The sequence below is a fragment of the Panthera onca genome, chromosome A1 (assembly GCF_046562875.1).
Source record: "Panthera onca isolate mPanOnc1 chromosome A1, mPanOnc1 haplotype 2, whole genome shotgun sequence".
NCBI lineage: Eukaryota > Metazoa > Chordata > Mammalia > Carnivora > Felidae > Panthera > Panthera onca.
Genome location: NC_138339.1, coordinates 151359914 through 151428935, shown reverse-complemented (window position 1 = coordinate 151428935; position 69022 = coordinate 151359914). Strand labels below are relative to the sequence as shown.

Here is a 69022-nt window from a genome sequence, read left to right as displayed (position 1 = left end):
GTGCATGTGCTGCCCACTGCAGGAGCTGTTGGCTGCATCAGCTTCCTCGCACCTGAGATGTGGCCGGGGCAGCTGAGGACCTCAGCGCTTCGTGGCAGCTAATTTTAATTAATTTTGGCTTGCATTTAGGTAGCCACCTGCCAGCTTGAAGGTGTTTGTGGAGACGTGGTGGGTAAGCAGCACCTACTGAAGACCCAGTGTCACCACGAAGGTCATGCCAGCACTGTCCCACCACAAAGCACATGCCAGCACTTTTTTGCCATTACCCCTTGGGATTCAGCTCTGCTGGTAGCCCACACATGGACTGCCTGGACTCCTCCCCAGCCCTGCAGGAGGGCACTTCATCTCCTGTGTTGTCACACGCATACCTGGTGGAAACCCCCAGCTTTGTGGGCACCATGGGTACACCTGTCAGACTTCTGGGGCCCACGTATGGCTTGTGACAGGTGCACAGGACACGGCCAAGTGTGGGATTGCTGAGCCTCAGCTGAGCGAGGTGTCCAGAGATCTCTGTCCCTGAGGTCTGAGGTCCCGGGTCCAAGCACAGTCACCCTCAGCTGGCTTTGGTGAGACAATGCTTGGCAGGCTTCCAGGACTTTCCATCAGAGCACAGGCTCAGAGAAGAGCGGGGTCTCCACACATTCCCGATGCTGGCGGGCAGACAACCCGTCTGCGTCTTACCCTCCTGGCATGCTGTGTAATAGAGAACCTCAGAACGTCAGCTCAGACGCCCAGGCTTCACGCTTTGCAGGTGGGCAGGTGAGGCCTCCAGGCCTACGGACAGATGCAGCAGAGCGTGTGGCCTGGGCTGTGCCCCCTCCACCTTCCTCCCTTGGATCAGGGCCCCTCAGTGGCCTCAGTTTACCCAAATCACCTCTTTACAGGCTGTCTCCAAACATGGTCATACTCTGAGGTCCTGGGAGTTGAGGCGCCCACATATGGATTTCGGGGCAGCGATCCAGCCCACGGCTGCCTCTGTGGACTCCAGCTGTGTTCTCAGCTGGGGGGTCTGCTGGACCCCACCCTGACTACTCTCTAGAACCCTGGACTCCCTCATCTGTTTTCTTTCTTCCAGAAGTCTGCTGTAATCTCTGCCCGGCTTCTCCTGAAGACTGTCCCTTGGGCCTTATATGTTCTCATTCATTTATGATCATTTTAGTGAGGTCTGGGGGAGGAACAAATCGATGTGTGAGCTCCAAGGCTATTTTTTTTTGTTTTGTTTTGTTTTGTTTTGTTTTGTTTTTAACGAGAAGTTTCCTTGTATCTCTAAACAGTTAAAATTTCCTGGAAACATTGTCTGAACACAGATCTCCTCTGGGGGACATTTATAATGCTTGTAATTTTGTACCATTGCGAGTACTGCTTCAGCCACCATATCCGTCCAGAGTGTGCATGTCTGTTATTTTTCTAGCATAAATGCCTAGAACCTGGGCCAATGCTTTGACGAGGCTGAGACTTCGGAGGTCTATTGCCAGATGCCTTACAGACACGTGCAACATTTTGCTCTGGGACCACTGACGTTTCCTTCTTATGCTTAAGAAGGGCTTTCTCACCCTGAAATCAACAGAAAGGTGTGTATTTCACTCTCACTGGGTTATAGTTTCTTACACCTTCTGAGCACTGTTTATGGGGATGTGACTTTCTCTTTTTCAAGTAGTTAATTCCTTCCTTTTATTTATTTACTTATTTACTTCAATTCCAGGATCTTCAAGTGTTTTTTTTTTAAGTTTTTAAGTTTATTTTTTATTGTGAGAGAGAGAAAGAACATGTGCACATATGAGCAGGTGAGGGGCAGAAAGAGAGAGAATCCCAAGCAGGCTCCATGCTGTCAGTGCAGAGCCCCATGCAAGGCTCAAACTTATGAACTGTGAGATCACAGGTCTAATCTTAACCGCCTGAGCTACCCAGGCACCTCATTCATTCCCTGTAAATTGGGTTTTGTTCAGGACTGCCCCCTGCTGGACGCTTATGGGTCCTCCCTCCTCCAGCTGGCTGAACGCAGGACCACAGGCAGCCCTGGGGTTGGACTGGCTGGACAGCCCGGTGGACCGGCTGCTGGGTAAGGCTCACAGGGACGACCGTCATGTCAGGACAGTCCTGCTGTTGTGACAACAGTGACACAACCAACAGCCTCCCTCATGGGCTCTGGGACAGCCACACCAGTCCTCACTGAAGGACATCTTTCTCATCAAAATGTAGACATCATAGTTTAAAATTTTTTTTTAATTTTTTAAATTTATATCCAAATTAGTTAGCATATAGTGCAACAATGATTTCAGGAGTAGATTCCTTAATGCCCCTTACCCATTTAGTCCATCCCCCCTCCCACACCCCCTCCAGTAACCCTCAGTTTGTTCTCCATATTTGAGTCTCTTCTGTTTTTTCCCCTTCCCTGTTTTTATGTTATTTTTTCTTCCCTTCCCTATGTTCATCTGTTTTGTCTCTTAAAGTCCTCATATGAGTGAAGTCATATGATACTTGTCTTTCTCTGACTGACTAATTGCACTTAGCATAATACCCTCCAGTTCCATCCACGTAGTTGGAAATGGCAAGATTTCATTCTTTCTGATTGCTGAGTAATACTCCACTGTATATATATACCACTTCTTCTTTATCCATTCATCCATCGGTGGACATTTGGGCTCTTTCCATACTTTGGCTATTGTTGATAGTGCTGCTATAAACATGGGGGTGCATGTGTCCCTTCAAAACAGCACACCTGTATCCCTTGGATAAATGCCTAGTGCAGTTGCTGGGTTAGGGAAGTTCTATTTTTAGTTTTTTGAGGAACCTCCAAACTGTTTTCCAGAGTGGCTGCACCTAGACATCATAGTTTGAGCAGAGACAAATGACTCAGAGATGCACTCACGTTTGTGAGATTTGGCCCCACACAATTTTTGGAGTTGGTTACCCAGCTCTGTGCAGCTGCTTGTTTGGAAACCCAGGTAGGCAGAGGGAACGGGGCAGTGGAGGTGTCCCTGCAGGACGCGCTGTTGACCGTGGCATGACGGTCAGCACACATGGTGGGAGCAGGGGGCCTTGCTGACTAGGCTGCACGTTCTCCTCCACGCACCTGTCCTGAATCACATGCAGAGCAGTCCTGGGGGTCCAGGCCCCTGAACTTGCTGGAGGAAGTTGCAGGAAATGCAAGTCCAGTGACTTTGGAGTCAGGGCTCCACAATGGAGGGGCTGCTCAGTGCCCCTCAGCTGCTGGCATCTGCCCCCCACTGCTGACCTCAACAGCCACCCCCTCCCCAGCCTCAGAGGAGCCTGCAAAGCCTCAGAGCCTGGTGGGTTCTGGTTCAGGGTCTGGCCCTGGGGAAGGGCTCAGCATGGCCTGTTTGTCCGCATCCTCCCTTGTGGGGGGATCAGCCACAGGGATCAGGGGGACCTGATGAAACACGGAAGCCTTGGGGTCAGAGCTCTCTGGGGTCAGTGCGGCAGAGGGGGTATAGAGTGAACAGCTTGGATGAAGGATCCACATACCCCCAGGCCCTCCAGGGAGCCTGCAGCTAGGGTGGGAGTCCCAGTCATGGGGTGGGGACTTCTGGGATGGGGCACTGGCCCCTACATGCAAATAGCTCCCCTTCTGCTGAGTCCTGACCCACAGTGTGGGTGTGAATGTCTTCTCAGTCCCAGTGCCTGCCCAGCTTTCTCTGCTGGTCTGGGGGTGAAGGTCAGTACATGCCTACCAACCCAGGACCATATCCTGAGTGGCACCATCCCTGACAGCAGTACTAACAATATGATAGAAATGAAATGCTTTCTCAAATCAGGTTTTGCCATCAAGTCAGGGCATGGACTATTTCTGCTTTAGTTACAAATGTGGACATGTATGTTCTGATTTCCCTTGAGACTCGGACCCATGGATTATTCACAAGTATGCATCTTAGTTTCCAAGCATTTGGACAATTCCCTGATGTCTTTGTGGTATTGATTTCCAGTTTGACTTCACTGTGGCCAGAGAAGACACCCTGTATGATTTCAGCTCTTTCAAATTTGGTGAGGTTATGTCACACCCCACGGTATGGTCTATCTTGGCAGATGTCCCATGATATTTGCAAGGAGTAAATGGTCTGCTGCTGTTGGGTGGTGTTAATCAGACTGTTTGGTCAATGGGCTTGCTGATTTTCTATCTAGTAGCTTGATCACCTGCTCACAGAGGCTGAGGTCCACAGCTACAAGGTGAGTTTGTTTACATCTCCTTTCAGCTCTAACAATTTTTACCTTGTGGATTTTGAAGCTCTGTTGTTTGGTGTGTACACATTCAGGAGGGAAAAGGAAAATAGAACATATCAGAACATGTGGGGTGCAGCAAAAGCAGTGCTGAGAGGGAAATTTATAGCACTGAGTGCTCACATCAGAAAATAGGGCAGGTTTCAAGGCAATATTGTCAATTACTGCTTCAAGGAAGTGGAAAGGGGGAGCAAAGTAAAACCAAAGCAAGAAGAATGAAGGAAATAATAAAATTAAGAGCAGAAATGGATGAAATTGGAAACAGGAAAATAGAGAAATCAATGAAACAAAAGCTGGCTCTTCAAAAAACTCCGTCATGTTTATAAACCCCTGGCAAGACTAAAGAAGTTAAAATGGGGGAAGACACAAGCCACCAAGATCAGGACATCAGGACAAGAGGCATCACTACAGACCCCAGGACATCACAAGGATCATGAGGCAATGCTACAAACAACATTATGCTAAAAAAGTCAACAAGTTAGAAGAAACAGGACCAATTCCTCTCAAACTATAGATTACTGAAACTCAACCAAGATGAAAGAAATCACCTGGATAGTCCTATAATTTTTTTTTAATGGTGTAAATAAAAAGCTCCTTAAAAAAAAAGAAGTCTCCATTACCCAGTGGTTTCATTGAAACTTTTATCAAACATGTAAGGAAAAAACATCAATTTTATACAATTTCTTTTTTTTAAACATTTATTTATGAGACAGAGAGATACAGAGCATGAATGGGGGAGGGTCAGAGAGAGAGGAAGACACAGAATCCAAAGCAGGCTCCAGGCTCTGAGCTGTCAGCACAGAGCCTGACGTGGGGCTCGAACTCAACAGACCGCGAGATCATGACCTGAGCCAAAGTCAGACGCTTAACCGACTGAGCCACCCAGGCGCCCCTACAATTTCTTCTAGGAATATAAAAGAGATGGAAATAGACCCCAACTCATGTTAGGAAGCCAGTATTATCCTGTCTGATGCCCAAACCTGGCAAAGGTACAAAAAAGGAGAAAACGACAGACTAATAACCCTTAAGAACTTAGAAGCAAAATTCTCAGCAAACTATTAGCAAACCAAATGTAGCAATGTTCAAAAAGAATTATATACTATGGAAAGTGGGATTCACTTCAGATGTGCAAGTCTTGGTCCACATTTGAAAATGAACGTCTGCAATCAATCACACCCACAGTCTATAGGAGAGAAATCATATGATTGTATTGATTGATGAAGAAAAGGCATCTGAAAAAAATCCAACAGTCATCCAAGACAAAAACTATTAGCAAACTAGGAATTGAAGATAACTTTTTCTACTGATAAAGACCATTAAAAAATAAAACCCAGGGTTGCCTAGATGGCTCAGTCAGTTGAGTTTCAAACTTGTGATTTCTGCTCAGGTCATGATCTCATGGTTCATGAGTTCAAGCCCCACGTCAGGCTCTGCACTGTCAGTGCAGAGCCTGCTTGGGATTCTCTCTCCTTCTCTCTCTGCCCCTCCATGTTCATTCTCCCTCTCTCTCTCTCTCTCTCTCTCTCTAAATAAATCAATAATCATTAAAAAAAACCTCCTGCAAGTAACATACTTAATGGTGAAAAATGAAAGCTTTCTCCCTAAGATGGAGTACATGACAAGGATGTCTACTCTTTTATTCAACATAGAATCGGAAGTTGTAGCCAGTGTGATAAGACAGGAAAAAGAATATTGGCAGATCATGTGATTATCTCATGCCAATCCCAATCCCAATGAATCTTACAAAAAAAAAAAAAAAGACAACTCACAAAACCTTCTGGAACTAAGTTCTGTAAGTTTGCAGCATACAAAATCAACACATAGAATCAACTTCATGTCTGTATACTTACAACAACTTGTGGAAACTGAAATATGATTTTAATCCATCCAAGGAAAGGAAATACTCATTGATAAACTTAACAAAACACATACAAGACCTGTGTGCTGAAGTTACAAAACAATGATCAAAGAATTCAAAGAAAACCCAAATAGAGACGTGTTCATGTTCATAGATTGGAAAACTCAAACATAGCAAAGATGCCAGTTGTCCCCAAGTTGATCTATAGACTTCATGTAATCCCTAGAAAAATCTCAGCAAGGTGTTTTTTCATAGGCACAGACAAGCATGTTCTAAAATGTATACAAAAAGGCACAGATCCTAAACTACCCAAAAAAGTTTGAAAAAGAAGAATGAATTGGAAGAAACAGTCTTCTCAATGTTCATGCCTGTTGTACAGCCACAGAAATGAGGGTACTGTGGTGTCTGTGGAGGCACACTGCAGACCCTGGGACATCACATTTGCAAACCAGCCATCTGGCAAAGAATTATACCTACAATATATTAAGAGCTTCCAAAACTCAACATTAAAAAAATCAGTACAATTAGAGAATGAGCAGAAGATGAACACATTATTCACCAAAGAGGAGATACAGATGGCAAATAAAAATCACTAATGTTCAACATCATCAGCCATTAGGGAAATGCAAATTAAAACCACAATAAGACACCACTGCATGCCTATAAAAACGTCTAAAAAACAGTGACACGCCCAAAATGTTGGCAGGGATGTGGAGAAACTGGATCTTTTGTACGCTGCTGGTGGGATTGTACAATTGTGCAGCCACTCTGGAGAACAGTTTGACAGTTTCTCACAAAACTGAACATGCAACTACCATATGACCCAGCATGGGTCTCCTGGGCATGCATCCCAGAGAAATAAAACGTATGTTCATACAAAACATTTACATGAATGTTTACAGCAGTTTTTACTCATAATAGCCAGGAACTGGATGGAGCCCAGATGTCCTTCAATGGGTGAGTGCTTAACAGACTGTGGTCCATCCATACAGTGGAGTCCTCTGCAGCATAAAAAAGAAGAAACTTACACTTGGCAATCTGGGTGGGTCTCCAGGGAATTAGGCTCAGTGCAAAAGCCAGTCCCCAAAGGTCACATACTGTATGATTCCATGCATGTAGCATTCCTGAACCGACAAAATGATGGATGGAGGTCAGGTTAGTGGGCTCCAGGGGTGGGAGCTGGGATGGGTGTGGCTATAAAAGGGAAGCAGGTGTTACCCTGTGGTGATGGAGGTGCTGTGTACTGGCCCGTGGCAGTGGACACATGAACCCCCATGTGTGATGACATTGCATGGAACTGAACACATGGACACACAGAGTGCATGCACCAAAGTCAACTGATTGTGTCAATGCAGTTCCCTGGATGCCATATTGTCCTAGAGTTTTGCAACAGTTTTCTTCTACCAAGGGTAGCCAGATGAAGGCTACAAGGGCTGCCTTTATTATTTCTTGCAATTATATGTGGATCTACATTTATCTCAAAACAACAAATTTTAAAAACTTTGAAACACGTTAAGAAATGTTTATTATGGACCCAAGTTTCCCAGCACACATCTCACAGAAGGCAAGGTGGTGTGAACACATGGTGTCCCACCATTAGGAAAAAGCTCCATGTCCACTGGCATCTGTCCCAGGACAGGTCCTGTGCTGGGTACTGTCCAGAGGGTGTATGCGTTGGCTGGGACACTGGACCAGGATGCTGGTTGGGATGCTGGACCAGAATACTGCCTGGGATGTTGTACCAGGATGCTGCCTGGGATGCTGAACTGAGTGCTGACTAGGACGCTGGACCCGGATGCTGGCTAGGATGTTGGACCAGGATGCTGTCGAGGACACTGGACCAGGATGCTGGCTGGGATCTAAAGTGGGTGCTGGCTAGGAGGCTGGACCAGGATGCTTCCTGAGATGCTGGACCAAGATGCTGGCTGGGAAGCATCCTGATGCTGAACTGAGTGCTGACTAGGACCCTGGACCTGGATACTGGCTGGGATGTTGGACCAGGATGCTGTCGAGGACACTGGACCAGGATGCTGGCTGGGATGCTGGACCAGGATGTTAGCTGGGATCTAAAGTGGGTGCTGGCTAGGAGGCTGGACCAGGATGATGGCTGGGAGGCTGGACCAGGATGCTCTCTGGGATGCTGGACCAGGATGCTGCTTGGATGCTGAACTGGGTGCTGACCAGGATGCTGGACCTGGATGCTGGCTGGGATGTTGGACCAGGACGCTGGATGGGACGCTGGCTGGGATCTAAAGTGGGTGCTGGCTAGGAGGCTGGACCAGGATGCTCCCTGGGATGCTGAACAGGGTGCTGACTAGGATGCTGGACCCAGATGCTTGGTCCAGCCAGCTGGATGCTGAGCCCTGTTTGGGATGCTGGGCCCTTAACTCGCTGACCTGCAGGGGGCAGCCTGGTCACACAGGGATGGGCCCTGGCAGAGGCTCTGCTGGGCTCAGCTTCCCAGTCCCAGCTGTGAGAGGACCAGTCTTCTCTTCCTTCCTCTCTCTCTCATGAGCGTGCGCACACACACATGCTCACGATCTCACACACACATACGCGCCCCATAGCCCATGAGCTCATTCTGCCCACGGCTGGCAGGCTGGGTGGGATCATTTCTCCTTGAGCTCTTTGTCCAGCTCAGTTTCAAATGACTCATGAGTGGCTTTCACCATCTCCCCCAGGGAGACCCCCTGCTTGGCCCCATAAACCTTCCCAATTAGGCAATGTTTCCTGATAAGCGGCTGCTTGCCCGCTCCTTTCCAGACCACCCGGAGAACTGCACCCCCTCTCCATCCTGGCAGTAGCTGGCAATACCTCCCCAGCCTGGCCCTCCCAGAGTCTCCTGGAGCTCCACACTCATTGCTGTTGACTGGGCAACTGAGGCCCAGAGAAGGGGTAAGGATTGGGTGGGTGACAGTCTTCCTCCTGTCCTCTGTCCCCTCCATCTCTCTCTGTCTCTCATTCTCTCTCTGTCTCTCTCCCCAATGCTCTGTCTCTGTCCCTTCCATTTCTTTGTCTCTCTCTCTCTCTCTCTGTCTCTCTCCCCAACGCTCTGTCTCTGTTCCCTCCATCTCGCTGTCTCTCTCATTGTCTCTCTGTCTCTCCCCCAGGCTCTGTCTCTGTCCCCTCCATCTGTCTCTGTCTCTCTCATTCTCTCTCTGTCTCTCTCCCTAATGCTGTCTCTGTCCCCTCCATCTCTCTGTCTCTGTCTCTCTCATTGTCTCTCTGTCTCTCCTCCCAATGCTCTCTGTCCCCTCCATCTCTCTGTCTCTCTCATTCTCTCTCTGTCTCTCCCCCCAACGCTCTGTCTCCGTCCCCTCCATCTCTCTGTCTCTCTCTCTCTCATTCTCTCTGTCTCTCCCCTCAACACTCTGTCATGTCCCCTCCATCTCTCTGTCTCTATCTCTCTCATTCTCTCTCTGTCTCTCCCCCCAAAACTCTGTCTCTGTCCCCTCCATCTCTCTGTCTCTGTCTCTCTCATTCTCCCTCTGTCTCTCCCCCCAATGCTCTGTCTCTGTCCCCTGCTAGGAGGAGGGGACTGAGGGCATCATTGATAGACAGTGGAGACCCTCTGCAGCCACATCCAGTTGGGGCCTTGGAGACATCAGGAGGGGGCCTGCCCTTGCCCAGCCTGGGGTCATGGTGGCACCCCAACTTTGCAGGAGTCTGCTGTTCTGCGGAGTCCTGGGCAGCCCCTCTGCCTGGCTGAGGACCCACTCAGGGTCCGTTGTTGTGTGGGATTCCAGCAGTTCATGGGGTAAGCTCCCCATGAATCTGGATACTTGCAAATGCATCAGGACCCGGTGCATACTGAGGTCTTGGAGTTTTCCTTCCCCAGGTAGCCTTCTTTTTGGAGCACAATCCCCTCCCTGTTGTGAGGCAGCCCTCTTGGGCCAGTGCTCTTCCCCTCTGTGTTTCCTAGTCCTGCTCCATGGGGATGCTTGCAGAGCACACACAGTGCAGCCTGGTCGGCACCATTCCTCCGTGTCCCTGCAGGCCCTGGACCATCAGCAGCAGCTTGTCCTGATCCCCGCTCTGCATACCCTCCCCTGGCATACTGGCCTGTGCCCAGGCAGACCTAGGTGACCGTGGTGGGGGACAGAGTGCTTCCAGCCAGGGGAGCCTCAAGTCCAAGCTTTTTCAACAGAGACACAGGCAACCTTGCCTTTGGCCATTGCCAAGGGTGCCAGTGAGAAAGGCCTACTCTCCCTGGAAAACATCCCCTTCTCATGCTGTGCTGAGGCAGGGATGTTGGATCAGGCCTCAGTTTACCATCTGGGGCTGGTTCTGTGGACACCTGTCTTATGTGAGGAACCCTGCACCTTCCAGCTCCAGCCTGAGTGGACGCAGAGTGGCGCTGCTGTTCCAGGTGGACAAGGGGCTGGGTGTGGGTGGAGGCAGGGGTGCAGGTGCAGAGGTGGGGAGCCCCCAGGCCTCTCTGCACAACTTGCAGGGCCTGTGAGCAAGGTTTGTGCAGAAGGTAGGATTGCAGGCAGAGGCAGGGGAGGTGAGGGAGCCTGGGGTTGGGGTACCCAGCGGTCTCCCCAAGGTGCAAGGGCCAGGGGCTGGCACAGCCCAGACCCTTAGTTATGTCTCCAACATCACACTGCACGGGGCAGTGGGCCCTCCTGCTTGATGGCGGGCAAAGCCTGGTGGTCCTGCAGGCCTTGGTTCCCAGTCCCCATACTGGAGGGTTCTCTCAGAACCCCTCTCCTGCTGCTATCTGGGGCGGCTTAGCTGGGGCTTACATGGGGCAGGGTGGGCTGCTCGTCTTTTCCAGCCTCCCTCGGACCAGCTGCGGCCCCAGGGCTGGGACCACCACCGCCTGCGTCCTCGGGACTCACTGGGCGGCCGCCGTAAGAACCCTCAGCCCCCTGCGGAAGGGAGTTCAGTAATGCCTGCAGCGCCTTCCAGACACACGTTTACAATCTCACACTTCATTTTTCTTGGACGCAATCTCCGTGCTTTTAAACATGTCATCACTCTGTGTCCCCCCCACCCCACCCCTGGCCCCACACTTCCCGGGTGTGGGAGGCAGGCCTTCAGGTGGAGGCCCTGCGGGGGCTGCAGGAGGCCAAGGTCGTGGGGGCGGGGCAGGGCGCCCCCAGAGCGCGCAGCCTGGGTGGCCTTGGGTTGGTCCCTCAGCGTTCTCTTTGCAGAGCCAGCCCTGGTGGTGAGGTGGGTGTGAACACATGAGGGCAGGAGAGCGCCCCCTCCCACAGGAGGGGCTAATGACGTGAGGCCGGTCACACCCACGGAGACGGCTAACCATGGGTGGGGGCCTCCGAAACATGACATCACAGCTTAGACAAAGCCACGGCTCCCCAGAGTCTCATGGGTCTCAGATGGGGCAGCTGAGGCCCTGAGAGAAAGTGACTTGTCCAGGCCCCACCTACAGGAGCTCCGCAGGCAAGAGGGGGCATGCTCACCTGCCCCCAGGGGCCACTGTCAGGTGCATTCCCCACCCCCCTGCTTTGCCTCTGAGCACAGAATGGTGGATTGTTAGAACCCACCAGCCCAACCTCTGAAGGCGCTCGGATGCCCCGGATACAGGGCCCCTGAACAGAGCCCCTGGGGGCTCTGAGACCCCGCAGATCCAGGGTCCCTGTGCACAGAAGCAGCTCCCCCAGTTCTCCCCTCGCAGCAGCGTCTTTAAATTATCTGGAAGCTGGCTTTTTGGGACACCTGCACCGCGGCCTGGGCGGCAGAGCTGTGCTCTCTTCCCGGGTATATGTGGCTACGGACACGGAGCACCCTTGGCCCGGCCGGCGTCCAAGGGTTCTCCTGGAACCCAGTCTTGTGTCCGGTAATTTGTATATCTGTCCGGATTCTGGGTTCTCTGACACCCGTCTTGCTTCAGCAGTGGCTCTATCGTGTCCCCTGCTGCCCCTTTAGTGCCCCGGTTTCGCTTCCTCCCAGGCCCCGCTGGACAGAGGCGCAGAGAAGGGGCAGGTGCCCGGGCATCCGAGCCGTCAGTGACCTCAGCCTTTAGCTCAGCTCCCTCGGTTTAAGGATGGGGAGACAGAGGTCCCCAAAGCTTGAGCGACCCGGCCCGTGCCCTCCGGTGGCCAGGTTGCCTGCTTCCCGAGGGATCCGGCTTCGCGAAGAGCGAAGACCCGCCTGCTGCCGGGTCTCCGGGTCCACGCAAACTCCCAGGGGAGCGGGCGCGCGCGCTTCAGCCCAGGGCCGACCTCGAGTCCGCTAGGCCCCACCCCTGCGCGTCCGGGCCCCGAGCTCCGCCCCCGGGCCCTCCACGCGCCCCCCCCCCCCAGGCCCCGCCCCCATGGCCGCTCCGGGTCAGCCCAACCCGGCGGGCCGCTCGAAGCCAGAGGCTGCGTTCCGCCTCGGCCCCGCCCCGGCCCTCCACGCGCCCCCACCCCGCCCCGGCCGCCGCGGCTCGGAGCCAACGCTCCGCCCCAGCCCCCCCCCTCGCCCGCTCCCCACTCTTCCCGCCCCCCACGCGCTCCGCCTCCACGCGCGGGGCGCGCCCCGACACCCGAGGGGCCGGGCGGCGGCGCGGCGGGGCGGTGCGCTCGGCTCGGGTTTCGGCCCGCCCCCGGCGCCGGCGTGACCCCTCCTTGGGTGCGGGCGGGCCAGGCCCAGCTGGCCGGCGCCCCGCCCCCGGCCCGGCGCTCCGGGCGCTATAAGAGGGCGGCGGCCGCGGGGCGCCCTGCGCGGGGCCGGGAGCGCGATGGTCAGCCGCCGAGGCGCGGCAAGATGCTGGATGGGCCCCTGCTGGCGCGCTGGCTGGCCGCGGCCTTCGCGCTGACGCTGCTGCTCGCCGCGCTGCGCCCCTCGGCCGCCTACTTCGGGTAGGTGCGGGCGGCGCGGGGACCGGGCGCGGGGCGGGCGGCCCAGGTGCGCGGGCCCCAGCCGGCTGGCGGGGGGCCGGCGGGTTGCCGGGCGCTGTTTGTTTGCGTCCTGGCGGCGCGGCGTGGGGAGAGGGGCCGGCGCACCCGACGACGGGCTGGCGGCGGGGCCGCGGTCCCCCGTGACCCCGGAGCCGTCGTGGCCGCGACGCGCGCGTGTGCGGGGCTCCCCAGAGTTCGGGGACCCAAGCTGGTCCTGGCTCCCTGTTAGGCCGCCGAGTTCTGGCGGAACGGCTGGAGCCTCCCCCGGCCCCTACCCACCCACCCGCCTTGCAGCTTCCCCCCTCCTTTCTCTCCTCGAGAAGTTAATTTAACAACAACAAAAAAAATACGTACAAAATCCAGATGTTCCTTGCACCGAGCCCCAAAGGAGGAAAAAAAAAATAACTCTAAGCTGGAGGCATTTATTTTTCTTGCGCTTTGCTTCTTACGGCCGCTCAGGCCCCGGCCCCGCGGGAGCGCGTCTGTGGGACCCGACCGGTGCACAGGGCCCGGCCGGGGCCGTGAACGCCGCCCCCCCCCCCCCACCCCCGCCGTCTCAGGGGTCGCCTCCGGGAGCGCGTCTCCGTAGTAGCAGTGTGCCTGTTTCCTGCGCGTCGCTCCCGGCCGTTCGCTCCTGCCCTGTACTTCCTCGCCCCTGTCCCCCAGATCTGGGATGTCCAGCCCAGAGACCTTTGGGGACCCTCCCTCGCTGCGCCACGCAGATGGGCACCCGGAGGTCCGGGGGTGGCACGGCGCCAGCACCCCCGCGGGGTCTCTGGACTCCTCTCCTGCTGCCCAGGCACCGCCCCTGGAGCCGCGCGGCCCACCCTCTAGCTCTGGCCCCTGCCCTGGGCGCCCCGTGGCTGCTTCTGGTCGCCGCCCTCCGCCCGTCACCTGTTCCCTCGCCCAGGGCCCGGACGCCGTCGCGCGGCGGCTGGCCGGCAGAGGGCCCCGTTGGTCCAGAAATGTGGCACCGTCAGGGCGGGGAGAGGCCACTGGGCTAGGAGCCCTGCAGGTGTATCCTGTTCTCAAAGAAAATAAAATATTTTCATGGGAAACTTTCCCTTTGTGTTTTTCTTTCCCCCCCTTCTCCTTCTGTTCCTTTCTCCTGGGTCGTCTTCCAGGGTCAGCTCCGTGTCTACTTCCCCTGGAGACCCTACCCGGCAGCCCTCTCCTGGCTGGGGCCTCCGCTGTGCAGAGGCTGGCACGCCCCTGCACGCCATCTGTGCAGCCTTTGCCTCGCCCTCGCGGGCAGAGGGAGGGTCAGAGGATGGCCGTCTGGCCGCAGGTCCACGGTGAGTCACGGCGGCCTGTTAGCCAGCTGTGCCTCCCCACTCTCCCGGCCCAGCCTCTGGTCTGCGCACCAGGCTTCAGACACACCCTGGGCTTGTCTGCTCCCAGCGGCTCCCTGCTGGCAGCCCTGCTCCTCCTGGGGAGGTCAGAGCCACAGAGGGGAGGTGGGGGTCTCGGGTCCTGGCTGGAAGCCCTCCACCCTTACCACGGGCAGCCTCCAGACTTTTTACCTCTGGGGAAGTTGTTGAGCTCTGCTGTTTAGTTCACGGGCCTGCGGGTGGGACATGGAGAAGGCCTGGTGCCCCTGTGAACTCCCCTGACCAGCCCTCTTGTCCAGCACGTTGGCCCCAAAGGCTGTCCTGTGCAGAGTGTACCAGGCAGATGTATGGCCAGGGGACAGCTGGCTCTGCTGGGGGCCCTGCCACCACCGTACCAGGCAGGAGAGCTGGGTTCTGTTTGATGGACAGAGGTCCTGGGGTGGGGTCTGCTGGGTGCCAGCAGGATGGGCAGAGAGAGTAGACTTTATGGGTCTTTGCCCAGCAAGCACCTCAGGGGTTGATTCCCAAGGTGGGGCCAGACCTGGGAAGAGAGGAGGGGGAAAGACACACTCTGGACCAGTCTGTGCATGGAGGCCCAGCCTTTCTGGTCAGCAGTGACTGGCTGGGCCTGGGTCTGGGGCCCTTTCTCCCGGCCCAGCAAAGTGGCAGGGGCTGAAGTGCCAGGGGAAGGAGATAGCCTGAGGTGGGCAGGGCAAGGCTGAGGCAGGGCCTGGGGCTGCGGCTAGGGTTGGAGCTGGAGCTGGGGCAGGGCTGGGGCTGGGGCTGGGGCAGGGTCAGTGCTGGGTCTGAGGCTGGGGCTGGACTGGGTCTGAGGCTGGACTGGGACAGGGACTGGGCCTGGACTGGGGTTAGGCTGGAGCTGAGGCTGGGGCTGAGGCTGGGACAGTGGCTGGGTCAGGGCTGGGGCTGGGACTGGGACAGGGGCTGAGGCTGGACTGTGGCTGAGGCTGGACTGGGGTTGGGGCCGGGGCAGACCTGGGGCTGGGGCTGGGGGCTTCCCTCCCAGCCTGGTGTGCAGAGTGAGCAGGAGGAAGGAGCTGGGATTCAGGTCCTCTTTCTCCCTTCCCCCTCTCGGAGAACTCTGCCTGGCACGGAGGCTCACAGGCAGGCAGGGCAGCTCCTGTTACAGGCCAGAAACCGAGAGAGGCTGGCCTGGGGCTGGGGGGGGGGGGGTGGGGTGTCACGTGGGCGGTGGGAGCCCTCCCTGCCCCCTCCCCGAGGCTGCAACCTAACCCGGCCTGTTCCCATTGCCCTCCCAGCCTCTGGCCACTAGGCAGGACCCTCCGGGCCGCTGCCTGGCCTCGGGGAAGGGGCTCTTCCCTCTTCCTCAGTGGCCTGGCCCTGCTTCTTGGCGGTGTGATTAGCAGGTGGCATTTCCATCTGGTTCTCCAGGGGCCTAGACGGCTTGGCCTGATGCCCTCCTGGAAGGAGGGGTGGCCTGGCTCCCAGCAGAATGGGGCTGGCCTGAGGTCTCCTGGCGAGTTTGGGAAACAGACTCAGACCCTTACCCCCCCATGCCCTGTGGACCTGGGTGGGCTGAAAGCTTTGCCTGCCCCTGCTTCTGGTGTTATAGGTGAGAACATGGAGTTGAGGAGTGATCTGTGTGTGCTGAAAATCTGTTCAGGAAGGGATGCCCCCAAACCCAGGGCGAGGAGCCCTGGTGCTCCCCCAAGCATGGAGCCAAGGGCTGGGTCCAGCAGAGCGGGGCCTGGGCTCCCTGGTACCTCGCTGCCCTTTTCTTAGAGATCCTGCATGTGCCAAGCCAGCCCCAGCAGAAGCCCCTGTGGCTGCCCGTAGACTTACATCCGGGGGCTGCTGGGGGAGTGGAGGCCTCAGGCTTCCCATGTGGGTCATCTTCAGAGAGCTAGGAAGGGCTGTCATGAGCCCTGAGGCCCTTTCTTGGGGTTGGCCCCAGCAATCTGCATTCTGTGGGTGACACTTGCAGGCTGGCTTCGGGGAGCAGGGCCCTGCTGGGAGGTCTGTCTGGTCCAGGCAGCCTGGAGGCCTGTATGGAGGAGGCTCCCCCAGCCAGGCCAGGCATTGGTGCGTGGGGTGCTCGAGGCAATGTCAAAGGCAGCTAAGGTGCTCTGGGCTGCAGTGAATGGGGCCTGAGGGCGTTTAGGGCCCACTGCCTTTCCGTGATTGAAATGGAACTCCTATCCCATAGAGTCACCCTGTTGGAGCCTGCGGTGCAGTGGTTTCTGGTACATCTACAAGGCTGTGCAGCCAGCACCACTATCTAATTCCAGAGCGTTCCATCACCCCAGAAACCTCATATCCTGCCTCCCCCCCTCCAACCCCAGCCCTTGGCAACTGCTAATCCACTTTCTGTCTCTGTGGATTTGCCTGCTCTGGATGTTTTACATAAGTGGAATCATACAGCACGTGGCCTTGGTGTCTGGCTTATTTCACTGAGCATAGCGTTTTCAAGACTCATCCACGTTGTGGCATGCATCCGTGCTTCATTCCCTCAGTGACCATGTTGTGTTCGATTGTGTGGATGCACAGCAGTCTGTTACGTGCACTCCCCTGCTGACCGACACCTGGCTGGCTTCCACCATTTGGCTCTTGTGATGCCGCCGTGGGCATCAGTGTACAAGTTCTTCTGTGGATGTAGGTTTTCAGTTCCCCGGGTATGTATACTGAGAGGTGGAATTGCTAGATCGTATGGTAATCACCATGCTACCCTCCCGCCAGCAATACAGAAATGTCCAGTGTCTCCACATCCTCGCTGGTTCTTGTTGATCAGCTCTGCCTTTTCTTCTAGCCATCCCAGTGGGTGTGGAGTGGTATTTCACTGTGCTCTGACTTGCATTTCCCTGATGATGGGCGACGTTGAGCATCCTTCATGGGCATGTTAGTCATCCATATGTTTTCTTTGGAGAAATGTCTACTCAGTTTCTTCGCCCAGCTCTTGGCTGGGTTGTGGGTCTTTGTTGTTGATTTGTCAGAGCTTTTTATATATGCAGAGGTTTATTCCTAGATGGAGGAGAAAGTGGAGTGTGAGCCGGCACGCTGTCTCTCAGCTGTGCCTGGGCCTTCACAATGGGTCTCCCCCCCCCCCCCCCCCAGCATGACTGTGTGGTGAAGGTGGTCCTCTGTTTACTAGAGGCTTGTCTACAGGCCTGGTCAGGGGTTCTGGGGACTTGTATGGGAGCCTGCCCTGCCTTCGGGGCTGTTGTCATGGTGGGAGTGGCTGACTGTGCGTGCAAGGTCAGTGTCAGGAGGTGGCGGTGCCCCTCTGTATGAGCCTGGAGCCCAGCTGGGGGTTCTGTGTGGCTATGTGCCTATTGGCTGCTCAGAGGAAGGGCTCCCAGAGGGCTGTGTACTGGGGGTGGGGGCTCAGGCTCGCCTGTGGGGGAAGTCAGCCTCTCATGGTGAGGCCAGGGTGACCCAGAGCCCAGGGGGGCCGGGGTGGGGCTGGCAGAGAGGGAGGTGTCCCCTGTGTTTCCCCGGCTGGGGGCCAGGGGTGTGGAGCTAGAGCTGAGTGAGAAGCAGGCTGGGCCCATGGTGTCCACAGACCCACCTCAGGACGGACGTGCCCACAGTAGTCCTGCAAGGCCCCAGCTCCAGCCTTTGGAAGGGAGGCCATGGAGTGGGCTCAGCTCTGCAGTCAGAGCTGAGCAGGAGGGCAGGCCCAGGCCTTCTCTGCAGTGTCCAGGCAGCCGAGTGGCCAGCAGGGAGACTGTGCGGCCCCTTGGAAGTGGCCCTGTGGGCAAGGGGGCACGTGGGGTGGGCTGGACAGACTGGAGGGCACTGTGTGGAGGGGTTGGGGCAGGTGTGGGGAGGCAGGTGGACAAGGGTAGGGATACGCCCCTGCATCTCTGCTCTCCAGACTCTGTCCCTCCTCCCTGCCATCCTGACCAGTCTCCTCTGTGGGGCCTGTGGCCCCCCAGCACAGAGACCAGTAGAAGCAGGTGCTAAGTGCCAGCCCAGCCCAGGCCTCTGGGCTGGGGGCCTCCTGAGGCCTCGTGGTGAAGCCTGAGGTGAGGAGGAAGCCACTGCCACCTGGCCCCCCTCAGCTGTGGGAGCAGATGTCCTGCCACAGCCGGCGGCCGTCTGGACGGGGGGACAGCTGGCCTAATCTCGCCCCCATCCTCTCCACTGTGGCTGGGACCCAACTCTGCAGATGAGGGCACTGGTGGGACCCTGCTGGGGCTTCCAGGGTGGCCCTGGCCCAGGGCGCCACCCGCGGCCCGTCCCTGGGGGCCCCACCATGTCCAGGACAATAGCAAAAGTGTGTGGGTAGCTTTTCTCCTGGAAAAGAATGCACACACACAATTTCTCCCGGGGGGCTATGGGACCTGGACGCAGGACGAGCGATGAGCTGATAAGGGGCCTGGCTTGGTTTTCCTGGTTGCAGAAAAATGACACCAGTCAGCAGGGCCAGCACCCGGCCCTCTTAATCCGGGCCTGGAGGGGCACTGGCCCCTTTGTGTATTGTCCTGGTGGGCAGTGCCTGTCCCAGCTCGGCAGGCCCAGAGGGGTATCAGTGGAAGCACAGTTGTCTGGGAGGTGGGCAAGGCCAGGCCCCTGCTGGCAAGTATGCCTCTGGAGGGTGGTGAGCAGGGCTGTGGGCCTCTGCCCTGCTTGGGGTCTGTGTCAGGAAACCAGCATGGCCTAGCGGGCCCCTCCGTACCTGCAGTGCCTCTAGGGAGCCCCGAGTGCTCCAAAGTGCACTGGGCAGGTGTGTCCGAGGCTCTGCTCCCTCGCTCTGCACTCAGAAGCCTGGCCTGGGGTCTGAGGGGCTGCTGCATCAGGCTTCCCAGTCCCCCTCCCCGCCCCCGCTGGCCCTGACGTCCCCAGCTACACGAACGGTGGGCTCAGCCTGAGACCTGTCTGATGGCCGTTCAGTGGGCTGTGTGCTGAGGGGCAGGGCGTGCCTCTGGAGCTCCCAGGGCAGGGGTGTGGCTGGAGGGCTGGGAGCACCCCCTGGTATGGGTGGGGAAGCTGGGGGCCTGAGGCCGGGGCGGATTGCGGGGTGGCTCATCGTTAAGGGGCCTCCGTGGGCTAGCAGGCGGCAGGTGGCCGTGCAGGGGCCTCCACAGGAGGGCAGCGCCGACCTGGGTGGCGTGCTGGCCGCCCGGCTCCGTGACCCGCGGGCCCGGCCTGCCGTCCTCCCCTGCCCCTCCCAGCGCGGTTCCTGGCTGGCCTGGCGCCTCTGGCCGCAGGAGGAAACCCAGCCGCCCAGCTGGCAGGCCGTGCACCTCGAGACTGGCGGCCGGACGAGGGAATGGAAAACGGCAAGCCTCAAGCTGCGTTTGTTTTTCTTAGCGATACCTGAGGTAGATGCGGCCAGGGAAGTGGTCTGGCCCGGGAGAGAGGCTGCCAGGGGCTCCCAGACCAGAGCACGTCAGAGCCGGCTCCCTCGTGGACAGACAGAGCCGCCGCAGCCGCCCCGGGGCCCTCCCCGTGTCCCCGGCTGTGCTGGGCATGTAGGAGGCCAGCTCCGGACAGGAAGGTGGGCGCCAGGGGCCTGCCCCACGTCCTGCCTGGCCCTGCTTGTGAGCTCCTTCGGACTCTAGCTATCTGGGAGGCCCAGGGCCATGGCACAGCCTGGCTGCTCCCTCGTCTCCCCTCGCCTGCCTGTGACTCGGGTCCTGGACGGCCTCAGTCGCTCTCCTGGGTGCCCATAGCCTGCCCTGCTGGCCGGTGGCCAAAGAGGCCAGCTGACTGGTGGCCTTCAGGGCCTGGGGTCCCAGGGGCTCTGTTTGTCCTGGCGGTTGCTAAGGGTGGACAGGGACATTTCTGTTGGGCTCGGGGACCCCAGGCCTTGTGCAGTGGAGTTTGCTGAGTCCTGTGTCCCCCTGGCCTGGGAGCATCCACTATGCATTCTCACCACCCCTGTGTGGACACAGCCTGTTGACAAGGGAGTGGAGAGGGGGTGCCCTGGAATGTGGGGAAGTAGAGTGTCGGCAGCTCTTATAGAAGTGACAGCTGTCATAAACACAAGGGTGCTCGCCACGCTCCTGCTCTGGTTACCATGGCCTGTGGCCCCTGCCTCCTTCTTGGTGGGCCTGGGCATCAGATGGGCGAATCAAGCTGCAGGGAGCCCCCTGGCTCTGGTGGTGTCTGCACCCACCCCACCATATCCCCATGTCCCCTGCGCAGGGCTGAGTCAGGCTGCAGGGAGCCCCCGGCTCTGTTGGTGTCTGCACCCACCCCAACGCACCCCCACATCCCCCGAGCAAGGCTGAGTCAGGCTGCAGGCCCCAGGAGGATGGAGGGTTAATCTCAGAACCAGTTTCTCCGCATTGGAATTTGTTTTGAATTCGATTCGCACAGAAATTAAACGCTGTCTGGTGGGGCTGAGGTTCCTTGGCAGCGCGCTGTGGCTTCTGGAACTCCGGCCTCTTCTCCCTCCGCCCAGCCCTGGGAGCTGGGTTTGTGGGCAGGGTGGCCCTTGGGGTGGCCGGGCCTGCTGGCAGGAGGAAGGGCCATTGGAATCCGCCTGGCCTCAGAGCTGGAGGAAGCAAGCACTCTGGGGACCGGCCAGCTGCCGGCTCCTGCTGAGGACAGGGACATCCCCCATTCCTTGCTGGCAGTGCCGCCCTGCCCCCTGGCTGTCCGAGGGGGCAGGTTTGGGAGTGTGTGACCAACTAGGTGCTCAGAGGGGTGGCCCCATCCCCAGGCCGCCAGCATGCCAGTCTCAGGCCCCTCCTCGGAAGGGGACAGGCTCCTAGACTTGGCTGTGTCTGTCCTGGGTTCTTTCCAGGCCTGCTGGGACTAGGGTGGGGTCTCCTTGGTGTCACTGCAGGCTGATCAGGAGGAGGGGCCCTAAACAGCACAAAACCCAGTGTAGGGAGGCCTTGTCTCGAGACCCTAACCTTCATTACATCTACTAAGGCGCTTATTCCAAAAAAAGCACATGTCAAGGTCCCAGCGGATGTGAACTTGGGGACATGTGCCCTCTGTCTGTCACGTATGGTGAGCAGCACAGGCCAGGGGTAGCGGGGCAGGCATGTGTGGAGGTGCCTTTCTCTGTGGGCCTCCCCAGCTCTGTCAGCGGACCCAGAGTGGAGTGTCACAGGCCGAATGGGAGCTCTCAGCATGCTTCCAGGGAGGAGATAACCTTGGAGTATCCACAAGGAGTAAGAAACCGCAAAAACTGACCCAGCAGGTTTGGAGAAACCAAATGGGACTGGGGGGAAGGTGTACGTCGTTGAAAGCGGATTTGAAATAGCTGAAGAGAGCCAGTAAGGCAGATGATGGGGCAGGAGACTCATGTGGAGTGTGGCCTGTGTTGGCAGAAATGCGGAGAACCAGAGGCCAGAGGCCAGATTCAGGGACTGGGTGGCCAGGGGTCCTGTTTGCAGAGAATGGCAGAGCATTTTCCAAAAGTCTCAGAATTTGTCAGGGTCACGTGCAGGATTCAGGAGGCGCCGAGTCATCCTAAACAGAGAAAACAAAAATACTTCCAGAACATGAACTAGAAGCATAAAACACCCAAGACAAGGAACCATAAAAGCAGCCTGGGCCAGCAGATGCAGATACTGTGGGAGGCTGGTCAGCCTGGTGGTGAACCTCAGAGCAGAAATGCACACAGTGCATGGCAGGCTGGGGACTTGCCCAGGGAAGTGAAATACAGACCTTTACAGACAAGCTGCAAGATGCTCAGAAGGCCACTGTCCAGAAGCCGAGGAGTGTCCAGCATCCTGTTGGGTCCTCACAGTGGAACTAAAATACACGACGGCCTGTAATTTGGGAGTGGGGTTCACAAGCTTGTGTCCTCAGGCCTGGTATTGCCCACCACTGGACGTGGCTAAGCCACAGACGTGTGCAGTTGTGAGGGTGGCTGTGAAATAGCGGCAATGCAACATGAAGGTTCAAATCACCAGGGGGAGATGGGTTATCAAGGAGTAACTGGAAAGGAGGTAGGAGAGGAGACAAAGTGAAACGGGGCGGACCTGTGGAGGAAATACCAGCCATATGGCTGAGGAGACCGGGGTCCTAGCCAGGGCCTTGGTCTGATCACTGGCTCTGTGACAGGACAGGATGTAAGCATAGACAACGTAGGAGGTCAGGGAGAGAACACACCACCTCAGTGGACCTTGAGGGAGTTTCACTGTGACCCAGGCTCTGCATGGTGACCTGGGTTATGATCCAGGCTCTGCATAGTCTCCAGGCTGTGACCCAGGGTCTGCACAGTGACCAGGGCTGTGATCCAGGCTCTGCATAGTCTCTAGGCTGTGGCTCAGGATCTGCCTAGTGACCTTGGCTGTGACCCAGGCTCCACATAGTCTCCAGGCTGTGATCCAGGCTGATGCACCGTGACCTGGGCTGTGACCCAGGCTCTGCATAGTCTCAGGCTGTGACCCAGGGTCTGCATAGTGATCTGGGCTGTGATCCAGGTTCTGCACAGTGACCTGACTGTGATCCAGGCTCTGCATAGTTTCCAGGATGTGACCAGGGTGTGCATGGTGATCTGGGCTGTGTTCCAGGCTCTGCACAGTGATCTGGGCTGTGACCCAGGCTCTGCATAGTCTCCAGGCTGTGACCCAGGGTCTGCATGGTGTTTTGGGCTGTGATCCAGGCTCTGCACAGTGACCTGGCTGTGACCCAGCCTCTGCATAGTCTCCAGGCTGTGACCCAGGCTCTGCACAGTGACCTGGTCTATGACCCAGGCTCTGCATGGTGACCTGGGCTATCTGGGGCTGTGATTAGGGCTGTACACGGTCTTTGGGCTATGAACCAGGCTCTGCATGGTGACCTGATTCTGAAGCAGGAGGTGCAGAAGTGGAGAGAAGCCTGGATGCAGTCAGCAGCGGTTGGTCACAGATTTGAGGAAAAGAACAGTAAGCTAAAGCCAAACATGGCAGAAGGAAGAAAACAGAAGCCGTGCGAAAACCAACAAAGTACCAACTGTGCATTAGAGATGAAGGGTCCCTCTCTGGGAATTGCTGAGGAGTCTGGTGTGGTGGGAGGGCTCAGTGCGGTTGCATCCTGCTGCTGGGAAATCGCTACAGATTCTGCAGACAAGAGTAGGGGATGCTGAACGCTTTCCTGCCAACCAGGCTGCAAATTCTGAGGCAATGCAGAAAACCAGAGGAGTAACAGAAACTCGAGACAGAGAAATACTGAGTCTGTTGTGAGTAGGGAAGCGGGTTAGCGGTCACGATCTGACAGTTCCCTCAACAATGGTGACTAGCACTTCTGCTCCTTGGTGGACACCAGCGTCCACGCACAGATGTGCACGGGAGGGGCAGCGGTGGCTTGTGCATGATGGCGAAAGGGTGGATGACTCAAGTCCACCGCCCAAGGACAGGTGAGCACAATGCGGTCTGTCCATATGGTGACACACAGCAACATGGACATGCTGTCAGCACAGGAGCCCTGTCACCAAAGGCCACCTACCGTATTTGTCTGAAACATCCAGGACAGGCTGATCCATAGACACAAAGTACATTAGTGGTGGCCAGGTGCAAAAGAATAGGTTTGTCTCTGAGCCAACGAAATGCCCTGAAATTGACTGGCCGTGTTTGCACGCATCTGTGAAAATGCAGCAAAACACTGAATTGTGGACTTAAATGGGTGAATTTTGTGGTATGCGAATTGTATCTCAATAAAACTGGAAAAGAGGAGAGGAAAAAAAAAGAAAAGTAATTGGATCAGCAGGGAGATATTTTCATCCAGAAAAGGCCAGTCCTACCAAACAGTTAAGAAGATGTGATTTTGATCTGACTCATCTTCTGGGAAACTGAGACAGTGAGCGCTTTGCTAAGGCACTGAGACCCAGTGGGAAGAGCATGGAAGAGAAAATTACAAACACAGATGCAAACGGCCTAGACCCGACATCCTCAAGGTACAGCTCACAACACAGAGGAAGGACAAAACCCCTTTCATCCGAGGCGTGCTGCACATTGGAAAATCCAGTTAGTGGCATTCCTGTTTTAGCAGAAAAATCACATGCCAACAGATGTAGGGACCACATTTGAGGACACTTGACATCCGTTTATGAGTTTTGAGCAGCTTGTAGCAAATGAACGGTCGAGGGGTCTTCTTTAACCTGAGCTGGGTGCCCAGGGGATACCCGACGAACTTGCCATGCTGGTCACGGAAATGGCCAGGGCTTCCTTCTGAGAACCAGGACACAGACAGGGAGGCCCGCTGTCCTCACAGACCCTTGGGTGGGAAGGGAGCGTTTCTGTGCTGCCGCAATAGAGTGCTGGCTCTGCAGACAGGTAGGTTCCCCGGCTTTGGCCTCTGATGCTCTAACCACCTGTAGGGTGTCCGCGTCTCCGGAGAGCCAGGTCTGGGTGGTAGAGATGCAAGTTTGGGTGTGTGGACAGGGTGAGTGGGGGGAGGGTCCCCACTTCCTGGCACTGAGGTGGCAGAGATGTGAATTTGGGCATGTAGATGGGGTGAGCGGTGGGGAGGGTCCCCGCTTCCTGGCACTGGTGCCCGTGGGTCTCTCTCACCTTGGGGCCACACCTGCACACAGGTGCCCTGAATGACTCTATGCTGGTGGGTGGCCACGGAGCTGGGGTGGGGGGGCTCTGGGCCCTGCATGGCAGTTGGCAGATTCTGCACCGTGGCCGGAAGGCAGGAAGGATGGCTGAGGATAGAAAAAGAAAGCCAGCAGCCTCGTCTCTCTGCAGACCGCACGACCATACACAGAGGTGAAAACCATCAGAGATGAATCAGCGCACGTGGCTTGTGTGCTGAAGGCCAGTTGGACGTCAGATCAGTTGTGCCCCTGCTGGAATCCAGGACTGGCCAGCACAGGGCTGACCTCGGTGGGAGTACCTGTAGGTCCCCAGACTGCAGCAGCAGGGAGAGGCTGTGGGTGCCCCAGCAAGCCCATCTCACGTGTCAGCCTTGCCGAGTGGGTTCTCAAGTGTCCCGTGCAAACACAGAGCCAGCACATGCCTGCTGGACCTGCTGGAAGGAGCTCCCGACACAGTCCCAGTAAAACACCAGCCCAATGACCACCGGCCAGGGCAGAGCCCAGAACAAGGAGCCTGCAGAAGGCCGCTGGCCCCGCCTGGCTTGGACAGAGCACTGGTGTGCCTGCGTTTAGGAGACGGTGTTCAGGACATTACAGGAGGGGCAGGCCTGCAAAATGAGATAGGAGAAATGGCACACACAGAAGAAAGTTGTGCAGTAAAGAGGGTTAGTGTCTGGGAGGACACTAAAAAGTGCCTGACGAGGTCACCGTGGGGATCAGAGCGTGGTCCCCTCTGACTCGGCAGGAGGGACTTGGGGGATCCCAGTGTGAGGCTGCGAAACATTTCCGTGCGTTATCATGTCTTTGAAAATGCCTGAATGTCACCAAGTGCCGTGCTGACATTTAGACCTCCTTAGGATTTATTTCCTGGTGGGAGATAGCCCAGCACTGGGAGGAGCTTGCCCGATGGGACGGGGATGGGGTGCTCCTTGCCTGCCCAGGAGGCCGCTTGCCTGCAGACAGCCTGCCCAGCCTCACCCCCTCCATGGCCGCCTCTGCCAGGCTGGATGCCTACTGGCAGGGGGCAGCTGCATTGAGCCTGGAGGCAGGTACACTGTTGTGGGGTGGGCAGTGGGGCCGGGGCCTGGAGTGCTCTGTGGCCTGGAAGGTACAGACTCCAGAGACGGGTGTGTGGGAAGAGGCCAGCACATAGGGCTGACGGTTGTGTGTGGAGTTGTGTGGTCTTGAATAGCCCACACGTTGTCCCTTGCATGTGTGCCAAGCTCTTGGGCTGCGGAGAGAGGAGTGAGCTGCATATGTCCCCGGGCTCCTCTGCTCTGGGCTCCCCATGGGTGCAGGCCCTCTGGGGGCACGGGCTGTGGGCTGTGGCTTGCTGATGCCTGCAGACTCCATGGCATGGGCGGCCCATTGTTCAGCCGGCCCTGGTCTTTTCATGCAACAGTGGGTGTCGGGGCAGCGTGTGAGCGAGACGCCTTTGGAAAGAGAATGGGGTGAATTTCATAGACATATGAGTTCAGAAATCCAGCCACGGGGGGAAGACCTCTTCCCCGTGTCCACAACAGCCCTCAACCTGTGCTCCTTTGATGACTGGAAAATAACACCAGGGCGGTTTTACTCTGTGTTTCTGAGTGGGGCGGAGCCACGTACAAGTTCTCACAGATGCGCTCCACCCTGGAACTGTGTGGCCACATCCCATGGCCATGTGCAGCTGGTTCCTTTGGTTGCTGATCTGCAGGAAAGGGGTCTGTCCACACCCACACCTCCATACAGAAAGGCAGTTGGCTCTTGGTCTGGGATCCAGCTCGCAGGATCTCCCCTGATGCGGGACTCTGCTGCTGTGCACGGTAGACCCTCTCACACTTAACCGTTTTTCTGGGCCTCTGGATTCTGGGTCACATGGAAAAGAGCCTTCCGTGTTCCAGGAGTGTTTTATGACCCTCTTGCCTTTTGTCTGGCACTTCTGAGGGTTCCTCTCCGTGTTTGGGTTTCTGTCCTGGGTGTCCATGCTCACTGATGCCCACCCCGTTCTCTGCACCCCATGTACTGTCTGCCTGCTGGCACCTCTGTGAGGGTCTGTCCCCTGCCACTGCAGCCCCAGGCTGGTCTCAAGCAGAGTGCACCCCAATAGTTAAGGAGGCCTGAGGCAGAGGCCAGCCTCAGTGAGGACACAGACTGGCCCTGGGCACGTGTGGGGACCCCCTCCCTCAACCCCCCCATGTGCAGTGAGGATGCAGCCTGGCCCTGGATGTGTATGTGGGGACCCCTGCCCTCAGCTCCCACGTGCAGTGAGGACACAGACTGGCCCTGGGTGTGTGTGTGTACCCCCGCCCTCAGCCCCGTGTGCAGTGAAGACGCAGGCTGGCCCCGGGTGTGTGTGGGGACCCTGTCCTCAGCCCCCACATGCAGTGAGGACTTAGGCGGGCCCCAGGTGTTTGTGGGGACCCCCACACTCAGTCCCCACATGCATTGAGGATGCATGTAGGCTTGCCCCAGGTGTGTGTGGGGACCCCTGCCCTCAGCCCCACACATGCAGTGAGGACACAGGCTTGCCCTGGGTGTGTGTGGGGACCCCATCCTCAGCCCCCACGTGCGGTGAGGATGCAGGCTGGCCCTGATGCCCCAAGGCAGGCTGGGAGGTGGGCTCGCCTGCCATCCCTCCCCCTCCCCACACCCACAGCTGCTGTCACCAGCACAGCCCCAGGTACCCCTGGGCCAGCCTTGCTGTGGTTGGTCCTGTTGGACACAGGCATATTTTGGCACCAGCCTAGAGCTGGGTTAATCTCGGAGAATCCAGTCTGGGGGCTGTGCAGGTTGTAGGCTGCAGCCCTTCCGGTGTGTGGCGGCACGCCGTTGTGGGCACAGCTGTTGACATTCCTGTCTGGGGACACGTCTCCGTCGTGTGAGCTGCCTTTGTGTGGGGAGTGTGGCTCTTCCACTCTGCAGTGTGGGGTCCCCAGGCCTCTGCCTGCCCTGGCCCAGCTCAGCTGTCCTTGTGCTCAGGGCCGCTTGAGCTCAGGCATGAGACCTAGAAGTGCACGAAGTGACCCCTGCCATGTCCCCATGCTCTGAGGCAGGATGCCCTGACCCCGGGATGGGAACTGGGGGTGCAGGTCGCTGAAGCTCACAGGTGCCTTCTCCCCAGAGGCCTTGCTGCCCGCATGGAGCCTGTCTGTGCCTTGCGGACCTTTGTGGTTCCTCCAGCCCATACTCTCACTGGTCACAGCACACCAGTTGGTCCTCCTGGCTCAGTGTCCCCAGGCATGTGCTGTGCAACATGTGTATGGACTCAATCTGGTGGGAACACGCCTTGGGCTCTGCTCACTGACACCCTGGGCTTCTGGGACACTTGTAGCCTGGCTCTCCTGCAGCTCAGGGCTCAGCCCCAGCAGCCCATTGGTGCCATGCTAGCCCAGAACACCCTGGGGTGTCCTCCCAGGGTGCTGGCCAGCCCCTTGCGCCCACTGCACCTGAGTGTGAAGAGGATGGTTCTTCCCGCTCTGTGTCCTTCATGGCTTTACCCTCCAGGGTCTTTTGCAGGGATTCGTTTCTCCCACCTGCCTGCCTACTCCCCTCCATGCCCCATGCCCTCTGCTTTGGCATCCCTGCAGGCTTGCTGGGCTCCTGCCTGGGCCTCCTTTGGGCCTGGTTCCCAAGTCTCAGCATCTTGGCCTCCTGCCCTTGGGGAGCTGACCAGGAAGGGCAAGGCTGGTGCTGCTCCGTCAGGAACGTGGGTCTGGGGTCCTTAGGGCAAGGATCAACTCTGCCCTGTACAGGCTCTGCCCTTGGCAGGGTACATGCCTATCCCCCCAGCACACTCTGGCCCCCCAAGCCCAGGCAGGGCCAAGGAGAGGCCATGCTGCGGTGTGTGCAGGGCAGGGGAAGGGAGGGGCCTTGGAAGTCATTACCCTAGGTTGTCCCCAGAGGAGCCTGACCTGCTGTGTCATTGCTGGGTCCATCCAGCTTCTAGGAGCACCTGCCTGAGCACCTTACCCTGCAGAAAGCTGCCAGGAGCCAGCCCAGTGGCCACCATGCCCTTGAGGGGGCTTTTGAAGGGCAGCAGTAAGAGGGATGGGACATGATGTGGGGTGTAAGTGTCTGAGAATACTGGAGCCCCTGGCTCCTGTGGGTCACTGGGGTGCAGAGGCTTGTTTCTTGTGATGCTCATGTCAGAGGACCGGAGCCCCACCCGTGTCTAGTTGGGCACCTCTCCTTCCTGAGGGCTGAGGGTCTGGGTGTGCCTAGAGCCCGGATGTGGCATCACCTGTGTGGGGACATTGAGATGTGTCTGAGCACAGAACAGGCAGGAGGTCAGGACCAGTCGGACCCTGGGTGGAACAGCTGAAATGGGGGTTGGGGGGACCTGAGAACAGGTGACTGACTCTGAAGGTCAGGGCCTTGGCTCAGATCAGAGGGTCAGAGCTGCAGGGGAACCAGGAGCCGGCTCTGGGCCTCCCCTGGGTTCGACCGGGAGCTCCTCAGTGGCCCAGGAGTTCCTGGAGACCCTACTGGGACCTGCAGGGCCATCTGTACATGCTGCAGGAGAGCAGGGAATGAGCCAGGACCCTCTCCCAGAGGCCACAGGGCCATTGTGGGGTTGAGTCACTGCAGCTTTGGGCGGCAGTGGGTGGGGGTACTGGAGCAGCAGTACATGCTCCAGCTGGGTAAGCAGACACAGGAGTGGGTGGGGCAGAGTGTTGGATGTGGTCCCCTTGTGGCCTGGGTTCCTGTACCCCTCCCTGCCCTGTCCATCTGTGCCCTTGGCCCACCCCTGTGCTGGGCTGGCCTGAAGGTGCGTGTGCGTGTGTGTGTGTGTGTGTGTCTGTCTGTCTCTCACCTCGGGCGTGGCCCTCACCCTGGCATCTCTGTACCCAGGCTAACGGGCAGTGAGCCCCTGACCATTCTCCCGCTGACCCTGGAGCCGGAGGCTGCCGCCCAGGCACACTACAAGGCCTGCGACCGGCTGAAGCTGGAACGCAAGCAAAGGCGCATGTGCCGCAGAGACCCCGGGGTGGCCGAGACACTGGTGGAGGCGGTGAGCATGAGCGCACTTGAATGCCAGTACCAGTTCCGGTTCGAGCGCTGGAACTGTACCTTGGAGGGCCGCTACCGGGCCAGCTTGCTCAAGCGAGGTGAGTGCACTAGAGGTAGGACCTTCTGAGCAGGTCTGCACCCCTAGGACATCGTCCCTTCGCTGCGTCCCAGGGCACCTGGGGGTAGGGTGCGGAGATGGGGGGTTGCTCTGTGTGGCTCGTCCTCCGCTCCATCCACCCCTACATGCTGACTGGTCCCTTGTCCCCCACTACTGCACCCGCCTGTAGCTCCACCTTCCTCCCCACACTGCCCTAACAGCCAGGCCCCTCCCTCCTGCCCCGCCCCTCCTGGGGAACAGTAGCTGGCAGCACGGGGCGCATTTGGGCAGCTTTGACAGGGTGCAAGGCAGCTCTGATGGCTGTTGCCACATGGTGGTGACCAAGGCCCAGCGGCTGGGCATGAGGGGCAGAGGTCCAGCTGGTGCTCCGAACAGGGAGCCTGCCTTCTCCTCTCTCCTTGCGCTCTGATCTGAGACTTCAACAGCCTTGTTTAAAAACTGAGGACCTGAGGGGCAGGGCAGGGCTCGCCAAGTCCCGGAGAGAATCTGGTGGGTCGGAGACGCAGTCTCTGATCCCTGGGCAGAGCCTAAATCTCCATGCACTTGGAATTCTCTCTACCCCGACACATCATGTGCCTGGAGCACATAGGAGCGCCTCGTACCCCCGGGGGCACATGGCGGTCCAGGCAGGGATGCCCCACCCGCGGTGCGCACCCGCAAGGATCCTGACTGCAGACCCCGCATGCTGTCAGCATTCGGGGCTCCAGCAGCACCTGAGTGAGGTGGGGGTTGCTCCTGCCTGCTCACCCATCCGCCCTCCCTGCGCCCCCACAGGCTTCAAGGAGACCGCCTTCCTCTACGCCATCTCCTCGGCCGGCCTGACGCATGCGCTGGCCAAGGCGTGCAGCGCAGGCCGCATGGAGCGCTGCACGTGTGATGAGGCCCCCGACCTGGAGAACCGGGAGGCCTGGCAGTGGGGCGGCTGTGGGGACAACCTCAAGTACAGCAGCAAGTTTGTCAAGGAGTTCCTGGGCCGCCGCTCAAGCAAGGACCTGCGAGCCCGCGTGGACTTCCACAACAACCTCGTGGGTGTGAAGGCAAGCGGGGCGGGGCGCGGGGCAGGGCATGGGGCCAGGGGCGAGGACTCGGGGTGGGGAGTGGGCATGGGCGGGGTGCAGGGTGTGGCATGGATGTGGGGAGTGGCATAGGTGTGGGCGGGGCATGGGAATCAGACATAAGCATGGGCGGGGCGAGGGGGGGCATGGACATGGGGCGGGGTGAGGGTGGGGCATGGGGCCAGGCACAGGCCTGGGCGGGGCCAGGGGCCTGGACTCGGGGTAGGGTGTGGGCATGGGCGGGGTACAGGGCGGGACGAGGGGGTATGGGGTGGAGCATAGGTATGGGCAGGGCATGGGACCAGGCACAGACTTGGTGGGGGCAAGGGGTGGAGCATGGGGGCGGGGCATGGGAGCAGCCGCTAGTGCTCAGGACCCGCAAAAGTGGGGGACAGGGCTGGGGGCTAGGAGGAGGTGCAGTATTGCCGCCTCCGGGTCTGTGTTCCCGGCATGTGGTGCCAGCCGGGGCCCTGGAGTCTCCTTACCTTTGAGTGTCGTTTTCTTACGGAGATACTGGTTGTTGTGGAGGGGGCGGGGGACAGACTTGTAAGGTCTTTAGCTAGGCCCTTCTGGGGGCTGCTGGCTGCAGGCTGGCTGGACCTGGGGGTACCTGGCTCCCGGCCATCCTTCACCCTCCCTGTAGCCCCTTAGCTCCTGGGCCCACACCAGTGGAGGAGGCATGAGTGCTGTCAGCTTCACTGCAGACAGAGCACCCCGTCCCCTTAGTCCTCACACAATGCGGACCACCAAGGGCCCCCCGAGGCTCTGCCCGGCCTGGGGATGGTCAGGGGCTCTGCGTGCTCACCAGGCAGCCCCCAGGATGTGGAGCCCCAGCCTGGGAGGGGGCCAGGTAATTAGAGCCAGCCCTGATCTGAGCCCCTCTTTATTGAGAAACCAGACTTCTGAGTCTTGCACTTATTAAAGAATCAATTTCCCCCTTTTTATTCGGAGCCCTTGTCCCTCCTTCTGCCCTCTGCAGAGGGGTTCGGGCAGATTAAATCCCCAAGGCGAGGCTATTTCTTTTCTTTTGCATTCTCTCCTTTGTAAGCTATTAATGAAAAGTCAGAATATGGAAAGTGCTCCATTAGCTCTGCCGGGCCTGGGTAAGCAGCGTTTTAATTAAATTTGTCCAGGTTTCTCAGCAGAGTGTCATTAAATGTGACTCTTCTATTGCCGGGCCAGAGGGCAGCCACATTTCCTAATCCCCCTCAAGCCAGCCAGCCCTCCCTGAGGGCAGCATGGGAGTTCAGGCCTATCCTGGGATGGGGCCCACTAGAGAGGGCCTCCTCCGCTCTCTGCTGCCAGGGACCCCAGTGTGGGTGGTCAGGCAGGAGGCCCCTTAGGGCAGCTCTGTGCGTGTGTGTGGAAGTGGGGGTACCGTCCCTCCCCTCTGGGGCTGACCTGGAAGATCCGGGGGCCAGTTCTGCCAACTGGGCCAGCTAACTCGTTTCTCCTCACTTCTCCAGGAAGTAGGCTAGTAGGCTGCTGAGCCCAGACTGGGGGGTCCTGTTGGGGCATTGACAGCAGGGCTAGAGGGGAGGCTTGCTCAGTCCCTTCAGAGGGGAGCCCTGGATGCAAGGAGGGAATGTCTCCACGGGGCCACAGGTGCTGCAGTGGCCACTCTGGAGGCCATGGTACTGGATGTAGGGCTTCTGTCTGGGGACATCTGTGGCTTGGAGGTGGAGGGACAGGTGCAAGAGCCAGGAAGCCTGGGTGATGGGTAGTGGTGGTCCCCCAGGCTGGGCTTGGATCCGGGGGAGCTGTGTGGTTGAGCCCCTCTGGGGGTCATCTGCAGGGGCTGTGCCCAGCCTCTCAGTGTGGCCCTCATGCTCAGCCCCCTCCCCTACCAGGTAATCAAGGCCGGGGTGGAGACCACATGCAAGTGCCACGGCGTGTCAGGCTCCTGTACTGTGCGGACGTGCTGGCGGCAGCTGGCACCCTTCCACGAGGTGGGCAAGCGCCTGAAACACAAGTACGAGACAGCACTCAAGGTGGGCAGCACCACCAACGAGGCCACCGGGGAGGCCGGTGCCATCTCGCCGCCTCGGGGCCGGGCTGCAGGGACAGGAGGCAGCGACCCGCTGCCCCGCACGCCAGAGCTTGTGCACCTGGACGACTCGCCCAGTTTCTGCTTGGCCAGCCGCTTCTCCCCGGGCACCGCCGGCCGAAGGTGCCACCGGGAGAAGAACTGCGAGAGCATCTGCTGTGGGCGTGGCCACAACACCCAGAGCCGGGTGGTGACACGGCCCTGCCAATGCCAGGTGCGCTGGTGCTGCTACGTGGAGTGCAGGCAGTGCACCCAGCGTGAGGAGGTCTACACCTGCAAAGGCTGAGCCCCGGGGCCGGCCAGGCTGCTGCAGGGGGAAGAGGCCGTGCACCCAGTGTGAGGGGTCTACACTGCAAGGGTTGAGTCCCTGGGATGGGGCCCCCAGCACACTTGGCACATGGTGATGAGAGCCCGGGGATTGGCTGGGTTTGCTGTCCCTGCCTCTTTGTCCGTACTCTCAAAGACCCAGAGGCGGGAGGTGGCCCTGGTCTGGCCCCTGCATCCCCTCTGTCCGCGCCCCACCCCCACCCCCATGACCTGAGAGCGTGGCACCATGCTTTCCAAGCTGTGTCCGTCCCTGAGAGGCCAGTTCCTGCTAGCGGCACCCTTCCCTGCTCTGGGCTCCCTCTGAGGAGCACCGGGTGCACCTTCGCGGCCATACAGGGTCTCTGTGTGGCCGCCTGTGGGCTGTCCTGCTCCAGCACTGGCTTAGAGAGTCAAACCACTAGGAGAGAGACAGCCCGGCCACCCAGCCGCGGGGGTCACTGCTGTCCCCTCTGACATGGAGCACTTCTCTTGGGAGTGATGTTGGTGACTGTTAAATTATTTTTATTTAACTAATATATAATAATTATTATTTCCATCCCTGCCTTGCCTCAGGCTTGTGGCTCCCCCTCCTCTTGGTGGTGCCCAGTCTGGAGGGTCCCCTTCGTCCCTCCCCTCTACGCCCCCTCCTAACCTCTTTGCCTGATCTGCTTTGTCGTTTGAAACCACTAAATCAAGAGGGATGTTGCTGTTGTTGTTTTTAAAGTAATAAAGCAGGTTGTGTGTGGACACTGCCCTCAGGGCTTCTGGAAGCCAGGCCCCTATACCCAGCTGCCCCCAGTGAGACTGTCCTGGGAAGTGGGTGGACCCCACTCTGGGAGACTTTGGCACGCACCCCAGCCACTTTGGTGTAGGTTTTAAGGCCTGGGGTGGCAGCCAGTGGCCTGCCCTCCCCCCAGGGGTGGGCACAGCAGAGGGGAGGGGCCAGCCCCTTGAAGGGTTCATTTCCTAGCTTGCTTTGTGTTACTGCGGGAGGAGGCAGACGTGAGGACGCATGTGGATGGAGAGAATCTGGGACTAGGATTTGGCAAAAGGCGGGCTGTTCTCTCTGGCCACTCTGTTGTCTTTGCAGGGAAGGAAAATGGATGGGCTACACTGACCTGGCTTGGTTTGAGTGTGTGTGCACATGCGTGCATATGTGCAAGACTGTACGTATGTGTAGTGTGCTTGCATAAGTGTGTTTGGTTTTGTGTGTATACGTGTGCACGAGCACACGTGTGTGTGAAGTATGTGTGCATTTATGTGCATGCATGCGTGAACACGCTTGCAGGTTTATGCGTGAGCACGTGCGTGAGCAAGTCTGAAGTGTGTGCATGCATGAGACTGTGTCAGCATATGTATGTGTCTGCAGAAGTGTGCATGTGAGCACAGGGGGCTTGTATGACACATGCATCTGTGCTGTGTGTGTGTGTGTGTGTGTGTGAGCATGTGCATGTAGCTACGCATGCATGCTATATATGTGATGTGCATGTGCATGTGTGATGTGCATGCATGCATGCATGCATGTGGGTGAATGTGTAGCCACATGTATCTGTGGTGTGTGTGCCTGTTCTGGCTGTGTTGATGGTCAGTGGTCAGCTGGGGCGTGGCCTCCGCTCAGTGCCCTCCCTCAGCATGAGGCTGTCCTTCCCACTTTGGTGTGAATGGCAGCCTTGGCTCCTAGATCCTTTGGCTCTGGGCCTGCCCTGCTCAGGCTCTGTGGCTGTGCTCTGGGTGGGTACAGAGCTGGGTGGCGGTGCAGACACAGGAACTACTGAGTGAGGGGGTTCCTTGGAGTTCCGTGGGCTCCAGGAACCCTGGGGACTGTGTTTTTAAAAGAAAACCTATTTATGTTGATGTGGGTCTCTTGGTCCCTGTTCTATAGTGTAAATAGTGAAGTCTATTCTGTGGTTCAGAGAACATCCCGTGAATGCCTGCATGCTGAGAGGGTGGGGGCCAGGGGCCCAGAGTGGGTGCAGCCACACCCCCGTGACAAGACTGGAGCTCAGTCACTTCTGGGTCTGGAAAGGCAGCAAGTCGGAGGAAGGATATTTTGTTAACCAGATACCACATTTAGCTCTATGTCATAATATAAAGGGAAGTATTTTTTTAAACAAGGCAGACTGAAAACGTCTGCTGGCTGGTCTGTTTATATATAAACATATATCAGAATATCTTGCTAAGCAAACTCCTCCTGACTGATCCTCTGGTCAGCGTGCTGCTCTTCGTGCAGGAGAGCCTCTAGAAGAAACTGTGCCCAGGGGTCAGCCTCTCTGGGACGGGGCAGGGGGCGGGCCACAGGGCTCAGCCATGCTGAGGGCCAGGCGGGTCCCGGCCACCTGCTCCCTGCCAGCCACACACATGTGGACTCCTGGCTCGGTTTGGGAGGTCCGGGTAGGCTAGGGGGAGAGGGGCATTCACACACGAGAACCCTCGTGCGAGCCTATCGATTTCTCTACCTCATCTGTATAGCGAGTAGGTGTGTACTCGAGTGACTTGGAGAATGTATTTATTTAACGGCTTTGTGTAACAGAACAGAAACGAAATGGACACTAAATAAATGTATTTTAAATTATAGCCCCATCTGAGTCTGCTGCCTTCAGAGGGGTTCTGGAGGGCCGGAGGGAGGAGGAGGGCCTGAGGCAGGAGGACCTGAGGGAGGAGGAGGGCCTGAAGGAGGAGGAAGACCTGAGGGAGGAGGGGGGTCTGAGGGGGGAGGAGGATCTGAGGGAGGAGGAGGGCCTGAGTGAGGAGAAAGACCTGAGGGAGGAGGAGGGCCTGAGTGAGGAAGAGGGCCTGGGGGGGGAGGAGGAGGAGGGAGGAGGAGGGCCTGGGGGAGGAGGGGGGCCTGAGGGGGGAGGAGGACCTGAGGGAGGAGAAGGGCCTGAGGGGGAGGAGGGCCTTAGGGAAGAGGAGGGCCTGAGGGAGGAGGAGAGTCTGAGGGAGGAGGAGGGCCTGAGGGAGAAGGAGGACCTGAGGCAGGAGGAGGGCCTGAGGGAGGAGGAGGGCCTGAGGGAGGAGGGTGAGGGGAGGAGGGCCTGGGGGAGGAGGGTTTGGGAGAGGATGGGGGCCTGGGGGTGAGCCTGAGGGGGAGGAGGGCTTGGGGGAGGTGGAGGGCCTGGAGGAGGAGGAAAACTTGAGGGAGGAGGGCTTGGGGGAGCAGGGGGGCCTGGGGGAGGAGGGCCTGGAGGAGGAAGGCATGGGCGTCGGCCCCAGGGGGAGGAGGGCCTGTGGCATGGAGGGGGGCCTTGGGGAGGAGGACCTGAGGGGGGCCCAAGGAGGTACAGGCTTTAGGGAGCAGGAAGGCCTGGAAGGCTCAGCACGGCCCAGCTGGCTCCAGAGGGGAGGGCGCTGTCTCCCTGTTCATGGTGGCGAGGCTCCAGCCACACTGTTCAGGGGCCCCATCTGAGGTCCCAGGGATCTGCTGACGGGCTTGTGTCCTGCTCCTTCCAGCTCAGCCTCCGCTCCCAGCATGCCCTCTAGCCTGGCTCTCAGTGGTGGTGGGGGGCCGTGTGAGCCTGGAGACCCTAGTCTGCAGCAGTGGGCTGGTCAAGGTCCCATCCCACTTCCCACTGGAGCAAACGACCACACGGGGGTCTCCCAGATCTAGAAGCCAGAAGATCAAGCTGTGGGCCTCAGAGACTCTGGGGAGGGTCCTTCTTGCCTCTCCCAGGTGCTGGTGCCCCAGGCAGTCCTGGGCTTCTGGGCACTGCACCCCAATCTCCACTTCTGTCTCTTTCCCTTCTTTCCCTTTCGGACACCTGTCATGAGACGTGGGACGTGAGACCCACCAGACTACGCAGGATGCTCTCGTCTTGGGATTGCTAATCAAGGCTGCAAAGACCCCACCTCCAAATAAGGTCATAGCCTGAGGTTAAGGTGGGTGTGAACTGGGTTGGGTGGGTGGGGGGCACCTGAGAAACCGGGGACCCTGATGGGGGAAGGAGTGAGCTGTCCATCATGTGGGGCTGGGCTGGGCAGGGCAGAGCACACCCCTTCTCCTTCTGGGGTGACTCTTCCCTCCTCACCCAAGACCCACGACCTTTGGGGGGCAGTGAGGAGAGCCCTTGAGCTGCCGGGGGACAGGCCCACCCCTCCATGCCCCTGCCCCTGCCATCCTTTCCCTGCTCTGTGGGGTAGTGACCCAGTGTGTCTGAGAGCCCCAGCTGCTGGGTCTCTCACATGGGCCCCTCTATCTGCATGTCCACCTGCTGGGTCTGGGGACTTCCAGGCATAGCACATCCTCCCTCAAAGTGGTCCCCAGGCCCCTGCCCCTCTGCTGGCCTGTCTTCTCTTGAGCCTACCTGTGTGACTCCGTAGCTGTGACATGCCTTGCAGGACCCCTGGGGCCAACCTGTGTGACCCCGTAGCTGTGACATGCCTTGTAGGACCCTGTGGCCCCTTTCCTGGAAGGTTGCCTCCCTGCAGCCTCAGTTTTTATCTGTGACCCCAGACCCCCCAGGAGAGGGGTTGGCACAGAGCAATGTGGGATTATCTGCCTAAGCCTGGTGCTGGAGCAGAGGGTTGTGGCACCTCCTCTCTGTCCCATGGACACTGCCACTAAGAAGGTAAGGGGCAGCTCCTGGTGCCAGACCTTCCTCCAGGCTGAAGATGGGGCCCCTCAGCTGGCCACTGGGTTCTGTGGTGAGGGATGGGGAGGGTACAGGGTGGAGGGAACCTGGGGGGCCCATGGGAGCGGTTCCTCCTCACTGCACAGGGTGGAAACTAGGGCCTCCTGCCCAAACACTGATACTGAGGTACGGGCAGGGGCTCAGGCCTGGGCGGGCAGGGGCTGCAAGTGGCCCAGGCCAGGGAGCAGGAGGGAGGACAGGGCTCGTGGGGCAGGATGGGCTTCACAGGCCACTGTGCACTGCCTTGCACCAGGACTTACCCTCCTCTCGCCTGGGGTGCACAGCCACCTGCCAGGAGCCCTCTCTGGACACCTGGGTCTCCCCTCTGTCCTGGGCTCTGTGTACGGTGGATATGCTCTGTGCATCTGGCCTGTGTCTGCATGTGTACGTGTGTGTGTGTGGATGGGCTGTGTCCATGCATCTGTCTGTGCATGGGTGTGTATGTGTGCCTGTGTGTCTGTTCACATGTGTGTGTCCACACGTGTGTATGTGTGTATCTGGGTTGTGTGTGTGTGGGCATGTGTGAGCACCGTGAAGACGAAGTGCTGGGCTGTCACTCTCCTCCTTTTCAGCCACCCGCCTTGCCTGCTGAGTGGCCACTGGGGCCTTTCCCGCCCCATCTCTAGCCTCCTCCAGCTGATGACCTCCTGCTGGTCCTGCCTAGAGCCTGAGATAGAGGGCCTGCCCAGTGTGACTGTGGCAGCCAGGTGGGTAGAGACACCGCAGGGGCTGCAAGGTACTTCCTGCCCTCCTGGGGCAGGCAGGAAGCCTGGGAACTTCCAGAGTTCAGGGCATCCCTGTGGCTTGCTGGCAGGGCCACCTGGGGTGAGGAGGGCAAAGCAGAGGAACCCCACAGGACTCAGGGCTCCGGCTGGGAGGCTGCTCAAAGCCACTCCCAGCCCACTGGCCCTGGTGCCATTCACAGGTGGGGAGACAGCTCAGGACACACAGGTGGCCACAGGCAAGTCGGGCGGCAGCCCAGCCCTATGGGGCGGGGGTAGGCGCGGGAGGCAGGAGATGGCTGCGGGATTAGGTAAGAAGGCACGGTTAGGTAATGTCTCAGACGGGAAAGGTATCCAGCTGGATCCTGCCTGCTTTCCATGCTGACTTCAGAGACAGGATGAGGTGGAAAAGTGGATGGAGGAGAAGGAAGAGTGAGGAAGACAAGAAGCAGAGGGAGGGGAAGGAGGGAGGAGGCAGAGGAGGAGGGAGGAGCAGGAGGGGGAGGAGGAGGAAGAGGAGGAAGGGGAGAGAGGAAGGAGGAGGAGAGGGAGGAGGGAGAGGGGAGGAGAGGAAGGGTGGAAAGGCAAGCTAGTACCTGGACAGGCCACAGCAGGGCCGCAGGTCACCTCACTGTGGGACCTGGGGAGGGGGCCCCAGGACCACTGGGACCATGGGAGGCAATGCTTGCTGCCAGTGGGGCCGGGCCAGGCTGCACAAAGCAGGTGCTCAGGGAGCAGTCACTGAGGAATGGGAGAAGGAAGGCACCAGGAGGACTGAGAGCCCAGCGCACAGAGGGACTGGAAGCTTGGAGGTGGTGAGCAGGCAGTGGTCACCCTGGCCCTATCCCAGGGGGCACACAGCCCCAGCAGGGCCCTGTTCTGGGGGGGATCCCTGAGTCCATGGCCTGAGTGAACTCCACCCTCCTGAGACGGCCTGCAGCATGATGGGCTGGTGTGCTAGTGCCCTGGACGTCCTGCGGCTCGGCCTCCTCCATCTGCTGCCTCCACCCCACCTGGGCTGCCCCTGCCCCTCCCCCTGCCTGGCTGCTGTGCTCCATCTGGAAGCAGCCCTGTCCTCTGAGACCCTCCCCACTCACTGCCCAGGGGTTTCTCTCCTGGGATAGGATCCCATCAGCCCACTGTATAGCACACAGGTCATGGGGTGACACCCAGGCAGGACAGACACTGGGCAGAGCAGGGATGGGACAGTGTGCCTGGGGACCTCTGCTGCCTGAGCTCCTAGGCAGAAGGAGACCTCAGCCTGGGCACAGGTGTTCTGGTTCTGCACGATCTTGGCTCTGCCTGGCACCTGGGCCTTGGTTTCCCTACACATACCTTGGAGGTGAGGCTGGTGAGGCGGATGGTCATGGCTGCTTCATGACAGCCTGGGATTCTGCATTGGGCCAGGCCCAGAGGCCAAGTGTGAGGTGGAGCTGTGGGCTCAGGGTCACCTTCATGTCCTGGACCAGCATTGCCCCTTGGACAGAGTGGAGGAGGGGTCTAGCAAGTTGCCATGGAAACAAGACCAAACAAATAGTTCCCCCCCACACCCCCCCCCCCCCACAACAGGCCTGCAGGGCCCCCGTGGCAATGACCTCATCTGCCCACCAACTCTGTGCTGTGGGGGGTCCTGGGCTGGCAGGGGAGCTGCAGCATCCCATGTTTGTGTTGGGCCCTTGTCCATGGAAACGGCTGGAACTTGGGGGGGGTGGTGGTGTGCAGAGCCCAGAGGCTCCTGCTGTGGTTATTAGCTGGGCAGAGAGGGGAGGGGGAGGAGGAGGGCAGGAGGGGATAGGAGGAGAGGGAGGGAAAGGAAGGGGGGGAGGGGAAGAGGAAGGAGAGGGGAAGAGAGGGCAAAACGGAGGGGGGGAATGAAAGAGAGGGGTCAGGGAAGGGAAGAGGAGGGAGGAGGGGAAGGGAAAGAGAGGGGCAGGGGAGGGTAGAGGAGGGAGAGGGAGGGGAAGAGGGGAAGGAAGAGTGGGGAGTGAAAGAGGGAGGGAGAGGGAGGGGAAGAGGGGAATGAAAGAGGGGGAGGGGAAGGCAGAGAAGGGAGAAAGAGGAGGAGGGGAAGGAAGAGAGTGGGGAGGGGAAAAGGAGGGGGAGGGAAAGAGAGGGGGAGGGGAAGGCAGAGAAAGGAGAAAGAGGAGGAGGGGAAGGAAGAGAGTGGGGAGGGGAAAAGGAGGGGGAGGGAAAGAGAGGGGGAGGGGAAGGCAGAGAAGGGAGAAAGAGGAGGAGGGGAAGGAAGAGAGTGGGGAGGAGAAAAGGAGGGGGAGGGAAAGAGAGGGGGAGGGGAAGGCAGAGGAGGGAGAAGGAGGGGGAGGAGAAGGAAGAGTGTGGGGAGGGGAAGGTAGAGGAGGGAGAGGGAGGGGGAACAAAAGAGGGGAGGGGACGGCAGAGGAAGGAGAAGGAAGGGGAGGGAAAGAGGGAAGAGGGGAGGGCAGAGGAGGGAGAAGGTGGGGGAGGGGAAGAGGGGGGAGTGGAAAAGAGGGGGCAGGGGAAAAGGAGGGAGGAGGAAGGGGGGGCAGAAGATGGGGAGGAGAGGGAGAGGGAGAAGAGGAGAAGGGGAGGAGGAGAAGGGGAATGGGTGGGCAGGGTACAGAGAAGGAGACGGAGGGAAAGGGGGGGAGTGGAAGAGGGGGGAGGGGAAGAGAGGGGGAGGGGAGGGCAGAGGAGGGAGAAGGAGGAGAGGGGAGGGGGAGGAGAGGGTAGAGGAGGGGGAAGGAGGGGGAGGGAAAGAGAAGAGGGAGGTTGGGCAGAGGAAGGAGAAGGATGTGGAGGGGAAGAGGGGAGGGGAAGAGGGGAGGGGAAGAGGGGGGGAGGAGAGAGCAGAGGAGAGAGAAAGAGGGGGAGGGAAAGAAGGGGAGGGGAGGGGAGTGTAGAGAAGGGGGAAGGAAGGGGAGGGAAAGAAGGGGAGGGGAGAGGAGAGGGAAGGAGGAGGAGGGAAAGAGAAGAGGGAGGGTTGGGCAGAGGAAGGAGGAGGGGGCAGGGAAGAGGGGGAGGGAGGGGGAGGAGGAGGAGGAGAGGGGCACCCCACCCCCATGCCCTGCATGGTCAACCAGCTCCGCCTGGTGGGAACTTGGTCATATTTGTTTTATCTTCTCTCTCTGAGAACACAGGCATGTATCTTTGCCCTTGAGACTATGGTAGGGACATCCCATGAGTCACCTGCACAGGACCTAGCAGGTCTTCCCATAGCACAGGCGCTCACCCACGTGACGATTCAACATTGCCAAGGAGCTATTTTTGGGTTTCATTTTTTGACCTGGGACAGGGTCAAGGATGCACCTGTTGGCCCCAGGTGCAGACACTAAATGCCTTTACTCCGTGCTGTGTAGGCACGTCATCTCCTGGTGACTGGTGATCCGCCCCTCAGCCCGTGGTCCCAGCACCCATGGATGCGTGAGGTAGATCTCCTGATTCTGTAACCCGCCGCATTTATTACCTGCCATGTCCTGTGAAGACAATTCCCTCCCCAACTTCTTGTGTCCTTTTCGCTACTGGCAAGGCAGTGTGGGTTCTTTGTAAATCTGCAGTAATACAAGGCAGTGCCGCTGCTATTCCTTGAGGCTTCCACTGGCTTCTCTGAATCTGTCTGGGAGGATCCCTCCAAGCTTGTTCTGCTGTCCTGTGATCAGTCTGAACGGGGTTCCCTGCTTTCTGGATCTCAGGGGGTTTAGACGGCAGTGACTGTGCCCGCAGAATCCGTCTCAGAAGGTGTGCTGAAAGGTGACACTGGAAGAAGTAGAAAGAATGCAGTGCTCCAGAGGGAGTTTTAAATGAACTCACTAGTGTCATTAGAAAGGTGTGTAAAGGAATTACACAAAGCAAGCATAGGATCTATGGAAAGGAATTGATTAAAAACAACAGTGAGCTATCAGAGATGAAACCATGGCTAGTGAAGTAAGAACTCCTTTTTGACAAAAATTGGAAAGCTGCAGCCCAGAAATGTAGGGTAGGAGATTTGGGCCAGCTTCAGCGCGGCCACATCCCTGCCCTGGTGGTCACCTGGCCCCAGGGGTATGGCGATAAATACCCTTCTCTGATAAAGAGCCAGAGCTTGCCAGGAGGAGGCCATGTGCTCGGCACCTCTGCCCTCCATCTGCTCCTGCCTGGAACAGAAGTGTTGATGAACAACTTGCGGCAACAGCCATCAGGGAGCAAGAGGGCAGAAGCCACACGTGAGGGGTGACAGAGCCGAAGTGGAAAAGGCTGGGGTCCCCAGGGACCCTGTAGGGCTCTGGAACTACCCCCACACTGCATCTTCCGTTCCTTCCGTGTGCGTGTGATTTAAAGCAAATGAACATGTGTCTGTTTCAATTCCTGGTGGTTGAGTTCTGTTATCTGTCACCCAGATCATTCCTGACCAGTGGGCGTGTAGAGCCCCAAGGATTGGACAGACATTGCACACTGTCAGCAGCGAGGGGGTCCCAGGCTTCAAGGACAGTCCTATCTGACCCGGGAGTCCACGCTTAGTCAGGCTTACATAACACACCAGAAGAGAAGCGTTTGGGGCAGGCAGATTCCCAGTTCACCTCCATTGCATGCCTTTTGGGGTACATTATTTGAAGTGCTGCACAGAGCAATTTGGGGGCAGGGGCAGGGGCCCCCCAGGCATGGGGAGGGGGGAGGTAACAGGACCAAGGCAAAGTGGAGGACCCCAGGACTGATGATATTCAGCATGGGTGGGTCCTCCTGCAAAACCACACATGCCTCCTGGTGAGTAGATCCAGCCCCTGGAAAGGTGAATCCAAATACAAGATTGGAGTGGAGACATACGGGGCAGCTGGCCTGGCCGCCTGGCCAGAGCTTGGAGCCCATTTACCAACATACTGAGGCTGAACCCTGGAGGTGTGGTGTGCAGAGTCAGACCCAGAGCCAGTGAGGCCACGCCTGGAGCTGGGATTCCTCCTGACATCCCTGCTGGCTGATCCACCCCCACCACCCCACGTCTCAGGCTTGCTTTTACCTAAGTTTGCTTAGAAGCCCCGTTCCAAGTTCAGGAAGTAAATCCTTCCTTGGCTTCCCTACCAGCCTCCTCCTCCCACTCCCCTCCCTCTTATGCTTCACCCCTCCTCCTCCCCTTTCTCCTGGCCCTCCTCCTCCCCCTCTCCCCCTCCCCTTCCCCCCATCCCCCTCCTTCCCTTCTCCTTCCTTTCTTCCCTCCTCACCCTTCCCTCCCCTCCAACCCCCTCCCTTCCCCCTCCCCCTCCTCCCCTCCCTTCTTCCTCCTCCCCTTCTCTCCTCCCCTTCCCCTTCCCTCCTCCCCCTCCTCCCCTCTCCCTCTCTTCCCTTCTCCCCCTCCCCTTCCCTTCTCCCCCTCCCCTTTCCTTCTCCCCCTCCCCTTTCCTCCTCTCCTCTCCCTTCCCTCCTCCCCCTCCTCCCCCTCCCCTTCTCTGCTCCCCCTCCCTCCTCCCTTCTTTCCCCCTCTCTTTCCTCCTCTCCCTCTCCTTCCCTCTTCCCCCTTCTCCCATCCCCCTTCTCCCCCTCCCCTTCTCTGCTCCCCCTCCCTCCTCCCTTCTTTCCCCCTCTCTTTCCTCCTCTCCCTCTCCTTCCCTCTTCCCCCTTCTCCCATCCCCCTCTCTTCCCTTCTCTCCCTTCCCTTTCCTCCTCTCCTCCTCCCTCCCATGTCCCCCTCCTCCTCCCCTCCCCGCTCCCCTCCTCTGTCCCTTTCCCCTTTTTCCCCTTCCTCTTTCCCTTCCTCCCTCCCTGCCATAAATCCCTTCTATTGATTTAAAGCAGCTCTATAATTAGACGATAGATAGTTCTGCCTACATGTTAATCCCTAGATGTGTGATGCCTCGAACATGCCTGGGCTCAACTCCCTTCCCAATCACAGGCTTGCTTCTGAGTGAAGGAATATGGGGTAATGTTTTGCTCTATTGAACATATAGATCCCAACTGATTTTAAATACATTTCATCTGTTTAAAAAGTCTTTCTGAATGTGAAGTTGGTGTGGGTGGCTGAGACCAGGCAAGTCAGCAGCCTGGACATAGCATGTCCCGGAGGGAGAGCAGGAGGGGACAGGGTGTGTAGTCCAGGACCTTTTCCTCAGGAGTCCTCCATTCACTCACGTAGAATGAAAACTGTCCATATAAGGGAGGAAGATATATTTGTGCACCACCATGACCCCTCCATGAGAGCAGAAGCCATGTGGAGGAAACAGACCGCCAACCCAGTTATATCAGGGAAGGGTTTCTGCTGGCCACCACGGTCACAGTGGGTGGACAGACCGCCTGCAGCGTCTGCCCAGAATCAGCCCTGTGGACAGGAACCCGGGCTTGCAGCCTGGGTGCAGAGAGTGGACGGGATGCACACCTGAGTACTGGGCATTCCCAACGGGGGCGCAGACTTGCCTGTGGCCTGCAGCCCCCTCCCCCCACCTCCCGCAGAGGTCCTCAGGGGGCCCGCCTTATGCACTCTGATGCTCTGAGAGACCCCGATGAGGGGACAACAGCAACCCAGGCTTGTCCAGGTACAGAATGATATGTGAATGCAGCACTGCTCAGGTGACTTAAATACACACAAACGGGCAAGGAGAACCATGCAGTCTGTGATCAGTACAGAAGGGTCCCGGGGAGGCAGGAGGAACTTGGGGAGAGGGCGCCCCCACCACCAGCACAGTGCTGGGGACAAGATAGCAGGAGAGAGGCCCTGACAGGGGGGCAGGGCAGCAAGGTGTCCACAGAGAGGTTGTCAGGCAGACATGAAGCCGCAAGGGATGGGGCGGGGGGTGGGGGCTGGTGGGCATGGAGAAAAGGGCTCCAGGCAGTGGGAGTGGGGTCTGAACAGGGGCAGCTTCAGTGGCCAAGTGGAGGTGGCTGGCAGGGACCAGTGTTTGGGGAGGGGATTTTTTCTAGCACTGGAGCCACAGGTGGGCCTTGGGGAGCACTTTCCCACCCACTAGTATGGTGCTTCTCTGAGGCAAGTCTCCCTCGAGGCATCCCTTGCACACCACACCCAGGGGAGAGCCAGACGAGGCAGGGGGGACAGTCACACTGCTTGTTTCTCCCAGCCCCCCACCCCAGAGCTGGGGCAGATAGGGGGATGGTCAATGAGGGTGCTGCTGGAGGCCCCCACTTTGAGAAGACAGCTCACAGTGTCCCTGTCACCCTGCGTTGGATGGCTCGAGGTGACCAGGAAGGTCTCCTCTGAGCCTGGACATGAGGCTAGGGGGACCCACAGCCATGCCATGGGGGCCACCCTCTGCCCTCCATGTTAGGAATAAGGGGAGTAGGCATTCTCCCAGCCAGCCTGAGGCATTGGTGACTGGCCACGGGATGGGCCTGCCTGGTGATATGGGAGCTGGTCTAGGTGGGTCAAAGGCTGTCTGTAGGGAGGTGGATGGAAGGGCAAACTGGGCATTGGGACATCTGGGGCACACAGGGGGAAGCTGGTGGGGGGGGCATGTGTGTGTAAGTGTGTGCAAGCCTGTGTGATAGTGTGTGCATGTGAGTATGTTTGAGGGAGCTGAGATTGTGGAGAGGGACACGGGACACAGGACATGGGGACACAGGACACGGGGACACAGGGACATAGGACACAGGGACACAGGACATGGGACACAAGATGTGGGGCATGGGGACACAGAACATGAACACAGGACATGGGGACACAGAACACAGGGACACAGGACATGAGAAAACAGTGACACAGGACATGGACACAGGATATGGGGACATAGGGACATGGGGACACAGGACATAGGGATATAGGACATGGGGACACAAGACATGGGACACAGGGCTGGGAATGGGACATGGGGACATGGAACACAAGATACAGGGACACAGGACATGGGGACACAGATCATGGAGGCACAGGACACGGGGACATAGGACATGGGGATATAGGGACATAGAGACACAGGGGCATAGGTCTGGGAATGGGACATGAAGACAGAGGGACGTGGGGCTGGGAGGAACCAGGACACAGGACATGGGACATAGGACACAAGACTTGGGTATACAAGTCACAGGGATACAGGGCTGGGAATGGGACATGGGACATGGGGACACAGGGACACTGGACATGGGACATGGGGATATAGGACACAGGGACACAGTACATGGCGGCATATGGACACAGGGCTGGGAAGAACCCAGCATATGGGACAAGGGGACACAAGGACACAGGGACACAGGACGGGGCTGGAGGTGCGGTTAGGCCAGTGGATCATTGTGGTTCTGGAAACCTGCGTGTTCTGGGCAGCTGGGGCAGGGTCTGGAAGGTGGACTTAGGGCCATACACTTTGGGGTACCCAGGGCTGGATGGTGCAGGCCACCATGGGAGGGGGACAGAGAGACCCACCCAGCCCCATGAACTCAGGGACCCCCACACAGGGTCCTGAAGCCTTTTTGCAAGAGAGGGACAGTCCTGGGGAGCAGGGGTGGGGGCCTCAGTGTCACCAGGACTGTTTTTCTGTGTGGCTGTGATGCTGCATTTGGACCCTTGGGCTCTGAGGCACTCAGCCTACAGCACTGGCTCCCCCAACCCCTGGAGAGCTGGTGGAGCTCGTCTAGGGGCCACTTGGAGAGGGCTAGAACCCCCCAGAGCTCACACAGCAGGTGGGCAGGAGGGGACGAGATCCTGCCCTGGGTGGCACTGTCACTGTCAGTGGTGTCACTGTCAGTGGTGACAGCCGGGGATGTTTGCGTTGTCCCGGGTGTGTGTGTTGTGGGGGGGGGCGGGGGCAGGTTCCTCGCTGAATAGCTCAGCAGGGCCACATATGACGAACATATGAACTTGAGGACGGCATGGGGGCTGTAAAGGTTTTATTACGGGGTGTCTGGGCCCGTGCGGTCCTCCCCCCTGCTGCCGCCCACGTCTGATTTCTGCCAAGTATGTGACTCGTCATGCTGGGGAATGTCTCCACTGCTGGGGCTGGGCTGGATTCCCGGGTCCCTGCTCTGCAGGGGTGGAGAGGTGGCTGATTTGCTGGGGTACACAGTGGTGCTCAATGCATGTTCCTGTGTGCTGTAGACTTGGATGGGACAGGCAGGCCCCGAGGAAGCCAGCCCTTCTGGAGGTGGGGTCCCCTGGGCCCTCAGGAGGGGTGCCTCGCCACGGGGTCCTGAGGGCCCAGCCCACTCTGGACATGAGGCATGGTGGGGAGAGCCTACATCTATTGGCAATGATGCTTCCCGGGCTGGCTCTGTGTGTGGGGGGGCACTGGCCAGGACTGTCCCTGCAGCCCCCTATCTCCTGCTGTGGGCCCAGCCTTGCAGCCGCTGTGGTCCACGGCCTCAGGAGGGCCATTCCCAGCCTTGGGCGGAAGGTTCTTGAACAGCTGGGGCTTGGCCTGGATTGGGGACATGCTCTAGTGGGCGCTGGGAATGCAGAGCCTGCCTGTTGGTGTGCTGGCTGAGTCCTGCTCCTCTCCAGGCCCTGAGGGTGGGAGCCGCCCGGTGGCCACACCAAGGTCACAGCCTGGAAAGGGCTTGGTTTCTGGCTCAGAGAAGTATCTCTACCAGCCAGTCCCTCTGATCACAGCCAGAACTCGGGGCCAGATCCCAGAGCAGGGCCATGACCTTCGACCAGAGGCCAGGACAGGGTCATGACCCCCAGACCAGGCCCCAAGGCAGGGCTGTGGTCCCCAGACCAGAAACCCAGGGCGGGGCCATGACCCCCAGATGAGACCCAGAGCAGAGTCATGATCTTCAGACCAGAACTCCCAGCCAAAGATCTGTGACCCTCAGACCAAACCCTGGCAAGGCCGTGATCCCCACACCAGAACCTGGGGCAGGGCCGTGACCTCTCACCAGACCCCAGGGCAGGGCCATGACCCCAGACCAGAACCCCCAGCCAAGGGTCTGTGACCCTCCGACCAAACCCTGGCAAGGCTGTGATCCCCACACCAGACCCTAGGGCAGGGCCATGACCTCAGACCAGAACCCCCAGCCAAGAGTCTGTGACCCTCAGACCAAACCCTGGGCAAGGCCGTGATCCCAAGACCAGACCCCGTAGCAGGGCCATGACCTCAGACCAGAGCACCCCCCCCACCTCCCCCCAGCTAACCTAAGTGCAGGCTGCAGATTTCTCTGAGGGTAGATTTTTGTGAATTTGCACCTCTCTCATGGAGAGCCTGAAGACTGTGAGGCTTTGAGGAGGTGGAAGATGGACAGAGTGGGAGGTGTGCCCTCAGCCCACAATGCGTCTCTGGTCTCCTGGCCCCCAGCCTCGGCCTCCTACAGCTGTGGGGTGTGGTGGGCCCCTCCTGGCTCACCTGGGGCAGCCCTGGGCCGCTCTGTGTGCCCACACCCTGTCTTGGCCCAGGCAGTGGAGAGGTCTGGCTGGGCTCCAGATGGCCCATTGTGCCCACAGCCTCTCCCCACAGGACCCAGCTTGGCAGCAAGCACCAGCCGGGCCCCCTTGCTCCTCTTCGTGCTCCCTTCCATCTCATCTGCATCCTGTGGCCACAGCTGTCCTGGCCCTTGTGGGCCCCGGGGACTCCTGGACCCTTAGGGTAGGTGTGGTGGGGACTGCGATGTTGGCCACCCTTTGTGTTGGGCCCAGACCCCTGTCTCGGGACTGTCCTGTTGGCTCCAGAGTGGACAGACCCTTCTGTCCATCTACTTGCAGGAGGGTCCCACTCAACCTCCTCAATGCCTGGGTGGGGAGACTGAGGCCCAAGGTCCTAGGGCAGACACGAGACCTGTACCCTTGTGCAGGGGTCAGGCTTCAGAGAGAGGAGGCCCAGACTGGCGCCCGGCCCCCATGGCGTGGGGTGTCAGCTGACCACTCTGCATGCACACCACATGTCGGACAACGAGGGAGCAGTGGAGCCTCAGACAGATGGGGACAGGCCCCAAGACCAAGCTGGAGGTGAGGCGTCCGTGGGAACTTCCTCCCACCTGACTCCTTCCATTCCTTGTGGGTGCTGGAGCTAGGGCTCAGCCAGCTTGGCCCAGGGGCAGCCCCCATTGGGCCTCTCTCCTGGGCACCCCTTCCACACCACCAACCTCGCTGGGCTTCACAGTTCCTGCCCACCCAGCCTTCTCCCACTGCCAGCTGGAACTTCATCCCTGCCCTGATGCTCGGGCCCCAGTGGACATGTCCCCTCCGCTCCTGTGGCCCACATCCCCTCCCAGGGCTCTGAATTCTGCCAGGACTGTTCTGAATCTCTCTGCCTGCAAAACCCAGCTGCCTCCTGCAGGCAGCCATCCCAGATTGCCTGCTTCCAATGGAGCAGCACCTCTGAGTGTGACCATCTCTGTTCTGGGTGGGGTGGGTCTGTCTTGCTCTGGGGGGTAGCCCAGAGGGAGGGGGAGTCTTGCTGGGGTCAGGGGGGCTGGCCATGGAAGGCTGGGGAGCAGGGAATGGGCTCCTGGCACTCTGCCTATTGGGGCGCCTCTGCAGCTGGGCTTGCACACGGCGGGGAGGCCTAATTGGCTGCGTCTGCAGCCTGAAAAGCAGCCCCAGAGACAGACAGCGGTCTGGGCCAGCTGCCTGGAGCCTGGGGGGCTGGGGGGCCCCCCGAGCAGCCCCACAAGACTGCCCGCCCTTCTGCCTTTCCCCGCTCCGCTTCCAGGACCGCGGGAGTATTTGTGTAAATACTGTGTGCCGCTGGATTCTGGATTCTGCTGGGGTGAAGTCATCCCCCTCCAGCTGGAGGCTGTGGAGGCGCATCCGGGTGGTAGGGGTCTCTGCCTGCCCCCCCCCAAGGCCTGACAGCCAGCAGCCACTTGCGGGGCGCTGGGGCCCTGCCGCTTGCCCAGTCAGGCTCCTGTGTGACCTGGGCTGTTCCCTGAGCTTGGAGGCATGGGCCTATACACCATCGGCGCTCCATAACTGCACAAGTGGGTAGAGACCCAGGCCTCCCAGAAGGCAGGGGATTGGTGAGGGGCCTCAACACTGAGCAGGAGCCTGGAGTGACCACAGCGGGGAGCCCAGGGCAGGGTGGCATCTGTGTGCTGGAGCAGAGAGGGCAAGTGTCTGCCCATCACACGAGCGCCGCCCAGGGGAGCCTCCCACCTAGGACCAGCCCCACGCATCCCCACATCAGCGGCTCAGGTGGGCTGGGGGCTTTGTACCCCCTTCCCGGCTCCCCCATCCACAGGACCCTGGTGTCGCCATGCAGAGCTGCCAGGGAGGTTAGTGTGAGATGGCTCTTGGAACACCTGTGTGTGTATGAGCTCTGCACCTGACGCATGAGCCCGTGTGCGCATGCGTGTGCACTGTGGGTATGCACCACCCCATTTAGGCCCCGCGGCCACCCAGAGGAGCACAGTTCCTCAGACCCACTTCACAGGCAGGAAAACTGAGGCACTGGGAGGTCCCAGGGGTGGTCACTTTGGCTCCATTATGTCCTGCCAGCTGATCAGAATTGACAGGTATGGGAGGAGACTTGTGGGCATTCGGGGGTCAGGATAGGGAGTCCTGAGGGCTGGGTGGCTAGACCTGTTCCAGGGTGCTCCTTGCTGGGCCCTCCTGTTAGCCGCCGGAACCCAGGTGCCCTTCACAGCAGCCATGCCAGGTGCTGTCCAGCCTGGAGGGAGATCATGGCCCTGTTCCCACCTGAGACCCACCCTGGTGGTCCCTGTTCTTGGCAGAGCAGATGAGGGGAGGGGGACAGTTTCCTGTCTGCTCTTGGGCCGGGGATCCTGCAGACATAGAGCCCCAGGCCGAGCTCCACAGCCCAGTCCATCCATGCTCCCCACCTAAGGACCCCTCACACCCCAGCCTGGGCAGTAAGGGATTCCCCACTGCACAGCACACGGTGTGGAGCCTGTCATCAATGGGCAAGCCCTGGGTGCCAGCACAGGACCATGTCAGGGCAGTCCTGCACTGTCTGTGGCCTCTGAGCCTGGCAGGGGGATGCCTGTGGGGTGTCTTCGTGGCCAGGGCTCCCTCCCAGAACCCCAGGACTCTGTGCTCAGAGCGGGGTCCCGGACTGTAGACCAGGGCCCTACTGGCATCATGCACACCCACCTGTGGCAGCAACCCAGACCCCGCCTGGCTGGCCGGCTCCCCTTGCTCCTCCCAGATTCTGGCTCCAGCCACTCAGGACCTCATAGGAGTCCCCAGAACTGGGATAGGGCCCTGCTTCCTGCCGTGTGCCCCTTGGTGTGGGGCCAGGGCCAGCTTCCTCTGTTAGTGGTGTCTGCCACTGTGGAGGGTGCCTTCTGGGAGGCTCTGCCAAACTCTGTTCAGGTGCCCACCCTTCCCCCCCGCCCCGCCCTGCCCCCCCCCCCCCCACCATCCTGGATGCCCCATTCTCTCAACCACTTAATGAAGCCCCCACCAATCCCTGTACTTCCCGCAGCTCCCACCTGGGGCTCTGTGGGGGCTCTGTCAGGTCTGTGACCCCAAAGCACCACCCCGCCCCCCCGCCAGGATGGGGTTTATCCGATGATACCCCTCAGTGCTGACTCTGTTCCCTCACGCAGGCGGTACCTTTTCAAGGTCGTTTCCCCAAACCCTGGCTTCATTCTGAGTCCTGCCCCCAGTCTGCCCTGGGCCCTGTTCCATTCACCTCTCCTCCGGCCCTGAGGAACCCAATAGTCTTCTTGGCCAAAAGATGCTGGCAGGTGCTGGGAGGAGGCCGGCCCTCCTTCCTGGGGTCAGCCTTCACCAGAGAAAGAAGGCTCTGTGGCCTGTGGGGACTGTGTCCTCCCTCTCTTCCTCTGGCCTGGGATACAGACGTGAGACTCCGTGGGCGACAGCCACAGCCCTTCTGTCCTGCGAGGAGAAGGCCACCATCTCCTTGCTGGCCCCTTGGTCCCTCCCTGGGCTGTGTTGCCGTGGCCACTGGTGCCGAGCATGGGAGTCATAGAGAGCTCTGTGTTGGAGTGTTCACAGCCCAGGAGGTGGGTGCTCTGCTGGAAACCCCCCAGCAGCTCGTTCCACATCCACAGGAAGCATCCCCCGTCCCCAGGAGTCAAGCCTTTCTGTTTCCTCCAAGCCTCATGGCATGAAGATTTCCAAATCTTCCATTTGCTAAGGACAAGGTATGAATGCAATCCTGAATGCTTGGGAACAGGCAGTTGTGTTCCAAGAGGGAAACTGAACCCAGAGGAGGTAGGTGGAGAGGAGATGTGAGCTCAGGACTGTTTCCTCTGGCCTGGACCCAGTGAGCTCTGGGGAAAGGGGAGGGCAGTGGGGTGTGTGGACACTGCGAGGACACGGAAGCTCTAGAGGCTGAGGGGGCCCCTGGGGAGCCTGGGCAGGTGAGCTCAGAACTCTGCTCAGCTTCCCTGATAGGTGGTGGGGTCTCTGCGAGCGGCTGGGACCCGGAAGGTCCTCAGAAGACCTGCTCCTGAGGCAGGGGTCCTCTCCTCTTGAGGGGACAGTGGGCTGGGACCCTGGGGCCAAGACACTAGGCCTTGTCTCTCTGTCCCCCAGGGGCTGTAGTAAGACCTGGTATCTGTGGTGGGTGTGGGTGGGCAGGTGGGGGCTGTGGCTTTGGAGGGAGAGGAGGAGGGGACAGGGGGAGGAAGTGGTTTTTCCAAGCGAGCCTCCGTGGGCCTGCCCTGCCCTTCTCGCCACCTTCAGGAGCTGCCCGGGCTCCTCTGAGTCTCACTGCCCACTGGTCTATCCTGGGCTCCGGCTTCAGCTGCAGGACTCCAGAATCCCCAGCCCCTTGGCACACCCTCCTTCGTGCCCACCTGTCCCTTCCCCGACCAGAGCATCCTTCCTGCTTCTTGAACTTCCATCTGCACATCAAAGCCCATCTCAAATGCCTCCTTGCCTGGGCCACCTGCTTTGACTACACTCCCCAGAGGGGAAGCTGGACACTGCCCCTGGGTGCTGACACTGCTCTGGCCCAACTTGCTTGTGTGCCTGACTGTGGGCCCTCCAGGGTGGGCTTGGTTCCGAGCCCCTGGGGCCTGGCATGGGGTCAGGTGAATGAGCCATTTAGCAAATGAACCAATGACTCAGCAGATAAATGGCAGAAGGACAGCCAGATGGGGAAACTGAGGCCTGGAGAGGAAGGGAGCTCTCCCAGGCCCTCCCTCCTCTCAGCACGCAGACAGACATCCCTTGTCCCCTCCCTGTGCTAGCCAGCAGCCCTGGCCCTGCTCCTGGGGTCAGGGCTGCCGGGGCTGCTGGATGCCGGGTGCCTTTGCCCGGTGAGACTCTGAGTGGGGCCTGGTGTGGGTTGCTGGCCCTGCACGCTCAGTGAGAGTCCTGCCTATCGGATCTGGCCCTCGCACAGAATGTAAGAAATGAGGCCCTGGGGACACAGCTGGACCATGCCTTCATGGCTGGCTGTGCTCCGGAGCTGAGACTGCCCGGGCCCCAGAGGCCCTGTGTGGGAGAGTTGTTTGACCGGGGTTGCCGTGCAAATGCCTGAGCACAGGTCAGCGCTCGGTCTCTGGGCCTCTGGTCCATGGAACACCCTCCACCTCACCAAGGACACTGCTGTGGGCTCCTGGGTGGGTGTACACATGCACCTGGACCTCTGTGCCCTTGTGTGTCAGTGAGCACAGGAATGTGTCTCCTTCCCAGTCCATGAGCAGAGAGGAGGCCCCCATGTGTGCTCACACAAAAGTGGGCTCTGCAACCATGGTAGTGAGTGTGTGCTTTGTGGGTGCTGTGTGTCCTGGATGGATTGTGGGAACTGAGCATTCTGGGTGAATGATGGGTGCTAAGTGGCCTGGGTGCATCCTGGGTGGGTTGTGGGCACTGTGCATCCTGGGTGCATCCTGGGTGCATGATGGGTGCTGAGTGCGCTGGGTGCGTCTTGGGTGGATCCCGGGCACTGAGCATCCTGAGTGCTCAGTGCTCTGGGTGTGTCCTGAGTGGATTGTGGGAGCTGAGTGTCCTGGGTGTATCCTGGGTGGATTGTGGGCACCATGCATCCTGGGTGCATCCTGAGTGCATGATGGGTGCTGAGGGCCCTGGGTACGTCCTGGGTGGATTGTGGGAACTGAGTGTCCTGGGTATGTCCTGGGTGCATGATGGGTGCTAAGTGCCCTGGGTGTGTCCTGGGTGGATCATGGGTGCTGTGTGTCCTGAGTGGATCACGGGCACTGAGTGCTCTGGGTATATCCTGGGTACATCCTGGGTACATGATGGGTGCTGAGTGCCCTGGGTGCGTCCTGGGTGCATGATGGGTGCTGAGTGTCCTGGGTGCATCCTGGGTGGATCGTGGGCACTGAGCATCTGGGTGTGTTCTAGGTGGATCGTGGGCACTGAGTGCTCTGGGTACATCCTGAGTGCATGATGGGTGCTGAGTGCCCTGGGTGCATTCTGGGTGGATCATGGGTTCTGTGTGTCCTGAATGGATCGTGGGCACTGTGTGCTCTGCGTACGTCCTTGGGTGCATTGTGAGCGCCCTGGGTAGGTCCTGGATGCGTCCGGGGTGCTGGCACAGGCATTTGTGCTCCCAGGACCTCTGGTTTTGAGCTTTGTCCTGCACCCCAGACTGTAGCTGCCCTGCATTTCATACATGGCAGATTTCCACCAACCAAGCTGCCTTTCAAAGGGCTAGGTTTATATTTCTAAGGTTCAGGAGAAACATGTCCAAGGAGCTCCAGGAGGGAAGCTGATCCTTTCCATTTGTTTTTGTGCTTTATCCTTGCTCTTTCCAGAGGCTGAATGTTTGAGAACTGGGATGGGTGGATGGAGAGGCTGGAGGGGCCAGTGCTGATGGCCCTACACCCTGGGACGCCAAATTGCAGGCTCCCCTACACTGCCACTGGTCTCCTGGCAGCTGGGTGGCTACTCAGGAGGGCAAGTGAGCCAGAGGTTCCTGCAGGAGGAGGTGTGCATGGGCCAGGATGATGCCCAGCGAGTCTGTGGAGGTCAGCATGGCCAAGGGGAAGGAGACCCAGGAACTCAGCACCAGCCTCTGCGTTATCTCCATGAGCTCTCCTTGCCCGTGGCACAGCCTACTCTCTGTGGACCGTCCTGTGCTGAGGCCAGCATGCACCCTGTGGCAGGGCTTACCTCTGCCCCTGAATTGGGCTTGCAAACTGAGCCCATACTTACTCTGGGGGACGTGCCTAGTGGGAGGCAGTGGGGTCAGTATAAGGGCCTCTTCCCTTCTGCAGCCTCAGGGCTGCAGCCAAACCACTGGACACCAGCCTGGGAGGCCGGGACCCCTGGGAGGCAGCCCAAGGCCTGAGCAGTGGGGGAGATGCCACCTTTTCTTTCCTCTTGGCCTGGCAAGCCCTGCACCCCATGTCCGTCTCCTGGCCTGGAACCCCAGAGAGGCCGAGGCCCTCTGTGAAGGCAGTGCGTGCCAAGCCATGTCACAGCCCTGCAATCACGTGGGCCCTGCAAGAATGCCCCGGCCACTCCCTGCTCTGTCTGCTGGACATCAGCCCCTGGTTCCTGGGCCCCAAGGGTGCTGGGATGCACTCCAACTCTCAGGAGTTAGCATCGCAGAGACCCTTCTTGGTGGGTGCCAAGGCACATAGCCCTGAGACCCTCACTGAGCATCCTGGGCCTGCATGGGGTCGCTTGCTGAGCCCCTTCTGGCCCTGCAGGCCTGCCCTGGGACTTGAAGGCCCGTTCTGCCTCTATGCTCCCCAAGGACCTGGGGGAGGAGGGCCATGGCAGGGAAAGCCTGCTGGCCACTTGGGCTCCTGCAGGAGGGAGGCAGGGCCCTGGAGTGCCAAGTGAGGGGTTAACAGTTGTTTCTTCTGGTCCAGAGGCAGAAGGAAGAAAAGTCCCGCCCTGCCCCTCCACCCTGCCCCTCCTCCCCCTCCCAGTGTTCCTCCTTCCTTCTGCCGGTGAATTCCCGGAATTCCTTCTCAATCGCCTGGGTGTGATCCAGCGCCTGGCACTTCTCTTGAGTCCTTACCCTGTGGCCTCCAGGCTTGGAAGCCAGCGCCTGTCCCTGTGATCCAGGGTCCAGGGTGGGGGCTACAAAAGCCCGCTCAGTGTTGGGTGGGGGGGCAATTCTTGGCTGGCAGAGGGGTTGTGGACGGCTGGTTCCCACTCCGTGCAGCCACAGGCACTGGGGAGTCAGGAGTCAGGCCAAGACCTGGCCCTGTCCTCTTAGTACCTGGCCTTGAAGGTCACTCCCAGCCACTTCCACGGGAGCCCCTGTTTCTGGCAGGGGGGTGCGAGGTTCTGAACTACCTCAGCACTGCTGGAAAAAGCATTCTCGCCTGTGCTGCCTTGTGTTTGCGGGGGGCTAGACACCCCACCTCAGCTGGGAGTTCTGGTCAGCTGCATTCCAGGACCCCAAAGGCCTGGTGTGGGTGGAGGGTGGGTGAGCGCCTGGGGAGGCCTGCAGCAGCGGCCACAGAGGCAGGCAGCACCTCACAGCCCACTTCCCGCCCCTGGGGAACAGGTGCCTCTGCCTGGATGTGTCCCTGGGGCACATGGTATGCTCTCCTTCTAGAGCTGGCCCCTACCTGGTCCAGAGGGTCATGGCTGCAGGTGTAGCCACAATACCAGATCCACCACTGCAGCTGTGCCATTAAGGCCAAGTCCCTGACTTGCAGGGGCTCTCAGAGCTCCCCAAGTGTAGGTTATACTGGCCAGCAGGGGTCAGGTGGCTGACCAGAGGAGCTGACCAGAGATTCTGCTGGTGGCTGCCAAGGATGAAGCGTGGCTTGTCTCTGGCCAGCCTGGAAGAGTGAGGAAGTGGGGGGTGGACCAGTGGACCACTGGACCACTGGAGCCAGTCTAGGCCTGCAGGCTGTCCCTCCCCGGAGCGAAGGCATCTCCTGTGGGCTGTTGAACCCAGACCTGGGCTGTCAGGACCCCAAGATACACAGTGCTGTAACATAGGCCAGGTTCAGGGCAAGGCTGTGCTCAGCTGGGAAAACCATCCTGTGGCCATGCCCTTCCCTTCCCTACAGGGACGCTACTCCCTGAAGGTCAGTCCTCCCTGGGGGACAGTCCTCCTGTGAAGATGCTCCTCCCTGGGGGACATTCCTCCTTGGGGGACAGTCCTACTGTGGAACTGCTCCTCCCTGGGCACAGTCCTCCTGTGGGGACGCTCCTCCCTGGGGGACAGTCCTCCTGTGGGGCACTCCTCCCTGGGGGACAATCCTCCCTGTGAGAACACTCCTCCCTGGGGTACAATCCTCTTATGGGGATGCTCCTCCCTGGGGGACATTCCTCCCTGGGGGACAATCCTCCTGTGGAAACGCTCCTCCCTGGGCACAGTCCTCCTGTGGGGATGCTCCTCCCTGGGGGACAGTCTTCCCTGTAGGGATGCTCCTCCCTGGGGGACAATCCTCCTGTGGGGACGCTCTTCCCTGGGGGACAGTCCTCCTGTGGGGATGCTCCTCCCTGGGGCACAGTCCTCCTGTGGGGACGCTCCTCCCTGGGGTACAGTCCTCCTGTGGGGACAGTTCTCCTGTAGGGATGCTCTTCCCTGAGGGACAGTCTTTCCTGTGGGGATGCTCCTCCCTGGGGGATAGTCCTCCTATGGGGACACTCCTCCCTGGGGCACAGTCCTCCTGTGGGATGCTCCTCCCTGGGGCACAGTCCTCCTATGGGGATGCTCCTCCCTGGCGGACAGTCCTCCTGTGGGGACACTCTCCTCCCTGGGGTATAGTCCTCCCTGTGGGGATGTTCCTCCCTGGGGTACAGTCCTCCCTGTGGGGATCCTCCTCCATGGGGGACAGTCCTCCCTGTCGGGATGCCCCTCCCTGGGGGACAGTCTTCCTGTGGGGACGCTCCTCCCTGGGGGACAGTCTTCCTGTGGGGACGCTCCTCCCTGGGCACAGTCCTTCCTGTGGGGATGCTTCTCCCTGTAGAGATATTCCTTCCTATAGGGACAGTCCTCCTGTGGGGATGCTCCTCCCTGTGAGAGAGTCCTCCTGTGGGAATACCGTCCCGGTGGGGACAGTATCCCCCAGAGACACTCTCCCTGTGGGGACAGTCCCCTCCCCCTGGGGACATCCTCCTGTGGGGTTGGCCTGTGTGGGAGGAGCCCTTGTGTGACAGAGATGTGTGTGTCGTCAAGTTAGCTGACGACACATCTTCACTGTCCCCACAGGCAGGAGGTCTGCAGCTGCCCCACCTCTGTGTCACCCCTCCTTGCTGCAGCCTGAGGTTGTCACCACTGCAAGGGCCATGCTGCCCATGACAGAAGCTCAGCCTTGTCTGCAGCCCTACAGGTTCTCCAGGCATGGCCCTCTTCACAGGGGTGAAGGGCAGCCCATCAGGTGGCCCCTCCAGAGTGTGCTCTGCACTGTGCTTCCCGAACCACAGGCCACATGAGGACTTGGGCACAGACATGCGAATCCTGGTGTACTCGCCCAGCAGCCACTGACATGTGTGTTATTTCACCTGCTGGGTCCCAGCGTTCCAGAGCACGGCTGGGGAAGGTCGTAAAAACGTTGCGGTAACCTATATATTATTTTTATGCCGGGGCTTAACACGGCGCCTTTGACACATGTGCGGGAGCCTTGTCATAAATCAGGCCCTGGGTTCACCAGGCGCACACGCAGGAGGCTGCCCATGCCTCACATGTATGCTCTGGGGAGCCTGGCCTTGGGGCCGGAGCTTGAGATCCTGCAGCCTGGGTCTGGGGTCCAGCCGCTGGCTGGCCTCCCTGGCCTCCCACAAAGTTTCCTTGAGTGCAGGGGACAGTGACAGCTCTCAGCAGGTCCAGGCCGGAAGTTGAGGGAATGTCCACACGCATGTGTCAGTGTGCATTCTCTGGATGCGCGTGCATTTGTGTGTCTGCGTGCAGATGTGTCTGCGCAGAGGCCCAGCTCCTCTGTCCACTCCAGGCCAGCCTCCAAAGCCTCCTGACTGGATGAACCGGCCGTGCCTGGTTGCGGCCACAGGCGTTCCCCTGGGCAGACAGACGATGGCAGCCCCGGGGCATCTTCTGGTCCCAGGAGACCAAACGGAGTCAGGCTCTCTCTCCTCACTGGACCTCTGGGCATCCGCCTCTTCCTCTGCATACAGGGCTGGCTCCAGCGTAGGGTGGGCGAGGTGAGGGGCTGCAAGGAAAATGATGCGTTCTTTCTGGACCAGGAATCTGGAGGGCCATCCTGGCGAGGTGCACATCCTGGACGTGCAGCTTCACCGGGGGATGGCCCCTGAGGATGAGCCAGCCTTCTTCATGGGTGTGTGCATGGCTGGGTCAGGGCTCCTTCCTCACTGCCCTTCAGCTCTGGGCTGAGGCCCCAGGGCAGGGCTGCTAAGTGCTACAGCACTGCCTGCTTCCAGCCCTTTTTCTGGGCTCCTTGGGGGCAGGAACTGGCTCTGAGGGACCACAGGGTCCTGTGTGGTTCTGAGCCTCCTGCCCTGGTGGGTGTGTCTTCACCCTCCATCCTCTCTTCCAGGGAGAGGGGGCCCCCTGCCTTACACCCTGGCTGGGAGACATGCGGACACACATCCCCACAGCCCCCAGAATGTCTGTGTGCGCACGTGTACTGTGTGCCTTGGCAGGCCGGGTTCCCGGTGGCAGGTCACATCTATGGAGCCCAGGAGCAGGCTTTAGGAGAGGATGTCCTGGTTGCACAAGGTACAATCCCAAACTGTCCAACATAATAGCCAACATTGGTGAAAGGCCTGTTTTGGGGTCTGACTGGCAGTTCTGGCTCTGGGCCTCCCATGGGGACCTGGGCTGCATCTGTCTTATCTGTCCTCTGAGGAGGCTCTGGAGTGACTGCCAGGCACGAAGGCTCCTGACAAAGGTGTCATTTCTTCCCAGTTCTGCCCCTGACCCCAGGCAGGATGGTGGAAATAGCTCTGTCCCCTGACTACCTGCCCCTGCAGAGTCAGGCAGGGTCCCAGGTCCTCCCTGCTCTGGACAGCAGGAACAGCTGACCCCCTCGACCCCATCTGGGGGCAGCAGAGGGGTCAGGATGGGTGGTTGAGGGGAGCTTGGGGCAGGGCAGGAGCCCACTGGGGCTGAGCTTGCCAGTGGCCAGTGTGGCTCTCCAGTGCCTTTGCAAAGGCAGGCTGGAGCAGGCGGGCGTGGAGGTGGAGACTCAGACCTACGGGGTAGGTGGCCAGGAGGGGTCCTTCCTGAGTGGGAGTCATCCCTGAGTGGGGGTCCTGGGAGGGGCCTATCTGGCAGAGGCTGGCCCTAAGGGTCTGTGGCTGTGGGGGAAGTGGGCAGAGAAGCAGTTACACACACACACACACACACGCACATATACATACATACACACACATACACATACACACAGACACACACAGACACACATACATAGACACACATATACACACAGGACACATGCATACACATATACATACTCACACACACAGACACACATAGATACACACACACACATACACACACCAACAGACACACAGACACATAGACACACACATGCACACATACACACACAGGACATACACACACACACATACACACACATACTCAGACGTACACATATACACACACAGCCGGCCTCAGGGGCAGCTTGCTGAGCCACAGGGAGGAAGGGTGGGCATGTAAGGTGCTGACGTGGCCCCCACCATTCCAGGCAGCCAGGCAGTGGAGGGCACTGGACTGACAGATAAGCTATCTGTGCCGAGTGCTGGAGAGGAGGCCTTATCAGTACTGGCGGAAGGACAGGCTCCTCAGGAGATAGACGCAGGCAGCTGAAGGTGACACCTGATAAAAGTCCTCATGCCCGGCTGGGGTTGGGGATGGAGAGCTGGCCTGACCTTCCACCTGCTGGGCCCTCCTGTTCTCTGGGATGTGGGCATCTGGACTGTAGGCACCTGGGATGTGGGCATCTGGGCCATGGACACCTAGGCCATAGGCACGTGGGAGGTGGGCATCTGGACTGTGGGCACATGGGAGGTGGGCATCTGGACTGTGAGCACCTGGGAGGTGGACATGTGGGCCATGGACACCTGGGAGGTGGACATTTGGACTATGGGCACCTGGGAAGTGGGCATCTGGACCGTGAGCACCTGGGAGGCAGGCATCTGGACCGTGGGCATGTGGGAGGTGGGCATCTGGGCCATGGACACCTGGGAGGTGAGCATCTGGGCCATGGACACATGGGAGGTGGGCATCTGGACTGTGGACACCTGGGAGGTGGGCATCTGGACCGTGGACACCTGGGAGGTGGGCATCTGGACTGTGGACACCTGGGAGATGGGCATCTGGGCAGTAGGTACCTGGGAGGTGGGCATCTGTGCCGTGGGTACCTGGGAGGTGGGCATCTGGACCATGGACAACTGGGAGATGGGCATCTGGACCATGGACGCCTGGGCTGTAGGCACGTGGGAGGTGAGCATCTGGACTGTGGGCACGTGAGAGGTGGGCATCTGGGCCATGGACACCTGGGAGGTGGGCATCTGGACCGTGGACAACTGGGAGGTGGGCATCTGGACCATGAGTATCTGGGACATAGGAACCTGGGAGGTGGGCATCTGGTCTGTGGGCACCTGGGAAGTGGGCATGTGAGTAATCCAGCATCTGTACTTTGGGTACCTGGGATGAGGGTACCTGGGCCGTGGACACCTGGGAAAGTCGGCATCTAGGCTGTGGGCACCTGGAAAATAGGCATCTGGACTGTGGACACCTGGGACGTGGGCATCTGGGCTGTGGACACCTGGGAGGTGGGCATCTGGACCGTAGGCACCTGGGAAGTGGGCATCTGACAATCAGGCATCTGGACTGTGGGTACCTGGGATGAGGGTACCTGGGCTGTGGACACCTAGGAAAGTGGGCATCTAGTCTGTGGGCACCTGGGAAGTGGACATCTTGGAAGCCAGTGTCTGGACCGCAGTACCTGGGATGAAGGCACCTTGGCTATGGACACCAGACTGTGGACACCTGGGAGGTGGGCATCTGGGCCATGGACACCTGGGAGGTGGGCATCTGGACTGTGGGCACCTGGGAAATGGGCATCTGAGAATCCAGCATCTGGACTGTGGGTACCTGGGGTGAGGGTACCTGGGCCATGGATACCCAGGAAAGTGGGCATCTAGGCTGTGGGCACCTGGAAAGTGGGCATCTTGGAAGCCAGTGTCTGGACTGTGGGTACCTGGCATGAAGGCACCTGGGCTATGGACACCAGACTGTGGACACCTGGGAAATGGGCATTGTCGACATCTGGGTCATGGACACATTTGGCCTGGAATATCTCAGCCTGGGGCAGTCTCATGGGCATCTCGCTAGTTCAGGTGCCACCCTGGCTTGCTGGTGGTGGCATTTGTCCTGGGCCTGGGCATGGCCTTCTCACACAGGAGCGGTGGAAGGTGTCTGTGTGGAGGGTGTGGAGAGGCAGTGGAAATTAGCTCCACAGGAAAAGCATGGGACATTATGAAACACATTGGCTGTAATTCAGAGGCAATGTCCAGGTGCTGAGATTCAGATGGGGGCAGCCCCACTCTGAGGGGGGCCTCATACCAGCCCTGCAGCAGCCGGGGACCCTCACACAGGCCCTCACACACCTCTATCACCCACACTGCAGGCCCAGAGATAGGGCCTGGAGTGCAGACCTTCTCCTTACCAAGTCTCTCCAAAGGGGCGCTGGATTGTTCCTTGAAGCCAGTTCCAGGGTGGGGCTCTGTGCTCCCAGCCCCTGGAGAAGCCCCACCCAGGATCCTGGGACAGTGGGCCCCATCTGCTCTGGGTCCCAGGCTGTCTGTCCTTCAGCTCTGCACAATGCGATGATGCAGGAGGGGCACCCCCGGCCCTTCCTGGTTGGGTGGCTGCTGTCTGGCAGGCTCAGCCCCTGCTTGTGCATGTGTCTGGGGGTTTCCAAAGCCGGCCCTGAGGTCTATCGGGACAGAAGGTGGGTGCAGTATGCTGGGCCGGTGGCCTGGCTGGGGAGCCGCCCGCCCACAGCACACACATGTGTTTTATAAGGACATAGGAGGTGGCTTCTGCTCTCTGCTCCACTGCATTTTATTTAAAAGGTAGGGGAAAGAAAGTCAAATAAACAGTGGTTCCCACAAGGACCACACACGTGGCACGGACCAGTTGGGGCGGGGGGCAGGCTGCGCCCAGCTGGCACGCGTCTCCCAATGATGTGTGCTCCTGACCCCCACAGGGTGGCCAAGGGGTGGGATTCTAATTCATGGGTCTCCCTGGGTTGAGGCCAGGACTCCACTGTCACTGCCAACCTGCTCCCCAGATTAGGAACTGGGTTCTGGGGTCCTTTGCAGTGAGCCTCACCTGGCCCGTATCCTCTTGTCTGCTCTGAGCCCCCAAATGAGACCTTTGCTGAGGATGTCTGCAGCCCCAGGGGCTGTCACAATAGCGATGTCAGGTGGCGTTGACCCTGCAGGGACCTATCCTGGACGTCCCATCTCCAGGTCAGCCCTGGACCCACTCTGCTCCTAGAGTTCAGCTCTGTCTTGCCATCACCTCATACAGACCCTGGTTTGGTTTACTCTGTCATTTCTGGGTTGAAGCCCCCAGCCCCCTGCAGGGACCCCTGAAGCCCCAGGCCTAGGGTGGTTGGGTCAGGTGGAGGCAGCCACAGGAAATGAGGGCCAAAGGAGGGCACAGCCCAACAGGCTGTGCACCTGTGGGCCTGACAGCCACCAGGAAGGAAGGACTTTCCACCACCAGAAGACGGGTGATTTGGGATCCTGGGGGCGGGGGGGGGGGGGGGGGCAGGTGGGAGGGAGGGGCAGGCAGAGGTGGGTGGGACTAGCTGGAGGGCCTGGCCTCTGGCCCCTGTTCCAGGGCGTGTCTGCTCCTGGGTGAGGGATGGGCCCAGGCAGGGGGGAGGTCGTGGCAGCTCAGAGCCCTCACGGGGGCCCAGGGAAGGAGACAGGCTGAGGACCTGGAAAAAACGCTCTCATTGTGAGTGTAAACAGGGCTCCACCTCCGCCAGATGTTCCTGGAAAATGTTTAGGATCCGTGTCAACATATGAAATTCCCATCAAACTTTTATTAATCAGAGACATTTGTTGTCAACCTCCCCCCCGCCTGACTGCTCTGGACCTTCCTGGGAGGGGCCCGGGCCTAGGGGGCTGTCCGGCCCTGCTTCAGGGTCAGCGGGAGGGCGTGTGGCAGGGCTGGGCTGCAGCCATCCCTCCCACACTGTCCAGGGCCAGGCCTGCTGCGGTGACCAGGCCACAGCGACCAGCTTGCTGAGTGACCGAGACCCAGTAACCACCCTGGATTCCCACACTCAGAGCAGCCCCTCTCTTCCAGGCTGCTGGGGTCGGGGGCTGGCAGGACTGAGGCCAGCTCTTTCCAGAGGTTCTGGACAGCATACAGCGGTGATCCTTTTATGGGGTGGGAGACTCATAAAGAACTGAAAGCCCCACTTAGGAGCTGAGAGCTGGGCTGGCTCTCTGGCCAGGGAGAGAGAGAGGCTAGGGCAGGACTCCTGGGGAGAGGTCCTGGGGAGGGGTCCTGGGAAGGGGGATCCTGGGAGAGGGGGTCCTGGAGAAAGGGAGTCCTGGGGGTCCTGGGAGGTGGGTCCTGGGGAAGGGGAATCCCAGGGGTCCTGGGAGATGGTTCTAGAAAGGGGAGTCTTGGAGGAGGGAAGTCCTGGGAAGGGATCCGAGGGGAAGGGGAGTCCTTGGAGGGGAGTCCCCTTGGAAGGGGGTCCTGGGAGAGGGAGCCTGGGGGGATGCTGGGAGACAGGGTTGTTATAGAGGGGAGTCCTGGGGGAACAGGTCCTAGGGGTATTCTGAAAGGGCTCCAGAAACCACCTGAGCAGCCACTCTTCTTCAGGGCTAAGCCATTGCTGGCAGGACCCTCAGACCAACAGCCCCACTGGCCCACCTGTAACCCTGCCATGCTCCTTGCTGCAAACCCCTCCCAGTCCCCTTTACCGGCCCCCAGGCCTGCCACAGAGGTGGGCCGTTCTCAGTTCCCTCTTGTTCTGGAGGGAGACGGGCTGTCCTGGGAGAGCATCCCAGAGATCTTGGAGGTGAGGGGGAGGCCAGTAAAAATGCTTTAGTAAAAATCGCATGCACGGAAATCTGTGTTTTTGCTAGCTCTGACCAGGGCTGGGGAGATGGGGGAGCATGAGAACAGCCCCCCCACCCCTGTAGGGGCCACCGCAGCTCACTCAATGTCTCTCTGAGATGGACCTGGAGGGAGGGAGCACTGTGTGATCCGCTCTTAAGTTCTGTCCTGGCAGCCTGGGTCTGTTTTGGGTATTAGGTTACCTGGAGAGTCCCAGCGGGCTGGAGCGTGGGGTGGGTGAAGGAAGAGCTGTTTTTGTGATCAGCGGGGCCTGGGTCACCGGGGAAAAGGAACTGAGAGGGTCTTGGGTGGGCAGGTGGGAGCCTGGAACAGCCCATCTCCCCATGGCCCCAGCAGTGCCCGCCCACTCATCTCCCCTTTGGCTGGTGGGCCTGGCCTGGAGCCAGAGGACATCAGAGGCTGGGGCTGGGGTCTGCGGGGGTTTCAAGGAAGGGGGCCTTTGATCCCTGCTCCCTCCCGCTTTAGGTCCTGAGGCCTAGGGCTGAGGATTAGGGAGCGGCCCCTGGGTGGATGCAAGCTGGGGGTGCAGCATTTAACAGAGGGGGGGAGCCTCTGTCTTGGAGGGATTCCGGGGCAGTCAGGGGTTGAGGAGCCCCCGACACACACACAAGGTGGCAGGGGCATTCAGGCCCCAGTGCATGGGTGAGGGGACCCTGCCGCCCCCTACCTATTTCCCTGGGGTGGCTTTACAACCTTGCTCCAGCCCTTCCGAAGGCGGAGCAGGCAGTCCCAGCGCTTATTAAGCACTGACAGTGTGCATTCCCACAGGTTACTCACCTGCAAGCGGGGAGAGGGGATTTACCTTAGGTGCGCAGGTGCCTTTCCGGCACACACTCCCTCAGACCGAGGGCTGGCAGGACACCCGGCCCGCGGTTTGCACACCGAACATACATTACATTTAAACATGCTACTCGCTGTGACACGAACTCCAGGCCCACCCCGCTCAGAGAATCGTGCTCTCTCCCCGTCCACAGTCCCCGGAGCAGGGAGCCAGACGTTAGCCGGTGGGAGGGCCTGAGAGGGGCGGGGCGAGGGGCTTCCAGAGGGGAAGGGTCTCCGAAGGGGTGGGGCAGGGCGAGGGGGGTTTTCAGAGGCGAGGGGTCTCGGGAAAGGCTAGGCAAGTCGAGGGGTCCTGGAAGGAAGAGGCCAGGGGCTTTCAGAGAGGGAGGCTCCCGGAAGGGGTAGAACGAGGGGAGGGGCTTTAAGGGGGAGGGGTCTCGGGAGGGGTAGAGCGAGGGGGAGGGGCTGGGGGGGGGGCCTGGGAAGGGGCGGAGGCTCCCTCTCAGAGTCGCCCAGTGGCCACTGCAGCAGGGCCAGGGGCGGGGGTCCTAGGCGGCCGCGGGCGTGCTAGGTTCTCCGCGACCCCTCGAGAAATGTGTGTGAAGAACGGGATGTGAAGGGGGGGCACGCCCAGCACGACCCGCCAGTTCAGCCCTGAGCTTTTTGCCTGGCAGACCAGGGGCCCTGGGGACTCTGGGAGGGGAGGGGCTGGGTCTCCGGTCCCCAGCGCCCAACTGTCCTGCTTGTGCGGAGGGAGAATGGGCTCCTGCGCCCCGGAGCCCTTCTAGTAGGGAGGCCATCCCCACCTGCCTGGTCCCGGCTGGGTGGGGGAGTGAGAACTCCATTCTCGTTCCAACACAAGAAACGATGGTCCACTTAGAAACCATGCAGAAGACCCGAAGGACATGTGTCTTAGGGCTGATTCCAGGAGAGACGGCCACGGTGGGGTCCCAGGCGGGTGACTACCCAAGGGACACTACCCAAGGACACGCTGGAGTCTGGGGGTGGCTGGTGTGTGGTGCTCCTGTTCCCTTGTGCCCCCACCCCCCTTCCAGGGGCAGCAGCAGCACCTGGCCTGGATGGCGCTGGGCAGGCAGGGAGGGGGTGGTTGCTCCCCACGAGGCCACTGCCTGGTCCTGCACACAGCCCTCTAGGTGCCGGTGCGGCTGGAACGCAGGGTCCTGTCTTCACTTAATTTGGACGCCTAGGGGCCAAGCGGGGTCTTGGTCGGGGGGTGGGGGCTGTCTGACTTTGGCGTTTGGGGGCCAGAGAGCATCCCTTCTTTGAGCTCCGAGACCTTCTCAGGAGTGGGAGTCTGTCTTCCTGATCCCCACCCCGTGGACACCACCGTGTGAGGTGCAGAACCTGTGGGGAGCCAAGGGGTTGGCAGGTGCTCTGGACAACCAGGTGCCCTCCACGCGTCACCACCAAACACATGGTCAGCTGAGGCTGGGAGAGGTGGGACAGTCAGCCCAGGCCACAGCAGAGGCAGGGCTGGAGGGGACCTGATCCATCAGAGGATGGAGAATTGGAGAGCTGGATGGATGGAGAGGCAGAGCACTGGACCACAGCTCTGTCCAGATGGTCAGCCCACCTTCTGCATCCAGCCATCCACCCTCCTCTGCCTGGGGCGGCTTTTTCCTGAAGAGCCATGGCCTGTGGCAAGCCTGGGGTAGGACCTAGCATAGGGGACACGGTTCCTGCTCCCGGAGACCCTCCTGGGGCTGAGGCCTCCACCCTGTCGGGGACCCCAGGTGGCAAGTCTGGGGTGGGGTATCACACCTGGGTACAGAGCCTGTGGAGTGCAAACTCGTGCCAGAGGTGTGGGGCCACTGGCCTCCCAGAGTTTGTGACCCTCTGCTCAGTGGGGCGCTGGGCATGCACTTGGGCCTCTAGCACCCCCTGTGACCCCTGCCGGCCCAGTGCAGCTTTGCAGAGCCCCATCTGCGCAGGGGGAAGCCCCCTGTCCCTGCCTCCTGCTTGCTCACAGAACATTCAGTACGTGTCCAGTTGGAACTGGACACGCTGCTGCCACAGCCAGGCAGCCCACCTGCCTGCCCTTGGTGGTGCCCCTGGCCTGGCAGCCAGCACTCCCCCAGTAGCATGTCTGGAAGGTGGGGCGGGGTGGGGGCACAAGCGCTCCTCTGAGATGTGACCAGGGCCCTTGGCTTGCTGGGTAAGTCCTGGCCAGACGAATGGCTTTATATGGTCCTCTGGCTTGCCCAGCTTCGCCTTTTGAGGGTGCTGCATCCCATGAGGACTCAGACCCTAGATTTGATGGGTCTGAGGGGAAGGGGTGCTGTGGCTTCTCAGTCAGGGCCAGAGAGGCCTGGAGGAGCCAGGGCCATTCCACCACCACCCCCCCCCCCCCCCGGCCAGCCCCCACCCACACTGCCCTGGGGCTCCCAGCCCTGAGATGTCCCCTGCCTCTGGCTTTCCCACCCTTGTGGCCCCTCAAGACAGGCCACACCTGGGTCCGACCTCCCCTTCCTCCTCTCCCCCACTCCTCCTTCTCTCCCTGCCCTCCCTCTGCTCCCTCCCTCCTCCCAGCTGCCCCATCCCCCCTTCCCTTCCTCCCCCTCCTCTTTCCTCCTGCACCCCCCCCCCCCCCCCCCCCCCCCCGCCTTTTCCTTCTCTCTCCCATTCCCCCATACCCTTCTCTCTCCAGCCCCAGCCCAGGGTATTCTTGGGAACTTGCATGGCCTGGGACCTAGCCTCTCACTCTCACTCTGGAATGCCCCCACCTACCTTAGTCCTCACTGCACAAATTACACAAGAGGAATCCAGATGGCTGTTGCAAGACTGGGAGACATCCCAGAACCCCCAGGCACGGGAGGGTGG

The 69022-nt window shown here is 59.5% G+C and overlaps 1 protein-coding gene and 1 long non-coding RNA gene across 3 annotated transcripts; one reads left to right on the top strand and one right to left on the bottom strand.

The window, feature by feature from the left end:
• Positions 1-12698: 12698 nt before the first annotated feature.
• On the top strand, positions 12699-35836 carry WNT9A (Wnt family member 9A). 2 transcript variants are annotated; one of them, XM_081790173.1, is made up of 4 exons: positions 12699-12906; positions 29578-29834; positions 30629-30879; positions 32760-35836. In XM_081790173.1, the coding sequence occupies exons 1-4, from the start codon at positions 12812-12814 to the stop codon at positions 33240-33242; spliced, it is 1086 nt and encodes a 361-aa protein (XP_081646299.1). In that variant the 5' UTR covers positions 12699-12811; the 3' UTR covers positions 33243-35836. The 2 variants fall into 2 exon arrangements, with proteins under 2 accessions (XP_081646299.1, XP_060492496.1); XM_060636513.3 differs by having other exon boundaries at positions 12700-12906; positions 30629-30891.
• On the bottom strand, positions 32001-40280 carry LOC144617288 (uncharacterized). Its single transcript, XR_013557686.1, has 2 exons — positions 39948-40280; positions 32001-32870 (listed from the first exon to the last, which is right to left on the bottom strand). It is a non-coding gene; the product is annotated as an uncharacterized LOC144617288 (long non-coding RNA).
• Between the last annotated feature and the right edge of the window lie 28742 nt (positions 40281-69022).

Bases quoted from the DNA above. Each gene is read 5' to 3' on its own strand.
- WNT9A (XM_060636513.3), top strand. From the start codon at position 12,812: ATGCTGGATGGGCCCCTGCTGGCGCGCTGGCTGGCCGCGGCCTTCGCG. The intron at 12,907-29,577 runs GTAGGTGCGGGC...CTCTGTACCCAG, and splicing joins CCCTCGGCCGCCTACTTCGG to GCTAACGGGCAGTGAGCCCC. The intron at 30,892-32,759 runs GCAAGCGGGGCG...CTCCCCTACCAG, and splicing joins ACAACCTCGTGGGTGTGAAG to GTAATCAAGGCCGGGGTGGA.